The 71424-nt window shown below is 46.3% G+C and overlaps 2 protein-coding genes across 2 annotated transcripts; one reads left to right on the top strand and one right to left on the bottom strand.

Annotated features, from left to right (window-relative positions):
* Nucleotides 1–16480: 16480 nt before the first annotated feature.
* On the bottom strand, nucleotides 16481–34903 carry LOC137562011 (zona pellucida sperm-binding protein 3-like). Its single transcript, XM_068273354.1, has 8 exons — nucleotides 34451–34903; nucleotides 31297–31409; nucleotides 23804–23907; nucleotides 23551–23725; nucleotides 23340–23460; nucleotides 21464–21555; nucleotides 20303–20433; nucleotides 16481–16744 (listed from the first exon to the last, which is right to left on the bottom strand). Exons 1-8 carry the CDS (start codon nucleotides 34901–34903, stop codon nucleotides 16500–16502), a joined length of 1434 nt encoding a protein of 477 aa, XP_068129455.1. The 3' UTR covers nucleotides 16481–16499.
* A 4245-nt stretch (nucleotides 34904–39148) lies between these two features.
* Nucleotides 39149–67037, top strand: LOC137562010 (zona pellucida sperm-binding protein 3-like). The gene is made up of 9 exons (XM_068273353.1): nucleotides 39149–39172; nucleotides 40402–40429; nucleotides 46116–46234; nucleotides 52918–53021; nucleotides 58663–58846; nucleotides 59102–59222; nucleotides 60898–60989; nucleotides 63182–63309; nucleotides 66814–67037. The coding sequence occupies exons 3-9, from the start codon at nucleotides 46116–46118 to the stop codon at nucleotides 67035–67037; spliced, it is 972 nt and encodes a 323-aa protein (XP_068129454.1). The 5' UTR covers nucleotides 39149–39172; nucleotides 40402–40429.
* The last annotated feature ends 4387 nt before the right edge of the window (nucleotides 67038–71424 follow it).

Genomic DNA, 71424 nt, shown 5'->3' with positions numbered 1-71424 from the left:
TAAAATCGATTTCTCAAAAACTATAAGCTCTTTTTGCTAAAAAATTTTTTCCTCTTGTACCCACTCCCAAGGTGCACATACCCTGTAAATTTGGGGTATGTAGCATGTAAGGAGGCTTTACAAAGCACAAAAGTTCGGGTCCCCATTGACTTCCATTATGTTCGGAGTTCGGGTCGAACACCCGAACATCGCGGCCATGTTCGGCCTGTTCGGCCCGAACCCGAACATCTAGATGTTCGCCCAACGCTACTGCTCTCCCATCCTCAGCCCCTTCCACCAAGCTGACCCAGTAGACAGTGAAGGACAGGTAGCGGCCTGTCCCGAAGCGGCTGCTCCAGGAGTCCATGGTGACGTGGACCCTTTCACCAACCGCGTGCTCCAGCCCTCGCTCCACATTGGCCATCACAAAGCGGTGCAGTGCAGGAATGGCCTTGCGGGAGAAAAAGTGTCTGCTGGGGAGCTGCCAGTCTGGGGCTGCGCAAGCAAGCAGTGCACGAATGTCGCTCCCCTCCTGCACGAGCGTGTACGGCAGGAGTTGGGAGCACATGGCCCATGCCAGCAAGCCGTTCAGCTGCCGCACGCGACGGCTGCTGGGAGGCAGAGCCCTAACCACCCCCTGGAAGGACTCGCTCAAAAGGCTCTGGCGTGGCCTTTTGCTGGCACGGGAATCAGCAGACACAGCGGAGGAGGCCACTGAGGACTGGCTGCCAGAACAGGCCTCAGTGTCGGCGGCAGGAGTTGCAGAGGGGGGAGGAGCAGTGCGTTTCCGCACTCCTGCTGGTGCTGCTGGAGGAGCAGGAGGGCGGGTGGCTGCTGTTGCTGCTGCTGCTGAAGGCTGTGCAGTGATGGGTGTGGTGCCACTGCCAGCACCAGATGCCTTCAGCCTCTGGAACTCCTCATGCTGGTGGAAATGTTTCGCAGCAAGGTGGTTGATGAGCGAGCTGGTGCTGAACTTTAAGGGGTCTGCACCTCTGCTCAACTTCCGCTGACAGTGGTTGCAAGTGGCGTACTTGCTGTACACAGTGGGCATGGTGAAATATCGCCAGATTGGTGACAGAAACATCCCCCTACGGCATGGAAGCGCTGCTGCCTGTCTCCCTGTGGTGGTTGGGGGGGGGCTTGGGTGCGGCTGGTGGTGGTACTGGCAGATGCTGCTGCTGCTGCTGCTGAGCCTGAGACACCAGCAGGCTGTGGGACCTGCCTACTGCTGCTGCCAATGCTTGCAATGATGCGCCTCCTTGCAAGGCCCACAAGAGCATCCTCCTCCTCCTCCTCAGAGCTGCTGAGGACGACATCCCCTGGAGGTGGTGGCACCCAGTCTCTGTCTGTCACCGGGTCATCATCATCCTCCCCCTCCTGAAACATGTCCTGCTGGGATGATGACCCCCCAAACTCCTCTCCTGATGCATGGATGGGCTGCTTGACTGTCGCCACAGTCTTGCTGTCCAATCCCTCATGCCCCAAAGTGCCCATCAGCATCTCCTCCTCAAAATCGCCAACAACAGCAGACAATACCCTGATGGTGCCTGGGGTAAAAATACTGCTGAGTGACAGGTCGCCAACTTGTGACGGTGAACTGGCCTCCTCCCCAGACCCTGCTGGGCGGCTGCTGCGAACAGGGGTGGTGGTGGTGGTGGTGGTGAGGGTGGAGGCCTCGGATGCAGAGCTGATGGCGGGCTGCTCATCCTCCGTCATGAGTTGCACCACAGTGTCTGCATGCTTTTCCTCAATGGGACGTTTCCGACCCGGCTGGAGGAAAATCGGAGCAGGTGCTACACGCTGCTGCTGCTGTGTCTCTGCAGCGTGAGTTGCAGATGCTCCTGCTGGGCGGCGCCCAAGGCGTCCACGGCCAGTGGCTATGGGAGGAATTTTAGCCACTGACGCTGCTGCTGCTGCTGCGGAACTGTGCATGGTGGCGCGGCCGCGGCCTGCCACAATGCTGCTCCCTCTCCTCCTGATTCCCTTGCTGCCCGTCCCCTTGCCCAAACCGCGCTGGCTGCCACTTCCAGACATCTTCGATGTTTTGGGCGTATAGACAAAAGTTTTTTAAAAGGGCGGGTGAAAAGTGGGGTACTTTAATGGAGTGGGTTGGTGGGTGAGGTGACTGAGTGAGTGTCCCTAGTACAGTAAGTAAGTAGTAACAGTCAGGAAGTACAACTAGCAGTTACAATAATCAGTAGTAATCACAAGTAAATTTAGTGTGTGTACACTACAGACAGTGAGTGCACGCACGCGCAAACACGCGCAGGAGCTAGCCTATGAACAGTGACTGAGTGAGTGTCCCTAGTACAGTAAGTAAGTAAGTAGTAACAGTCAGTAAGTACAACTAACTAATTACAATAATCAATCAGTTATCAGAAGGAAATAGAGTGTGTGTAGTGTGTACACAGACAGTGAGTGCACACACGCAGGAGCTAGTAGCCTATGAACAGTGACTGAGTGTCCTAGACTCCTAGTACAGTAAGTAGTAACAGTAAGTACAACTAACTAATTACAATAATCAATTACAATAATCAATCAGTTATCAGAAGGAAATAGAGTGTGTGTAGTGTGTACACAGAAAGTCAGTGCACACACGCAGGAGCTAGTAGCCTATGAACAGTGACTGAGTGTCCTAGACTCCTAGTACAGTAAGAGTAAGTAGTAACAGTAAGTACAAACAACTAACTAATTACAATAATCAATCAGTTATCAGAAGGAAATAGAGTGTGTGTAGTGTGTGTACACAGACAGTGAGTGCACACACGCAGGAGCTAGTAGACTATGAACAGTGACTGAGTGTCCTAGACTCCTAGTACAGTAAGAGTAAGTAGTAACAGTAAGTACAACTAACTAATTACAATAAGCAATCAGTTATCAGAAGGAAATAGAGTGTGTGTAGTGTGTACACAGACAGTGAGTGCACACACGCAGGAGCTAGTAGCCTATGAACAGTGACTGAGTGTCCTAGACTCCTAGTACAGTAAGAGTAAGTAGTAACAGTAAGTACAACTAACTAATTACAATAAGCAATCAGTTATCAGAAGGAAATAGAGTGTGTGTAGTGTGTACACAGACAGTGAGTGCACACACGCAGGAGCTAGTAGCCTATGAACAGTGACTGAGTGTCCTAGACTCCTAGTACAGTAAGTAGTAACAGTAAGTACAACTAACTAATTACAATAATCAATTACAATAATCAATCAGTTATCAGAAGGAAATAGAGTGTGTGTAGTGTGTACACAGAAAGTGAGTGCACACACGCAGGAGCTAGTAGCCTATGAACAGTGACTGAGTGTCCTAGACTCCTAGTACAGTAAGAGTAAGTAGTAACAGTAAGTACAAACAACTAACTAATTACAATATTCAATCAGTTATCAGAAGGAAATAGAGTGTGTGTAGTGTGTGTACACAGACAGTGAGTGCACACACGCAGGAGCTAGTAGACTATGAACAGTGACTGAGTGTCCTAGACTCCTAGTACAGTAAGAGTAAGTAGTAACAGTAAGTACAACTAACTAATTACAATAAGCAATCAGTTATCAGAAGGAAATAGAGTGTGTGTAGTGTGTGTACACAGACAGTGAGTGCACACACGCAGGAGCTAGTAGCCTATGAACAGTGACTGAGTGTCCTAGACTCCTAGTACAGTAAGAGTAAGTAGTAACAGTAAGTACAAACAACTAACTAATTACAATAATCAATCAGTTATCAGAAGGAAATAGAGTGTGTGTAGTGTGTACACAGACAGTGAGTGCACACACGCAGGAGCTAGTAGCCTATGAACAGTGACTGAGTGTCCTAGACTCCTAGTACAGTAAGTAGTAACAGTAAGTACAACTAACTAATTACAGTAATCAATTACAATAATCAATCAGTTATCAGAAGGAAATAGAGTGTGTGTAGTGTGTACACAGAAAGTGAGTGCACACACGCAGGAGCAGCTAGTAGCCTATGAACAGTGACAGTGAGTGTCCTAGTACAGTTACAGTATATAACTACAATACTAATACAATCAGTAGTAAAGGACAGCAGAAATACTGGTATAGAATAGAGAGAAATAAACAGAGGACAGGAGGACAGCTGCCCACACAGGCAAGGCCCTGAGGCCTAAAGCTGTAAGCCTGCAGCAGCTGGCCTGTCTCTATGTAACACAAAAGCTACTAACTAAAATACAATGTCTAACTAACTAACAACAATATAGGTGTGTATAGGAGGTGTATGTGAGCAAAAACGCTAGGTAAATGACCACAATAGAGCTCTTGCTAAGCCAAAGCACAAAGGAGCAACTCTCTCTCTGTACAAGTCTCAGGCAAGCACGGAGAAACGGAACATGGCGGCCGCTATTTATAGGGTAGGGGCTGGCCAGGGTCCCCCTCTGTGATTGGCTGCCGTCAGAGGGCCTCGGAGCCCTCTGATTGGCTCTAAGGACATCAATCTGGGCTATGACGCTATTCGAGCTTGGTACCGAGCTCGAATAGCGCCGTTTTGCTCGAATAGCTCGAATAGTGAATGGGCTATTCGAGTGTACTCGAATAGCCCATTCGAATAGCTACAGCTATTCGGAGCTCGAATACCGAGCTCGAATAGCTGGAAAAGAGCTCGAATATTCGAGCTACTCGAATATTCGAGCTCTGCTGAGCACCACTGCCTGCATCCCATTGACTATCTTTAGGCTTCTTTTCCACTGACTGTTGGTAAGCAGTGAAACGCCTCTCAAACTCTCACAACTGCTCACTGCAGCCTGGTAACTGCTTGTTGAGCACACAGTTCAACAGTCCATGGAAAAGAGGCCTTAGTATTCACCATTACCAAGTGTAAAGGAAAAAAACTGTGATGCAAGTTCCCTTATGCAATATCAACTTATGTTTTCAGACATGCAATAAGCTACATAAAGTTTTTTCTATCAAGTTTATTAACCTCCCCAGCATTCAATTTACTCAGGATTTGTCCCAAAAGAGTTTTTTTTTTAAAGGGAGTCTGGAGTATTAAAATAAAAAAAAATACTCACCTAAGGAGAGGGAAGGCTCTAGGTCCTAATGAGCCTTCCCGTTCCCCACAGGCTCCCCCGTTTAAATCTCCCACCACAGGAAAATCTTCGGCAATCTTCACAAGCATTCGGGCTCCTAAAGACCAGTGGCTCAGTACTGCGCATGCATGCCGGAGAGGACGCTTGCGTGTGCGCAGTATGGAGCGGCCCATCTTTGGAAGATTGAGTGCTTCCAAACCCTGCTGAAGTCTCCCAAACCTGGAAGAGAGCAATCCATGACCAATAGATAGATGGCCTGAACTGTTCGCGGCAAATTTCCGCTGTTTGCATTCTTGGCAAACATGGTGTGTTCAACTAGAGTGACCAGACGTCCCGGATTGCCCGGGACACGTCCCGGATTCGGGGTCCGCTGTCCCGGGCCTAATGAGGTCCCGGGAAACGTCCCGCTTTCAGCAGCGGGACGTCCCGGCCTCGGGACTCTGGCCACTCTATCCTCATGAACTGGCAGCGGCATCTATAGACGCCGTGCCAGTTCATTGCCTGCAGCCCCGCTCCAGCCTCCTCTTCCGGTGTCTGTCCCGACACCGGCAGGCGAGCAGGGCTACGGCAAGATGGCTGCCGAAGCCCTGTACTGGAGACTATTTGTGTCTCCAGTACAGGGCTTCGGGCGCCATCTCGCCGTAGCCCTGTCAGCGCGGGAGACCAGAGCAGGAGGAACAAGACGGTCCCGGGACGGAGCAGCGCGCCAGAGGAGACTTCTGCCAGGTGAGTAAATGCTTGTTTTCCAGGTGAACTTTGCCCGCATTGCGTTTCTTGTCTGGTGAAATGTTTGCCCACATTACGTTTCTTGTCTGGTGAAATGTTTGCCCGCATTGCGTTTCTTTTCTGGTGAAATGTTTGCCCGCATTGCGTTTCTTGTCTGGTGAAATGTTTGCCCGCATTACATTTCTTGTCTGGTGAAATGTTTGCCCGCAGTGCGTTTCTTGTCTGGTGAAATGTTTGCCCGCATTGCGTTTCTTTTCTGGTGAAATGTTTGCCCGCAGTGCGTTTCTTTTCTGGTGAAGTGTTTGCCCGCAGTGCGTTTCTTTTCTGGTGAAATGTTTGCCCGCATTGCGTTTCTTTTCTGGTAAAATGTTTGCCCGCATTGCGTTTCTTTTCTGGTGAAATGTTTGCCCGCATTGCGTTTCTTTTCTGGTGAAATGTTTGCCCGCATTGCGTTTCTTGTCTGGTGAAATGTTTGCCTGCATTACGTTTCTTTTCTGGTGAAATGTTTGCCCGCAGTCCGTTTCTTTTCTGGTGAAATGTTTGCCCGCATTGCGTTTCTTTTCTGGTGAAATGTTTACCCGCATTGCGTTTCTTTTCTGGTGAAATGTTTGCCCGCATTGCGTTTCTTTTCTGGTGAAATGTTTGCCCGCATTGCGTTTCTTGTCTGGTGAAATGTTTACCCGCATTGCGCTTCTTTTCTGTTGAAATGTTTACCCGCATTGCGTTTCTTTTCTGGTGAAATGTTTACCCGCATTGCGTTTCTTGTCTGGTGAAATGTTTGCCCGCATTGCGTTTCTTTTCTGGTGAAATGTTTGCCCGCATTGCGTTTCTTTTCTGGTGAAATGTTTGCCTGCAGTGCGTTTCTTGTCTGGTGAAATGTTTGCCGGCAGTGCGTTTCTTGTCTGGTGAAATGTTTGCCTGCATCATGTTTCTTTTCTGGTGAAATGTTTGCCCGCAGTGCGTTTCTTTTCTGGTGAAGTGTTTGCCCGCAGTGCGTTTCTTTTCTGGTGAAATGTTTGCCCGCATTGCGTTTCTTTTCTGGTGAAATGTTTACCCGCATTGCGTTTCTTTTCTGGTGAAATGTTTGCCCACATTGCGTTTCTTTTCTGGTGAAATGTTTGCCCGCATTGCGTTTCTTGTCTGGTGAAATGTTTGCCCGCAGTGCGTTTCTTGTCTGGTGAAATGTTTGCCCGCAGTGCGTTTCTTGTCTGGTGAAATGTTTGCCTGCATTACGTTTCTTTTCTGGGGAAATGTTTGCCCGCAGTGCGTTTCTTTTCTGGTGAAATGTTTGCCCGCATTGCGTTTCTTTTCTGGTGAAATGTTTACCTGCATTGCGTTTCTTTTCTTTTGAAATGTTTGCCCGCATTGCGTTTCTTTTCTGGTGAAATGTTTGCCCGCATTGCGTTTCTTGTCTGGTGAAATGTTTACCCGCATTGCGCTTCTTTTCTGTTGAAATGTTTGCCCGCATTGCGTTTCTTTTCTGGTGAAATGTTTGCCCGCATTGCGTTTCTTGTCTGGTGAAATGTTTGCCCGCATTGTGTTTCTTTTCTGGTGAAATGTTAGCCTGCATTGCGTTTCTTGTCTGGTGAAATGTTTGCCCGCATTGCGTTTCTTTTCTGGTGAAATGTTTGCCGCGCAGTGTGTTTCTTTTCTGGTGAAATGTTTGCCCGCATTGCGTTTCTTGTCTGGTGAAATGTTTACCCGCATTGCGTTTCTTGTCTGGTGAAATGTTTGCCCGCATTGCGTTTCTTTTCTGGTGAAATGTTTGCTCGCATTGCGTTTCTTTTCACCAGGGGCTTGGGATCTGCCCCCACCTCCCAGCTGCATATTTTCTCACACATTGCGCTGTTTTTATTTTTGAATTTATTTTTGAATTTAGGGAACCAGCTAAGGTATCACAAGCAGCGGCCGTGGGGGGGGGGGGGGGGGGTGTTACTATACTCGCCATACTGGGGCAACTATACCTAGATACCCTATACCTGGCTACCTTTGCCACACCAGACCAAAGCTCCTCCCCCATGAACCCCACCCCCAGGGAAAAATTTGGTTTGGATAGCCTCCTTCAATGAGTCCTCGTCCACCCCCAACCACCTCTCAGTGGGAGTCCCTCAAGGCTCGGTCCTTGGCCCCCTACTGTTCTCCCTATACACATCCTCCATTGGCAAAGTTATCTCCTCCATGGGTTTTAACTACCATCTGTATGCAGATGACACCCAAATCTACCTCCACACCCCTGACATATCCACCACTACCATGGACAAGGTCTCCTCCTGCCTATCAGCCATATCCCCCTGGATGTCCGCTAGGTTCCTGAAACTAAATCTAGACAAAACGGAATTTATGATCTTCCCACCCCGGCCATCCACGAACCTCCCAGATGTGCAGGTCACTGTTAACCACACTACCATTCGCCCTATTTCTCAAGCCCGCTGTCTGGGTGTCACCCTGAACTCCGCACTCTCCTTCACTCCCCACATCCAAAACCTCACAAAGTCCTGCAACTTCCACCTTCGTAACATCTGTAAGATTCGCCCTTTCCTGACCTCTGCCACCACCAAACTCCTCATCCATGCCCTCATAATTTCCCGCCTCGACTACTGCAATGCCCTTCTGTCTGGTCTCCCTATGACCCGAATAGCCCCACTGCAGTCCATCATGAATGCGGCAGCCAGAATTATCCACTCCTCCCATCGCTCCACCTGGGCGGCTCCTCTCCGTGAATCCCTCCACTGGCTTCCTATCCATCCTAGTGATGGCTGGACAGTGTAATGGTTAAGGGCTCTGCCTCTGACACAGGAGACCTGGGTTCGAATCTCGGCTCTGCCTGTTCAGTAAGCCAGCACCTATTCAGTAGGAGACCTTGGGCAAGACTCCCTAACACTGCTACTGCCTATAGAGCGCGTCCTAGTGGCTGCAGCTCTGGCGCTTTGAGTCCACCAGGAGAAAAGCGCGATATAAATGTTCTGTGTTTGTTTGTTGTTTGTTTGTTTGTTATCCAGTCCAGAATCAGATTCAAGATATTGTGTCTGACCTACAAAGCCGTCCACAAAACCTGTCCAACCTACATTTTTGATCTTACTCAGAGGCACACACCTAGCCGCTCACTCCGCTCCTCCAATGAACTTCGCCTGACTGTCCCCCGCATCACCCAGTCCCATGCACGCCTCCAAGACTTCTCAAGAGCCGCTCCAACACTATGGAACTCCGTACCTCCACCCATTAGGGCAGCCCCTCCTTCAACACCTTCAAGAAGGCCCTCAAAACTCACCTTTTCACTCTGGCCTACTACCCCCCACAATTGCTCTAAACCCGCAGCTGAACTCTGGTCCCCCTACCTCTCGTGTCCTTACCTCTCCCTCTAGATTGTAAGCTTTTGTGTCCTACCTGATCATGCACCTCCATTACTGTGCATCCATGCTATGCATTTGAGTGAACCTAACTTGCCTAATCTCCTTGCTCCATCCAGTGACTGACTAAGCATTGCCTTGTACTCATACTGTGCTGTGTGATCTGGTTTGCATGTATTTCTGTATTGTCATATTGCTGTATGTCACCCCTAAATATTGTCTGTAACCTAAACTAATGTCCAGCGCTGCGTAATATGTTGGCGCTTTATAAATACAATAAATAATAATAATAGTGGTCCCAGGCCAAAAAAGGTTGGGGACCCCTGCTCTATAGGACCCAGAGCCTTCCTTCTTTCAATCTCCATGAGTATTTTTTAAATTTTAAAATCTGCTTCAGTGTCACTTTAAAGAGAACCCAAGGCCGATATATAGACACAGAGACACAGAGGCATGTCCTGTACACAACAAGGGCGTTGCTAGCCCCAAAGATCAGTAGAACGTGCCCCTGATCTATTCTGGGGTGCCCCAGAGAGGTCTCCCAGGCAGAGTCAGCGCAGAAGCCTCTATGTGGGCATACTGGGTGCTGTGGTGCTATGCTGGGCACTGATGCCCTTATGGGGCATACAGGGAGCTATGGTTTCTCTATGGGGCATGCTGGTTGTTGTGGTGCCTTAATGGAAGGCCCATGGGAACATGGGGGTCCACTAGAAAGTCAGGGAATGCTATGGGAAAACTGCCAGATAACCAGGTGGCAGGCCAGCCCGCCCAGCAGAAATGCTAGGTATCTCTGCCAAGTTACGTTTAAGTGACACTGACTATGTCATATGCTGCAATTTTTTTTTGTACTAATAGAGAGGGGGTTTTAGCCAACATTTTGCTGGACAGGCCTACTTAGACCAATGTTAAGTTCATGTAAATTTGACTCCACCCACGACCACACCCTGGTGCATGGTCACACCCATTTTACAGCAGATGTGCCCTGGATTTCTTAGAATCCTAACACCCCTGGTATGCGACAGGTCATTCTGGAGTGGCCCCAGTCCCCTCCATGCTCTGTTGTCTCCTCCCCACCTGAAAATACCGCCAGGCTAGTGATAAGCAGATTATCGCTAGCCTGCTATTTACCTGCTCTTGTTAATCTTCTTGCTCTCCATAGTGTGGCTCCTCCTGCCTCTGCTAGCTTCCTCCAATCGGAAGCTAAGCCATGACCCAAGAAGTGTTTGGGGGGTAAAATTCGTTTGGGGGGCAAGTTGTATGTGCAATAAACCATTAAAGTTGTGAAGTGCCTGTCACGAAACATCCGTGAGAAACGCAGGCAAATTGGGAAGATTCACGCAGTTGCTTCCCGGTTAGATTTGCTCAGTCTTTGCAGCGATCAGAAAATGAAATTTTTTTTTTTTAACTTTATTAATCACTTTAGCCTACAGCTTCGAAAATCTTATGCATCCGAGCAATGTTCACCTCCCATTCATTCGCTAATAACTTTATTGCTACTTATCAAAATTAATTGATCTATATCTCGTTTTTTCCGCCACTAATTAGGCTTTCTTTAGGTAGTACATTTTTGCTAAGAGCCACTTTACTGTAAATACATTTTAACAGGAAGATTAAGATAGAAATGGAAAAAAATCATTATTTCTCAGTTTTTGGCCATTATAGTTTAAAATTAATACATGCTACAGTAATTAAAACCCATGCATTTTATGTGCCCATTTGTCCCGCTTATTACACCATTTAAATTACGTCCCTATCACAATTTATGGTGCCGATATTTTATTTAGAAATAAAGGTGCATTTTTTCAATTTGCGTCCATCACTATTTACAAGCTTATAATTTTAAAAAATTTAATAAGATACTCTCTTGACATGTATATTTAAAAAGTTCAGACCCTTAGGTAACTATTTATGTAGTTTTTTTTTTTTTTTAATTGTAATTTTTTTATTTTTTTTTAATACAAAAATGTATTTGGGTTATTTTAGTTTGGGAGGTAAATAGCCAATTTTAGATGTAATGTATTTTTTTTTATTCAATATGGTATGTGGGTGCAGTTTACTATTTGGCCTCAAGATGGCCACATTCAAAAAATTCCTAGATGCGAACGATGTCGCATCTAGGAACTAAAAAGAAGAGAAGAAGTTTCCTGGGGGCAGAAATACCACGCTCTCTGATGAGAAAGCGTCGGTATTTCTGCCGGGGACTTAGATCGGTGAATGGGAATTATATTCCCATTCACTGATCGGGGGGGCAGCGGGAGGGCGCGCGCCCGATCGCGTGCACCACGCGGCTGCAGCACCACTGCCTATCTGGACGGATATATGCGTCCAGATATGGCAAAGTGGTTAAAGAGTCCCCTTCCTGGCCAGTAACTTGTTAATTAGCCAGAGGTGTAAAACTCCAAGGTTGTTCTGCTGGTCATGCTCAGATGTTAATTAACACATCAAAAGTCCTTTCATCCAGGGGAGCCACAGGAAGCTTCCCTCACAGTAGGAGACCAGACGGGCTGACTCCGTCAGCAGCAGAGAGAAATGAATGCTGTATATGATTTTTAGCATGTTAAGGAATACAGTTCATATGAGAGGTATGAAAGTTCTCATTCTGCTGGTCCAGATCTGGTGAATATTTTAATATTAAATTGAGGCCACTGACATACTTAGAACCAGAGGTATTCTGCTATTTCGTAACCGGGCATGCAAAAGCACCCGAGTTTGATGCCATATGAACTGTCATATTCTGAGGCACATGAATCTGTGGCCTTTAATTGTGTGCGGGAAGTGCAAGCCGAGATATGAAAAGTGTCATATTTGGTGGGCACAAGGAATCCACTCAGGGGATTAACCGCACCCTGTCCAGCCCCTGGACTGGACCTGAGACTCTACCCAAAAATGGGGGGGGGGGGGGTGTCAGTCAGAAGTGTTTGCCAGGAACTCTTCCCTCAGTCCTCCGAATTCCATCATCATGAGAGCATGTTGCTGCTAGCCAGAGGACCATGTGGTTAGCAGCCATCTTGTCTGAACTTTGCTCTTGAACTGAAACAAAGGAACTTTACGAGTTTCTCAGAAAGGACATTTCCACGAACTTTAAGTATTTTTTCCCTCATTTTTATTTTCTACACTATGCTGTTTTGTCTCTATAATTGTATAATTGTTGATTAACAATTTTCTGTATATATTAATTATTCATATTGCATATTTAATGAACACTCATTTATTCAGCCGCACAAACTGAACCCTAACTTCTGAAGAATCACTACTATTGTTGATAGCTAGCTAAAATAAATTGAGTGTTTAACCATCTTCTATTTGCAGGTCTAGAGTCAGTCAGTTCCTCTGTCCCATGATAGCAGAGGTGGTGGCAGTTATACCTTGAAATAGTGTGTAATTTGTATTACCATAACTCACAGGCTACCTTCTAGTCTGTCTGCTGCCAAAATCCCAGCGGTTTCTGCACACCAATTGCGACCACAGATTGCATGGTCTGTGTGCTGAAACAGATTGGAAGGCATTTTACGGTCCGGCCACTAGGGGGTATAAATCTGTAGTCCTCAGGAGGTTAAGGCCTGGAACCCACTAGCAGCACTTTTCTAAGCCTTTGGTAAGAGCTTGTGATTTGAAAAGGTCTTGCTAATGTGATATGTATGCTAATGCGCTAGTGCTACGTGTGTGATCGCACTTGAGGTTTTTTTCCCCCCATAGCCATACATTAACAAGAGTTTTTCAAATCACAACCACTTAGTAAAGCACTGCTAGTGTTGCCCAGGCTTAAGGCCTACTTGAATGAGCTGAAAGTGGAGGCAAAGCTGATGGGTAAAATGAGGGCGTTCCATAGTGGGGGCTGCTCTAGAAAAGTCCTGGAGCCTCACAAGTGATGCTCGGGGTGGACATCCAGAGTGTCGGAGCAGAGAGCAGGTTAGGTAGATTCTCTAGAAGTCATTGGAGATTATGGAGGCGGGGGGGCGATGAAGGTATGGGGGGAAAAAAAAGTGGACATTTACCTCAGTCACTAGTCAATTTTAGTTTTCATGCAGCAATAGCCTTAGCAAGTAGATTTTGTAAAAAGTTTCCTGCTTTACCACATGCAGTAAAGCTTTGTGAATTCAGCCCCTTCTCACCTCCAAATTTTGAGTAAACAGGCGTTTTTTGATCATCACTATACCATTGATTAACAGTAAGAAGTGATGTGCTATGAAAGTGATCTCTACATTCTGCTGTGTATAAGCACCTAGTTCTGACCACATGAGCTGGACAGACAAGCTTAGTCCCACCCCAGTCATGCTTCAAGCATCCAAATTCATTCTAGAGGTTGTCACTGAAATCCAACCACTGCTGAGGATGCCATTTGTTTCATCTGTTGAGACTGGAAATACTGAACTTTGTAACTCCAGCTTAGGTTCCCTTTAAGGTCAGAGGCTGCCATATTTTGCTTTAAGAAATGCCAGTTGCGTGGCTATCCTACAGATCTTCTGCCTCTAACACTTTTAGCCATATCCCCTGAACAAGCATGCAACAGAACAGTTTCTGACATGGATTGTCAGATCTGACAAGGATTAGCTGCATTCTTGTTTCTGGTGTGATTCAGACACAACTGCAACCTAATACATCAGCAGAACTGCCAGGCAACCGGTATTAACAGGATATTAAATATGGCAGCCTCCCACTTCAGGTTCCCTTTAACCTCCCTGGTGGTATGATAGTTTCTGAATGTTAGTGTCATTTCTAACCCTAAATCCAGGGGGGGGTTGCTACTTGGAATCTAGCACTGCAATTCTCCCTCCATCCTCTGGGTGGCACTAACTAGTGAGATCACATGTATATACCAGAGCGATTCAGAACCTCCGTGGAGGGGGAAGCAGAATTGATGCCTACATCTGGATCCCCCAGAGGAGCATAAAATGCCAGCTGTGTGCCATTGCTCTGCATTAATGGAATACAATCAATTCACATATTTTTCTTCAATTGACATAGGAATTGTTTGGGAAGTGCTGCTAAGTACTGGTTTATACATTTTAGTAGCAACCTTTGTTTACTGTTAGCAAAATACATTCAAAGTTTACTGACGCCAAAACTGATGGCTGACTGAGACACGAGGAGAGGGGAAATTTCCCTCACACTTGATCAGTTAACTCTATGGCCTCGATTCATAAAGCATTCCCGCATTCGGAAATGCAAAAACGCTCACTTTACCGACCACACACCAAAATATGCATTCATAAAGGCTTTTTCCGCATGAAAAGCCGACATTTGCGAGCAGAGTGATCAATCACCGCCTTGCGCGGTGATTATCACAGCAACAGTAACAAATGTCAATTCATAAAGATTAGAGGTAGCGGTATGCGGACGGGTATTACCGCTACCTCTGATGTGGCGAGAAGCGTGCGGAATCCGTTGCAGTGAATGGGACAGACCTCCCAAGCAGCTGCAGAGAGAACACCGCACGGAGGGATTCCGCCTGCTTCCCCTGTTTCCGCACGTCTCCCGACAGCCTAACGCCTGCCTACAGCGGAGTATCTCCGCACGTATATCACAAGTAGCTAAATTTTTATGAATTACCACCCTGAAGGCGGAAATACCGACAGCGGTGTTTCCCCGCTCGACTTTCCCCGCTCGCAGGCAGTTTTATGAATCGAGGCCTATGTGTAGCTCTGTGTGTAACAGAGAGACAGGACACAGGAGCTGCAGCTGTTGGGAGCTGTTTCTGACTGAAGTGTCTGAAGAGAGCAGAGGAAATGTAACTAATTGTCACAGCTTTTCATAGGTTTTTGCTTTCAGAGTTTGATATGTTTGACATTTGCCTTCTGTAGTCTGATATGCAACTCTGGCTGTGCATTGAAGCAGACACCCCTTCTGCAATTGATTTGTCCCAATATAGCTAAATCCTACCCTCAATTACAGCTTTTGCCTCTGATATTTAAAATGAAAAGTAGGAAAAATGTTTACACAGCTACTTAGACATTTGCACACTCATTTTAGAACACTTGGGTATCGATAGTATTCCTTTAAAGAGAACCAGAGATGAAGCACCCTCTTGTATTTGACCTTATCAGTGGGAACATGACAGTAAACACCTAATCTGCTCTTTGTTTCATTGTTCTCTGTGTAATCTGACTGTTATCACCTCTGATAAGAATCCCCGACTGAGCACTCAGGCTGCTCCGTCTAGCTTTGCTACGGAAAGATTAAAGCTGAGTCTGTCTTCTGTGGTGTTATTTCAAGCCCAAGCCTGCCCCCTTGTGGCTATGCTATAATGACTCAGCAATAATCATTCCCAGCAAAGCCAGATTTAATTGCTCAGTCTGGGATTCGTGTGACTGCTGATAAGACACTTAGCAGTGAGGATGAAACAGACAGCATGGTAAGTGTTTTCTCTAATGTTACTGATATATATGGTAAAATACACAAGGGTGCTTAGTCTCTGGTTCCCTTTAAGCTTCTGTTGGCTTTACTGCAAGGGAAATTAAAGCAAACCTATGAGGTATTTTAATAAAGTTAGATCCTTACTCTAGTAGAAGAGGGAAGCCTCTGGATCCTCCAGAAGCTTCCCGTGTCCTCCACCAGGCTGTTCCAGTTCTGTACCCCTAAAGCATTGCCATACAGCCTGCACAGTAGCACAGACCTGCTTGGACCTCCGCATTGAAGTCTCAGCAGAGATGGCCCAAAACCTGAAGTAATGGCTCTGGGTGTGAGGAGTCATTGGCAACCTTCAACGCTGGAGTTAAAGAGAAGGTCAAGGGGGTGGTCCTAAAAGAACCTCTCCAGTCTGTCTCTGGGGAGGAGCCAGGATAGATTGAAATTTGATTTGCCCCTCCTATAGGTGCGTACACACATGCGACTAGTCGTTTGTAACCATCGTTCCCCGATCTTTACCAACGACGATCGTTACAAAAAACGAACCACTGACTATTAAAGGCAAACGACGAACGAGCCAAATAGTTACAAAAGAAAGTTCTGTCTCTGCGGATTTTAACCAACGACGATCGTTTGCAAAAGTAGTACATTGCTGGTGACGGTTGTTCGTACTAGGCTTGACATGCGCATTTCACTATTTCTCTGAAAACTTCTCATTTTTATGCGCAGGCGCAATAGTTGCTTTTTGTGATGTAACGTTTGTTCTAACGATCAGATCGTTACACACCTTTTAAAACTAACTTTACTTAGGTCGTTTTCATCAATTAAAAGTTCATAGGTCGTTTTCATCAATTAAAAGTTCATTCGTCGTTCTCAACGAACGATCGTTGTCGCATGTGTGTACGTAGCATATGACTGCTAGTATTAGCTGTATATTGGCACAGACCTTCATAATTGATACAATGTGTCAGTCAAGCCAGATATTGCACTTGTGCACGTTTCCTATATTGAAATCTAATACAAAATGGAAGCTTTTTAAAGAATGACAAGACCAGAATTAAATGATCACAAAGCTTTTATTGCTCCACAGTTTCTCCGCGAGGAGACTTTTTCAGAACAGTTTTCAAAATTACTGCAACACCAGCAGCAACCACCACCAGACTTACTGAAGCCACCACCACCAACACCAGCAGCTCTACAGAGGTGGACTCTTGGGGCATTCTGGAAGGCAAGCTGAATGCTGCTTGTGGGGCATGGTGGCCCTCTGCACCAATCACCAAGAGAGGACCAAGGACAATCTGGCTGCTTTCTTCTGCATGACCTGCAAAGAAGGAAGTTTGGTGGACATTAAATCATTTTAGGTAGTCAATGCCTAGTGATTGTAGGAGCAATGAGAAACCAGCAAAAACATTACACATTTTAGTAACTAGCATACATCAAACTATTGAATGGCTTGTCCATTTTTCCAGCCAACTCCCTTAACCTCCTTGGCAGTTTTTTTTTCCTAATTAAAAATTTTTTTTTTTTTAATTTTTTTTTGTTTCATGTAAAGCTACCAGAGTGGTAGCTACATGAACCACCACTAGAGGGCGCATGTGGCCCTCTAGTCCGATCGTCGCGGGCATCTATAGCAAACAGGGGAACGCGTATATAACACGTTCCCCTTTTTGGCTTCTCCTGTCGCCATGGCGACGATCGGGACGACGTCACGGACGTCAGCCGACGTCCTGACGTCAGGCACACCCGATCCAGCCCATAGCGCTGCCCGGAACTCATTGATCCGGGCAGCGCAGGGCTCTGGTGGGGGGGGGCCCTCCAGCCGCTGCGTGCAGGCGATCGCCGCAGAGCGGCGGCGATCAAGCTGTGCGCGCGGCTAGCAAAGTGCTGGCTGCGCGCACAGCAATTTACAGCACAGAAATCGCCCCACCAGGGGCTGAGATCTCCCCCTGCGCGGCATAGCCCGAGCTCAGCTCGGGCTTACCGCCAGGGAGGTTAATCTGACCCAGGAGTTCCACCATTGAGATTAGGTAGCAAGTTCACCTTGGATTGTGCATTAAAATATTTGTTTTGGCGATTGTCCAAACCAGTGGTTCCCAACCTTTTCCAGGTCTTGACACAATGCCAAACATTCAGATATATGTTTGATAGAAAAATAAAGGATAATAAATCAGAAGATCGAGTGCATTTTTCTGCACACTTTTTTTAACCTGTACCCAATATTCTTAACATGTGTAGCAATAGCTTGTACAGGGGCTTTGCTATTGCCCACTAAAGTCGGCACAATTTCACAAAATTGTGTGAATTACGCAAAACATTACATGGAATTATGGAATACTATTAAATACAAAATGAATTGAGATTTTCTCTGAAATTTCACATTACAATGCATTATTGCAAAATTTTGCATGTGTGAAATTTCTCTCACCACTGCTCTGGGGGCCTCCCATTGTTCCAGAAGCAGAGAGTTGCTGCAGCCCTTGATTATGTTCTCTCTAGCCCTAATTTCAAAAAGACCTTGTAGTTTGAGAAAATATCTATTTCAAATATGCAAAGACAGTTTTAAAAACTTTTGCATATTTAAAAATAGATTCTCAAAAGCCTTAAAAATGGAAAGAAAAATGTATACATACCTGGGGCTTCCTCCAGCCCCATCAGCCTGGATCGCTCCCACGCCGCCTTTCTCTGCTGCCTCTATCCGCCGGTACCGAGTCCTGTCAGGTTCATTCACACTTACAAAATGCAAAAGTCTGGCGGTTTTGGCAGGAATGATGATTTTTCACTGAACACTACGGCGATTTTGGCGCGATCACGTTTAGCGTTTCTATAGCACTGAAATGCGATCGCCTGGAAATCACCTAAAAAATGGTGCAGGTGACGAGTTTGCGTTTCTGCCCATTTTGGGCGATTTGCGGCAATTAGCGCAAGTCGCCCTAGTAAGAACAGGCCCATAGTGTTTCATTATGCTAGCACTTTTAAAGAGTGCTAGCGTTTTGCCAAAATCGCGGCAAAATGCTTTAATGTGAATGGGGGCCTCACTTCCACCGACGTGGCCAGTTTTCCGCATCCACAGGGACTCTATCTCTTTACGCATGCGCAGTACGGAGGGAGTGCACTGCACTTACGGGGCCCGGTACTGGCAGATTGAGGCAGCAGAGAAAGGTGGCGTGGGAGCGATCCAGGCTGATGGGGCTGGAGGAAGCCCCAGGTATGTAAATCTTTGCTATTCACCTTCGTCGGCATGAAATACACAAAAATTGCACAAAATTACAAACTTCAACATCAATTGAATTTACAAATCGTAATTACGTATAAGCATACATGCAAAAATGTATGCGAAATTTTGAGTAAACGTAATTAGCCGATTACGCTCACTGGACTATATACTGCTGCTAAAACAATGGGGAGGGGGGGGGGGTTGAGGGACACAATGCTGCTGCACAATGAGTGAAGGGCTGTAGGAATAATTTGCTGCTGCTGGCACAGAATGCTATATGACAGGTGGTACAGGGACAGTGTACTGCTGCCAAGTGCTCACACAAAAGGTCCTCCCCTCCAAGCATTTGTGCTCGATGCTCTGCCTATGCCCTCTGACTAGTTAGTGAAGGGCTACAAGAAAATGGCTACTGATGTCTGCAAATGTGGATGGCAGTGGTCATTTTCTTGTAGCCCTGCACTAATAGGAAGGCAATTAGCAGGGATGAGATTGAGCAGGGGAGATGAGCAGTGACACAGCCGGCACTCCCGCAACACACCAGTTGGGATACCGCTGGTCTACATCAAGTAGTTGCTAGCCTCCAAGTCCATTGTGTCACCAGAATTGCAAAGACAGGACACATGTGCTAACATTTATAACCTCTAAGCCCAGCTAAAGGATAACCCAAAAGGGTTTCAGGCCAGCAGCAAGTTGTAAGGGCTAGTTTACATTTGAAGAGCAAATGCAAATCCCAACCCTAAGGGCTAGTTCACCAAAATGCTGCTAAACACTAACAATGTATCCTTATGGATATATTTTTACTGCAGCACCTTGGCGATTGCGTTGCGATCATCATTCTACTGAATGGGAATTGCAAATCGTGGTAAACATGAAATTTGAGCTGCAAAATCATGATTCAAATGTGAACTAGCCCTTAGAGGTCCTAGCTTACTGATACACTCATAACTTTGGGGAGGTGGCCAGTTCTACTTGGCAAGACAACGAGAAGATGCTTCAGATTTTTAGATTGGGCCAGCGAGGGCTACTTGGCATCCAGAAATGTGTACATTCTAACTACCCAATCAAGTAACAAGGTTTTCCAGGCACCATGCTTCAGCCCACTGTATAGTGTCATTACAGAGTTGCAAATAAAATAGCCTTTAGAGAGTTTATCTGGGGTTATGGGTTTGAAATGGTGGAGAGACACCATACATACAGGAATAGATCAGGAAACCGGTCACAAGCTACTTTGAGCTTTATAATTGTCCCTGCAGCTACTAGCTTGGAAGTAATCCCTTCACCATTGAAGATTGAAAACAAGCCATTCCATTCGGAAACACTGACAATACTCCCATTATAAGAGTTGGGCACCATGAAGCATGGAATAGATTCATACCTGTAACAGCCCCTAGTGGTCTAGGACAGGGTTTCTCAACTCATGCCTCAAGTACCCACAGCAGTGCAAATTTTGCAGAAAACTACAAACTTTCACAGGTGAGGTAATATGCTCTGAGACACTAACTACCTCTGGATAGCCACAAAACATGCATGGTTGAGAGGACTTTAGGACCGTGTTGATAAACCCTGGCTTAGACATAGAAATCTGGAGCTGTAGATGGGGCTATGATTGGACAATGGTCAAACACCAGCACCACAAACAACATGTCCATAAGTTGATAATCTTACCAATGTGTCTCTTCCCAAAGCCTCTGGGCCTCCCAGCAGAGCCCCGACTCCTGGCCTGACTGGCGAGCACATTGCAGATCCCAGAATTACAGCACTGACAAATGTTATTGGAGCCTTCTACTGCAGACCAACTGGAGAGGGAAAAAAAAAAAAAGTTATATATACAGATGTTTTGAGTCTAGCAGCCTTCTGCCAGTACCAGAGATGAGGGTGTGCGCCAGGTGAAGGCTTACCCTGTTACTATTCCTTCTCTGAAACTCCAATTCAGTGGGGTAAGATTTAATTTGGCTTCCAGCTATTGCCAGCGGTCAAATTATTGTGTCACCCCCCCCCCTCTTAATTTGGGCTCCAGATTGGCAGCCCCTAAAATACTCAGAGTGCCACGATAGCTGTGAAATCACAGTATGGCCTATGGTGGCACCCTTATTCCCTTTCTTGCCTCATGAGGCTAGTCTGGTTGGAAGGTTTAGTGTTGCAGTTAGACTGCACCCCCCAAAAATGTGCAGTGTTCTGCTGAGGGGAGTGGCAGGCCCTGAAGTGTGGCAAGGCACAACAGCCGGTCTGCAAATTCATTTAAATATGAAAGGAGTCGGTACAAATAAGGTGTTCAAGGCACATTCTCCCAACGGGACTAGGAACTACGACACCCCCAAAGGAGAAGCCAAGCCCTCATTAGGAACTTTGCTTTCTAGGGTATGAAAGTTCTCATACTGCGGTGGAACCATAGCTGCCCTCCTTTGAGTAGCTCCTGCCTAATGTAGGCTTCCCAGTCAGTTATTAAAGAGGTCTATGAAAACTGAAAAGCTTCCAAAGAGTTTGACAAAGTATGGACCAAATGTTAGATAGGCATGAAATTTCACTTGCCTAACATCTCTCCTAATCGAAATTTATAAAGTGGAAGTTGACTGGGGTTCAAGCCATAATCAGCACTAAAACCAACAGCATTTTGAGGGACCTCCTAATACTGTTTGGTGGGGGTGGAGAAGAGCTACCCTTGTTATAAGGGGTTGAGGTGGCAGAGTACAGCTCAAGATGGTTATTTTGGTCTAAAAGGATCAAGAATGCAAGTAAGTTTCGGGAACAGGATAATGTTAAGATTCTGGCATGAGCGTTGAGGATGATTAGTGGCTGTGAGGTGGACCATGTCCACTCTGATCTCACCTATTTGTGGTTTTGCTGAAGGAACAGGCTTTGTTCATTGGATCAGGAACTTGGTTGGCCGAAGCAGCCCTCAAATGACATGTAATGTAGATCTAAAAAAAATAAAAATAAAATTTTTTAAAATATAACGTTAATACAAATCCATCTTCCATTGTGTGGTGCTTTATAGTTTACAACACATGGCACAATAGCTAAAACAAATATGTTTGTAGTGTATTTGGCAAAAGTGTTGGAAGAATAGAATGCTAGGTGGTGTGTTATGTGAGGCAGAATAGATAAGTGAAGCATTGCATGTGAAGTATAGAGGGCAGGACAGGAAAGTAGTGTGCACCCAGGATTTTAGTTTAGCTGGCTCTTAGATGTTAAATAATCCTAATGGGGATGAGGGGGGGGGGGGGTAGAGGCCGCCTCTGCATACCTCCCAGCGGCTACCCAGAGTCAGAATTGCCACTCCGAGTCAGTGGAGGTTAAGTTGATATAGAAGACCCCCCCCCCCCCCCATTGTTTTGGTGGGCCACAGAAGACTACCTGGAGTAGGCAAGGCCATGCAAGAGGATTGGGTGTGGGCGGAAGAACAAGTTACTAAGCATGGGGTCCTTTCCACCTAACTTTCATGGAATTAGAGATGCTCCCATCAAGGGAAAGTAAACTGGAAAAGGCTGTGCCCTGCATACACTGTACATGGACCTGACAGTTAAATATTCCATAAACTAAAAAATTATATAACCTCTGGATGGGAACTAGTGGTGCAGTTCTGAAAACTATGGAAGTTGGGGCAAAGTTAATTTAGGTGCGTACCTCGGAGATCGGAAATGTAGAAATGTTGTGAGAAGTGGAGATTGCCAAATACATTTAGGTGTCAAACTCAAGACCTGGAGGGGGGGGGGGGGGGGCAAATGCAGCCCTTCAGACATCTTGTGGCCCTCCAGAGCACCAAATGTCCATTAGAAGCATTAAGAATGAGCACACCACCTTCCCATCCAGAGGAGCACAGCAGGCGCATGCACTGTGCGTTTTAGAAAGCTAAGTAACTTTTTTTTATATAAACGCACATTACAGAACTAGAATACATGCATTTTCCCATGTGGCCCATCGACTTATATTGCGCACTAATGCTAGCATTTTATGCAGTGGCGTAGCCGCGTAGTTAGACATTAATATAGGGCCCCATAGCAAAATTCATGGGGCCAACATCTCTAGGCTCTTTTGAGCAATGCCACCGGCCCCTACCTTAATATGAGTTAACTGGGAATTTATATTCAGAAGGTGGAGCAACAAAGCAAAATAGTGAACACATCAAGTTCCATCCAGGCACTGTCTTCTCCAGGGCCCCCTAGCAGTTGCTATGGCTACACCACTGGTTTTATGGAATGCTAGTGTTTCTGCCTAGTGTGTTCCTTTCCTCAATTCTATAACTTCCTATGTTTATCCCTTGCAGGTGGTCAGATCCCTCAGAACCAACATCAGGATTAGCATAGTGTAACGGGGCTGGCTCTAGCGTAGGGCGAGAGGGGTCGGGGCCCCCCTCAAACAAATGTCTTGCCCCCTCAAGCAGGAGGGGTGGCAACACAGAAGAGGGAGCGGTGGGCACAGCGATGGGGAAGGGGGCAGTCTCCCCCTTCCAGATTTGAGCATCTGGCAGCGGGCAGCAGAACACTTCCTATTCCCAGCGTGAAGTAGATCTGTGCGCCGCTACTCTGGTCTAGTCAGTGACGTCACTAAGTAGCGGTGCAGAGATCTTCGTGCTGGGAATAGGAAGTGTTCTGCCGCCGCAAATATGGAGGGGGAGCCCCAGATGAGGAAAGGGGGGGGGGGGGGAGAACCGGCCCTGTAGTGTAAACCATGCCACAACTGAATTTGCCCCTTTGAGCCTCACCTCAGAGTCCTGCACCCCCAAGAAGCGGAAAGCATCTATGGTAAACTGTAGCACATCTGGCTGGATCCTTGGAGACTGGAAAGCTGAAGACGCATCACCTTGTACCCCATCCACCAGACACCTGCAGAATATAACCAAAGCACCAGTCAGAAGGAAAGTTGCTATAGCAAGTTCCATTACAGCTATCTCACAAAGTAAACTAAAACCCTACCCATTGGCAGTTATGAGGTCATAGTTTGTACCAGAAGCTGTATCAGTGGGGGTGGCCTGACAACGGTCAACAAACAGGATCAGATCAGCATGATTCTGACTGTCCACGGATGCTTCTATATTGAAGATATCTCCTAGCTGGAAGACAGAGGAAGCTCTGGGTCCACTCCAGTTATCTGCAAAGATAGCACAAGATTAATACATTCAAAGCCCACCTCTTCCCTAGAGCTGAATATTTATGGCTAGTTGCCTACCAGTCATCAAACGCAAGAAGAAGGTCATCTTATCTTCTGTGGACACTGTGGTGCTGAATGGAGACCAAGTTGGCTTGATGGCATCACTACTGACATTGCCAAGTCTGCAGAAGAGATCATAAAATTACCTTCTGTAGTACTTTATGAATAAAATGATACCAGCATGATGGAGTCTTGGCTGTTTTCATGAAATGTACAAAGTACACAAATGGTGTGATTAATATCAGTCCTTTTTGACAAAGTGAGTGAACTAGGGTTTGAATACAACTTTTATTAGACTGTATTTAGCAAGTCTGTATATGCATTACTACTAGCTGTAACCATAGAGTGGCAGTGTGTTCTGGTAAGAGACTTACTACATCCTGTGTCTAAAGGAAGTTGTGAATAAATATTCTTGGTGTGCTAGCAAAGGAAGCCATGAGGCGGATTAATATTTTCTTATCCTGCATTCTACATTGCAGCACAGCACACTAAAGGTCCGTACACACGCCGGACTGGAGGCAACGACTGGTCTGGCGTCACCTCCCGCTGGGTGGGCGTTCCAGCGACAGTCCGGCGTGTGTACAGAGTCGGCAGACTGATACGGCTGTTTGAGCGATCCGCCGGGCGCCAGACAGACTGTACACACGCCGGACTGTCGCTGGAACTCCCACCAAGCGGGAGGTGACGGACCAGTCGTTGCCTCCAGTCCGGCGTGTGTACGGACCTTAAGAGGCTAAATTATAACAGCCTTTCTAACCACGAGAGAGCTAATGCTAGTCTAATTTTGGGGACCCAACTGGAAATCCTGCTTTTGTGATTGGGTGGACAGCACCCCTTCAAACTGCTAGGTGGTCTACTACTATCTGACTAAACAAAACTCTTTGCGCTGTAATCAGGTGCTGTGATTGGAGAACTGTTTTCCAAGAGGTTTCCTGCTGGGTCTCAAAGTAGATTAGCACAAAATATCTAGCTGATCAATGTAGATGAGGAACATCAGAAACATTAGCTGAGAATTGAGATACTTTTCCTTTTAAAAGTGCTGGTTATCCATCTTTCCGACCTTTAAGGTCCAGGACTGAAATACATGTGGCCAGAGCATGCAGGCCAGTCCTGCATAATTGTTCAGGGTAAAGTGATTTGGAATGTACAGGGGTATATCTACATACAATTTTGATTGGCCAATGATTGGGAATTCTACCACCATGTAGTATGAGGGGGTAGGGATAGACAAGGAGATGAAGAATTCATAGTCATGACATGATTAGAATTCTGTATGCAAAGATTGACCAATTGTAACCTATTGCAGGGTTTGGTTAGTCCATTTTCAAGTTGCATAAATTTGCACACAGAATTTGCCCAATTCTGCATCAACTCAGCGTTATTTTCAGCTCATTGACCAGCCCTAATGATGGATTTTGAATGAGTTCAAGTAAATTCTCATACTACATGGAAGTGGCAACATTGGGAGGTGTGTATGCGCACTAAGACCTCTTTTCCACAGACAGTTAACCTGCCTGGCGTTCTGATTCCCGTGGGAACGTTTTTTGCAAAAAAAAATTTTTTAAATTTATCATGTAGCTAGCCTAGTGCTACCTACATGATTCCCCGTGGCGTCCCTCCCACCCCTCCTATCGCTGCAGGCGCAATCACCCGTCCGGAAATTACGTTCTGAACGGGATTTCCAGGAGGGCTTCCCCTGTTGCGACGTTGACGTCACAGGGAGTCCCGATCCACCCCTCAGCGCTGGCGATCAGGCACAACACGCAGCAAGCACTTTAAAAAAAAAAAAAAGTATTCAAATCGTCCCAGCGGGGCCTGAGCGGTGACCTCCAGCGTCTCTGGACAAGCCTAGCTCGTCCAGAACGCCAGGGAGGTTAAGCAGTGAAATGCATCTCAAACTCACAACTGCCTGGTAACTGCTCACTGTTGCCTAGTAACTGCTGAGCACACAACTCAGTACATGGAAAAGAGGCCTTAATTAGTTGCTGTCAGCTATAACTGTAAGGACTACTGATATTCAAAGTAATGCCCATGTTTTCCTATAGCACAGTTCACACTGTTTAACTGAAATCTTTTTACAATGCAAGGCTATGGAGAATAAAAAAAAAAAAAAAAAAAAGCCTAAAGCTGAGCCCAAAACATGGGCAGATTACACAATTTGCATTCAAAACCAATGCATCAATGAGGAGGTTAGCTATCAAAAATAGTTTGTTGCTTTTCCTATGCGACGAATGTTGCTGGACAGGGACCAGGATTAGATCCTGTGGGTGACAGTTCAGTAGAAATAATCTGTTTTAACAAAACTGAGGTTCAATCAGCTAAAAAGCCCCACAATATTTCTCTCCAGTTGCTGTGATAGCTGGAGTATCTCCTGGAATTCCAGCACGTTCTTCCTAGCGATGAGCAGAAGTTCCACCTATGCGTAATTACACATTATGCCTGCCATCTGAGTCGGGAAGGAATTTCCCTTTTAGGGCTAATTGGACCATGCCTTGTAAGGGGTTTTTCACCTTCCTCTGGATCAACAGGGATATGTGAGGGAGCAGGCTGGTGTTGTACTTTGGTCTCTGGTTGAACTCGATGGATGTAGGTATTCTTTCAACCCAAATAACCATGTAACTATGTATCGTAATTCACTTCATATGTAATTGTAAACATTCATAATTACACATCTTTTTCAAATTTCATGCCAGTTTTGGCTGTGAACAGCAAAGCCCCCATACTTGCTATTGCTACCAAAATTGCTGCATGTCAAGGGGAATAGTGGATACTAGAAATGGCCGAACGGTTGAGCCACAAACTTATTCGCACAAACTTTATGGTGAGTTCTACCCGCCCCTATACTAAATTAGGCTCAACTGACCCATGGTAGCCAATCAGGCTACACTCCCTCCTGAAGCTTCCCCCCCCCACCTTATATAAGGCAGCTGCGTCAGCCATTATCCTCACTCGTGTGGCTGCAGTAAATAGAGAAGGGAGAGTTGCTGCAGGAGACATAGGGAAAGCTTAATTCGTAATAATGCACTTGGACGCAATACGAAATAAGGTAGGTCCTATCGTGTACATCAAAAAAGGGCGTCTGGAAAAAAGGGCGTGTGGTGTAAACGACACAGTATTAGCGTTTATTGAAATATTGTGTAGAATTTCATTTACAAATAGTTTTAAGAATTTATAAATCACTAAATAATGTGTATGAGATCGGCAATTCTTAAAACGTTAATCTTCCCTATTTGTAAACTGAAACTTATATTTACGTTTGTTAAAAACCCTCCCTGTACCTATCCCTAACCCCTAGACCCCCTGTTGGTGCCTAAACCTAAGACCCCCCCCGTTGGTGCCTAAACCTAAGACCCCCCCCCCCCCCCCGTTGGTGCCTAAACCTGAGAACCCCTATGGATAATGTTTTACAGACATTAATAAATAAAAAATGTAAATAAAAAAAAAATGTAATTTTTTTTGGGTGGATAATGTTTTAGAAATAGTGATTTAGTATCTTTATAAACGTTATTCGTCACGGGCTCATTTTGTAAAGTTAAACCACCACAAACAGTTATAAATCCTTAAAAATCTCCGGCGCCTTTTTTCCCCTGTTCGGCGCCCATTAAATGATATTTATAATGGGAGTGAATGGGGCGCCCTTTTTGTCCACTTGTCTCATGCGCCCAAATCTCCTGCTTCTGGTCCTATCCTTTGGGAGGTGGGTGGGGGCAGCTCTGGCAGTGGCAGCGCTTGGGGGGGGCGCTCGCACTTAACCTCCCCCAGGGGGAGGGGGGCAGCTGCAGGGTCTCTGAGCAGTGAGAGTGCTTGGAGTGCCCTGTTGGCTCCCCTTTTCCTGGGATCCTGGGGGGCCTTCACATGTCGATCCTGGATAAGTGCTAAATGCTGCGCAAACTGATCCCCCACAGGGCAAAAATTTTGCAGTGAATTAGTTGGCAGAACCCTGCATATCCTGGCAGGCGAAAGCGAATGCACATTTGCTTGAGCTATGCCTCATGAATAAGCCATTTAAGCCTCATCTGCTAAGCCAGGTATATAAGGGTTCACTTGGTTGATGCACACACCCTTTTAGCAAAATGAAAGGTTAGGCTTGTTAGCTTGCTCCTTGCCAATACTTATTGCTAAAAAGCACCCAACAACTTCTGAGAGTGAATGTTCTTGTGATCTGTTTTTTGTGTGACCCACTGACACTTGCATATGCAGCCCTGTCAGGCAGTTGCAGCTGGCCCTTGATAATTACCATACTGTGCAAGGCCCAGCACATTCAGTGACTACCTTTTCATTGTGTGTGACAGCTGCACATTTGTAATACCAGTCAGACCATGTCACTGCATACCTGTTCACTGCACATTGTATTAGTCAAGTCAGTGCATACCTTTCAATTCATTCTCTCCCCCCTCTAGGCGATACCCAAACTGTACCATGATGTTGAAAGGCAAGTGGGGTCATCTCTGGCACACAGCGTTGGGTCAAGGGTCCATCTGACCCCGTGGTCTGCAAAGCATGGTCAGGCCTGCCCGAAGACTAAGTCAGTCCCCACACAGCATCTCTGCCTGCACACCATGTGACTGCCTGCCTCAAGACTAAGTCGGTCCCCAGTCCCCACACAGCATCTCTGCCTGCAGGCTGCTTGATTGCCTTCTCAGTCACCACCAACAGGGTCCAGGACTCCCAGGTGGATTACTGAATTTTTAAGGCCGCTGCTAGCAGTGGCTGCTATAATAATTTTCCTGGTGGGTGTACATGCCTGCCTAATTTTTCTGGCTGCACTGCAGCTGCAACACCACAAAAGGAATGTACGTGTCAATTCCCCTTCGTGATCGTTACCTTGCAGCAGTGAAGGGGCTTGCATATCAAAATTAAGCATTGACTGCTGGCTATATGAAAGTGCTGGGGGGCACACCCAAAATAAGGTCATTGCTTCATTGTGGACAGACCTAATTCGATCAGTTGAACAATCACTGTTCTATCATTGAGCTACCTCAGCCCAGCGACCATATGGGCTTGAAAACCGCCATGGCCTACACTCTTGCCATGGTGCGCACCAGTCCAGCACTGCCGTCACTAAAACAGCTGTTTGCGGTGCATTACACAGTGAGTTTGGTGTGTCAGTGTGAAGCAGTACTCTAATTACACTCCCTGATTGATGTATACACATGCAAGATGTTTTAAAGCACTTTATGCCTCCAATTTAGCATGCAATGCGATTTCTGCCTTTAAAACCCTGCTGTGCGTCAAACCCAGATTTTTCCCAGGACTTTTGGCATGTATCCCACTCCGCCATGCCCCCCTCCAGGTGTTGGACCCCTTGCAACATCTCTTCCACCACTTCTGGCCAGCATAAATGTTTGTAGTTTTCAAAGTTCGCATCCCCATTGAAGTCTATTGCGGTTCATAAAGTACACGAGAACCCGAACTTTGAGCCATCTCTAGTGGATACAAAAAAACAAACTTGTTTTGAATCAATTTTAAAAATGCATTTTTCAAATTTAAAGGGACTACGAGCTCAGAAAAAAAAAAAAAAAAAAAGGAAAGTTGTACTCACCAGGGGCTTTTTCCAGCCCAGTGCTGGTCGGGAGGTCCCACACCGGCGTCCTGGCTCCTCTTCTCCACCCCGCTCCGGAATGGCTGACAGGCCGCAGCCCGGGCGACACTCTACCCCGAGTGTCGGGCTGCTCCTTCCGCATATGACGCGGATTACGTCACACGCCGGCCGCCTCGCGTCATCACGGCGGCCGGCGTGAAAGTACTGCGCATGCGCGCTTTGTTCGCGCATGCGCAGTACTTTCACGCCGGCCGCCGTGATGACGCGAGGCGGCCGGCGTGTGACGTAATCCGCGTCATATGCGGAAGAAGCAGCCCGACACTCTGGAGAGTGTCGCCCGGGCTGCGGCCTGCCAGCCATTCCGGAGCGGGGAGAAGGAGAGGAGCCAGGACGCTAGCGTGGGACCTCCCGACCAGCACTGGGCTGGAAAAAGCCCCTGGTGAGTACAACTTTCCTTTTTTTTTCTGAGCTCGGAGTCCCTTTAAACTCCTTTGAATTTTTAAAATGGATTCTCAACAAGGTTTAGTTGTATCCACTATTCTCCTTAAAGAGGACCTCCAGTGAAAAACAAAAAAAGTGCTTCATATTTACCATAATTATGTATAAATGATTTAGTCAGTGATTGCCCATTGTAAAATTTCTCCTCCTTGATTTACATTCTGACATTAACCACATGGTGACATTTTTACTGCTGACAGGTAATGTCACTGAAAGTAGCTGCTCCTTGCTTTTTTGGCAGTTGGAAAGCACTGTAATTTCCCACAATGCAACAAGGCTCCCACAGTGTGATGTCAGTACCTCAGTGCTGTGAGGTGCTGACATCACTGTGGGAGGAGTTTCACCACAAAAATCAGCCATACAGAGCCCCCCTGATGGTCCGTTTGTAAAAAGGAAATGTTACAGTTAGACTTACCGGTAACTGTATTTCTAGATGTCATACGGGACACTGGAGATGTGGCTCCGCCCATCCAATTAGTGGAAACCACCTGAAAGAGTAAAAAGAGTATTAATAGCCCCCACCCTCCCCTGGCTCCTCAGTGTAATGAAAGTAACTTCCAAATAAAACACAGAAGAGGAGAGGAAATAAAAGACACCTCAAAAGTGTAACCCATAAACCCCCAATCCAATAGCCGTAAGAGAGTGCGACAAGAATAGAGGTGGGTCGGTGTCCCGTATGACGTCTAGAAATACAGTTACCGGTAAGTCTAACTGTAACATTCTCTAGCCGTCATACGGGACACTGGAGAGATAAACAAGTAGTCTGAAAAGACATAACTAGGGAGGGCCACAACCCTGGAGCACTACTCTGCCAAAACGACACCGTACTATGCATAGGTCCACAGAACCGTATGGGCAGTAAATTCCTATGCAGAACGATTCTGCCACACAACCGCACTGGCCCTCACCCAAGCCACCCGGTCTTCTCTTGGCCTCACCACCTAGTGAAGCTAAAAATAAAAATTAAGGGAGCTACTCCTCTTCGGTGTTTCCGGGACGGAAACCAAATTAAACTGAGGAGCCAGGGGAGGGTGGGGGCTATTACTCTTTTTACTCTTTCAGGTGGTTTCCACTAATTGGATGGGCGGAGCCACATCTCCAGTGTCCCGTATGACGGCTAGAGAAAGATTTATCATGTAAAAGGGGATATCAGCTACTGATTGGGATGAAGTGCAATCCTTGGTTACAGTTTCTCTTTGACATGTGTTGCAATAGCATGTATGGGGGTTTTGCTGTTCACTGCCAAAAAGTACAACATTACGCGTAAATTAATGCGCAATTGTGCATGACAATACAAAAATCTGTATTGAATTTGTAACTATGTATAGGCATAACTGCAAACATTTACATGAAATGACAATTGTAATTTGCCGATTACGATCACCATGGGTTCTTCCGCTGGAAGAGTCAAATCCTTGGTGACATATTACCCCCTTTGCTCGGAGACCAGCCATGGCTCCCAGGAACTCACCGGGGGAAGACACACTGGACGGGAACAACGGCTGGGTTGTTACGAATGATGACCCCGTTAGATGATGGGTTGTAGGTCAGTATGCTGGAGTAGATCAAGTAGGTGGAAGTGGTCTGAGGGAAAAAAATATATAAAAAAAAACAGTTATATATAGAAATTGCCTGATACAGCCACAACTACTTTGAGACAGCGGTGATACTAAGTTGCCATAATTTAAGTTACCATTATTTAAAGAGAACCTGTACTGAGTAAAAATATTTAAAATAAACGCATGAGGTAACTTCAAATGAACATTGCATAGTTACCTTGCCATCATTTCCTCTCAGAAGCTCAGCATTTTCTTCTGACAATAATCCCTTCCAGTTCTGACAATATTTTGTCAGATCTGAACTATATCAGTTGCTGTCAATAAAATATCAGTTGCTGTCAGTTATAGCTGAGAGGAACACTGATGTACCAGGTAATGTCCATGTTTCCCTATGGCTCAAGTGGGCGATGTTACAGTTTAACCGTGTGCTGACCAGAAAGCTGTTATGGGTACTGGCCACTGTTCAAAATGGAGGACGGAAAATTCCCTTGACAGTGACAAACATGACGTGGGACAGGAGAAAGACACTGAGGAGTAGACTACATGGAAGGTAAGTATGACTTGTGTATGCTTATTTTGACTTTTAATTTTCAGTTAAGGTTTTCTTTAAGATAAAGCAGAACTACGCACATTGTTAACAGGTTACTCCCAAATAGAAGAGCTGTGTAAAGTTCGTTTGGCCTCAGCTACATGATACAAGCCTGTTTTATAGGCACAATTCTGGACACCTCAGAATTATCTGACACAGGGAGGGCAATATTTGTACTTTCTACCACCCAAGGCCAGCTAACCACTTTTGCTGCCTGCCCCACCATGATCGCTGCCTGGCCGGTGTTTCACTTCCACCGCTGGAATTTTAAATTGTCGCCTGTCGCAAGTCACATGCTGCAGTGCTGGCAAAATGACTCCTCCCAAGCTGTGCCATTGGATGCCTGAATGCTGGCTGCTGTGCTTGGAGCTCTGTGTGCAAATTAGCTGCTTGTTGTAATGTGAGGGGGCAGCTGTGAGTCAGGACAGTAAGTTTGTGAGCCTGTCCACAGCTGCTAGTCAATGCATTTCAGGGCAGCCGCGGACAGAACAGGTCTGGCTGGCTCAGCATGTGTCACTTGAGGGAGGAGAGGCAAGCAGAAAGGATTCAGGGCAGGAGGCAAGGCAATGCAACTTGCGCAGGCTGCCGCCCACAGCCAGGCAGGATGAATGATACAAATGGTCATTGTCACTTTACTGCCCCATCAGCTGCCCTAAATGCATAAATTCTGATGCCCTAGGCCATGGCCTATGTGGCCTTGCCAGAAATCTGGCCCTGGACACAGGTATGCTAATGAGATGCAAATAATTCATACTTCTGAAAATGTGCTATAATGCATTCCCTGCCAATTTTGATAGCTCAAGTTGCACACAAGTCACATTAATTCTAATGCCAGCTGGAATTACCAAAGGATTGGCTTAGCAAATGTTAGTCTTCAGTAGAGATAGTCCAAAATACCGACTGACAGAATTCCGCATTCCCAGAAGTGTTCGATTTCTGTGGACTGTTATTTTGTCGTAATTAAAGGGAACCTTAAAGGGACACTTAAGTCAAACAAAAAAATGAGTTTTACTCACCTGGGGCTTCCAATAGCCCCCTGCAGCTGTCCGGTGCCCTCGCCGTCTCCCTCCGATCCTCCTGGCCCCACCAACAGCCACTTTCTGTTTCGGTGACAGGAGCTGACAGGCTGGGGACGCGAGTGATTCTTTGCATTCCTGGCCACAATAGCGCCATCTATGCTGCTATAGCATATATCATATACCATATAGCATCATAGAGGGTGCTAATGTGTCTGGGAACGCGAAGAATCACTCGCATCCCCAGCCTGTCAGCTCCTGTCACCGAAACAGGAAGTGGCTGCCGGCGGGGCCAGGAGGATCGGAGGGAGACGGCAAGGGCACCGGACAGCTGCAGGGGGCTATTGGAAGCCCCAGGTGAGTAAAACTCATTTTTTTGTTTGACTTAAGTGTCCCTTTAACAGAGGGATATGGATGTTTCCTTTTAAACCATACCAGTTGCTTGGCAGTCCTGCTGATCTCTCTGGCTGCAGTAGTGGCTGAATCACATACACACCTGCTTGTTGAGGGGCTGTGGCTAAAAGTATTAGACAGGATCAGCAGGAGAGTCAGGCAACTGGTATTTTAAAAAGGAAAAAAAAAATCCATATCCTCGGTTCAGAGTCCATTTGTTTAAAAATTGCAGAATTTTTTTGCATTTGTACACCATTATACATAATACACATTTCAAATTGGAAACTGCAGTAAACTTACACATTTTGATTGGCCTAATACTCAGTCTTGGGCCCCCCCCCCAAAAAAAAAATCACGAATTTGTTTGGAAAGTCAAACTAGAATGCCATGGAGTTCAGAAGCTTATCCTTCTGGTGCTCATACACTGTACAATTGTTCATCCAATCTTACCATTGCTATGTAATATAAGGGAACTGCAAAAAAAGGATCCTCAGTATATTCACTTACTTTACACTTATACTACATAGAAATGGTAAGAGTGGAGGGGGGGAAAAAAAAAAAAAAAAAATTGTACCATGTATTGGCACCATTAGTCTTCAATCTGACTATTGATGGCCAGTGAGAAGTAGTTTGTACCAGCACAGTTACAAACTGCACAGAGTGGAAGCAGGCCAGTCATTATCGCACTACCTGCAAAGCTTGATTGGTACATTGGGCTCTATTCACAACATGTGCAGTAACAATTTTGGGTTGGAAAACTTCCTCCAGTGATAAATAATTTCCTGACTTTTCTGAGTATTCACTAAAAATTTACAGAGTGCGATAAGTGGTTGATAAAAGCGGGGTAAATTGGTAATTGTTCGGCAAGTGTGTTAAATGGTCAGTAATATGTGCAGAAATAAAGCTTTTTTTTAACCACTGTAGGGCAACCCATATACTTGCAGAGACAAATCAGGAAAGCCTGGCATATGGGCTGCCCTACAATGGTAAAAAAAAAAAAAAAAAAAAAAAAAAACCTCTTCAGGCACACATTTTAGTGCAAGTTCCCAGATCCCAAGGGCTACCCACCTGCAAGGTGTTGCCGCACTGCTGGAGTTTACTTTGGAAGAGGATTACAGTGCCATTACTCCTGGGGTCTGGCAGGCAGGATTGGGGTCCCAGGCTGAGGTCTGAAGGTTGCACCAGAATCCCATTGCCATAGAAGTTTCTCCTGACATAGACCAGCAGGGTGTCCTCAGTACACTGGACATTGATTGAGGATCCCAGGGGCTGCGGGGTTGGGAGCTGTCGTGGGATCCCTCCACTATACCTGCCATGAGAACCATACTGACCCAATCCTCTGAGCTGGCCATCCACAGGTAAATGCCCCCTAGGATGCCAGTCAGCTGACCCATGTCTATGCTGAGATCCACTCCTTCCCCAGTCCTGCTGGCGACTGCTTCTCTTCAACACGTCGTCTCTAATATCACCCGACGCTGAGCTACATGTCAGCAACAGCAGCCACCACACAACTAACTCCATCATAACAGAGAAACAAGCAGTACAATGAAAGAAAGGGCGATACCTGCCTCTTATACCTTTCCCACAAGCCCTGCTGACAACCCAGCTGAGGCAAATCGGCATTATTATCACTACTAGGGATGGTCAATGACATGCAAATACTACAAGGCTGATGCAAGATTATGGGTATCATTCATAAAGCATTTCCGCATGCGGAAATGCTTAACACCGGTGACTTTCCCGACCACTCAGCATAAGCCCCATTCATAAAGGCTCTTTCCGCATGAAAAGGTGACAGAGCGATACATTTCCGCCTTGTGCGGAGTTTTTCTAGATTAATCTAGAAAAAGTAACAAACACATCCATTCATAAAGATTAGAGCAAGCGGTATCCGGAAGGAAAATACCGCTTGCTCGACAGTAGCGATAGGCGGGCGGAATACATATAAATGAATGGGAGGGACCTCCCAAGCAGCATCAGACAGAGCAGCGCAGGGAGGGAATCGGGCAGCTTTTAAGTTTCCGCATGCCTACCGCCACGCTACCGCCAGCTTCCTCCAGAAAGGGTATCATTCATAAAGCATTTCCGCATGCGGAAATGCTAAAAACAGCTGACTTTACCGACCACTCGGCAAAGTCAGCATTCATAAAGGCTCTTTCCGCATGAAAAAAAGACATACCGAGCAGAGTGATAAATCACCGCCTTGTGCGGTGATTAACGGAACAAATGTAGCAAAATGTTAATTCATAAAGAATACCGCCAGCGGTGTCAGGTCGGAAAGTCCCGCTCCCTCTGATGTGGCGATACCAATGCAAGTGAATGGAGACACACAGACCTCCCAGGCAGCTGCAGCCGAGCGGAACACGGAGAAATGTATCAACTCGGCAGCTTCCGTGTCTCCGCCTGCCTAACGCCTGCCTACCGCCAGCCTAGTTCGGGGAATCTCCGCACTGCCACCGCACCTACACACTTCTTTATGAATGCCCCCCCAGAAGTCTAAAGTACCGGTTGCGGAGAAGAACGGTGTTTTCCCGCACTACCGACAGCCTCTTTATGAATGATACCCAAAACCTCCGCACTTCTTCCGCAACAGGCAGACTTCTTTATGAATGCCCACCCAGAAGTGTTAATTACCGGTTGCGGAGAAGAACGGTGTTTTCCCGCACTACCGACAGCCTGTTTATGAATGATACCCTATGCAGATAATGGGTATCATTCATAAAGCATTTCCGCATGCGGAAATGCTTAACACCGGTGACTTTCCCGACCACTCAGCATAAGCCCCATTCATAAAGGCTCTTTCCGCATGAAAAGGTGACAGAGCGATACATTTCCGCCTTGTGCGGAGTTTTTCTAGATTAATCTAGAAAACGTAACAAACACATCCATTCATAAAGATTAGAGCAAGCGGTATCCGGAAGGAAAATACCGCTTGCTCGACAGTAGCGATAGGCGGGCGGAATACATATAAATGAATGGAAGGGACCTCCCAAGCAGCATCAGACAGAGCAGCGCAGGGAGGGAATCGGGCAGCTTTTAAGTTTCCGCATGTCTTCCGCCACGCTGCCGCCAGCTTCCTCCAGAAAACCTCCGCACTTCTTCCGCAACAGGCAGACTTCTTTATGAATAGCCACCCAGAAGTCTTAATTACCGGTTGCGGAGAAGAACGGTGTTTTCCCGCACTACCGACAGCCTGTTTATGAATGATACCCCTTGTATGCGAGTTTATGCAGCTTGAAAATGGTCAATTTTCAAGCTGCAAATGCTCGCATGCAAAATCTGCATAATCTTGCATCAGCTCAGAATTATTTGGGTCTCATTGACCATCCTGATCCCTAATCACTAGGAAAGATCAGTTAGGCCTCTTTTCCACAGACTGTTGATAGGCAGTTAGGCAGTGAAATGCCTCTCAAACTCTCACAACTACTCACTGCTGCCTCGTAACTGCCTCGTAACTGCTTGTTGCTGCCTGGTAACAGATCACTGTTGCCTGGTAACTGCTTGTATGCAAATTTATGAAGCTAATGCACCAGTCAAACTTTGGCTGGATTCAGTCGGTCCCTTTTCAAACTGCATAAGGCCTCCTTTCCACGAACTGTTGAGCTGTGTGCTCAGCAAGCAGTTACCAGGCAGAAGTAAGCAGTTATCATGCAGCAATGAGCAGTTACTAGGCAGCAGTGAGCAATTGAGAGAGTTTGAAAGGCATTTCACTGCCTATCAGCGGTCCGTGGAAAAGAGGCCTAACACTAGTCAGGCAGGGGTCACACTTGGGGGGAAATTTCATGTTTTTTTTACAAAATAAATGTATTGGGCTCTATTAACAATCACACATGCAGCAAAGGTTTTTTTTTACCCCAAAATTACCGCCAGCGGTCACACTTTTTTACTCGCATGCGGAAAACATGTGGAAAATTTTTACCGCCACGCCGATGTCGTTAATTTTGCAGTAAGGCCCCATTCACACTTGAAACCGCAAAACATTTTGTGGGAGTGATTTTTCCGCAATTTCACACGGAAAAATCCACTGGACACTGCAGTGATTTTCCCGCGATCATGATTAGCGCTTCTATAGCACTGAAACACGATCGCTGGGAAATCGCCTGAAAATGGTGCAGGCACTTGCGTTTGGTTTGCGCTAATCGCCGGCGATTAACGCAAATCACCCAAGGATTGTAGACGCTTACGTTTTAATGCTGCTGCGTTTGTGCGTTAGCGTTTGAGGTTTTTGGTGTGTTTTTAAAGGGCTCTGTCCCATTTGAATGCATGATGTGCAAATTTGCATTTGACTTGATGTGATGTGCAAAATTACATTTGATTTGATTGCACATGCACGCAATAAAGTAGTGCATGTACTTTAAAAATGCACTGACAACGCAATACGAAACTGAACTGTCTGACAAGTACGGAGTCCAGGCACCCATCTGAGAGACACCTAACGTCTGGTACAAACCTTCAATCTTGATTGGTCAATCGCTGACAAGTTTTACCACCAGTATTCAAATTGTGTTGGTCCTCACACTCAGAGCAGGGACAAGGTCCTCCAGCACCCAAGGCTGAGACACCAAAGTGCACCCCTCCAGCCCTCCCACCCCAGCCATCACACACTGATTGCTATTAGACTAAGAGGGCCACAGGGCCCACAACCTCCCCAACACCTTCATCTCTAGTTATCTGGCCTGCAGTCACTGCCATGTATCCCCTTTTCTTATTTATTTCTGCTTCAAACACAATTAGGAATGACAGCTGAATGAATCGTGCGCCCCCTCCTACACTGCGCCCTGAGGCTGGAGCCTCTCCAGCCTCTGCCTCGGCCCAGCCCTGCTCACACTTCATGGAAGTAGTAAGATTGGTCAGTAATTGGCCAATAAAAGTTGGATGTGTGTACCAGCCTAGTACACTCTTTCAATTATAATTGACCAATCACTGACCAATTTTGCCACCTCCGTGTAGAATGAGGGTGTACCTACATACAGCCTGGGAGCGATTTCCCTGCTCCTATACAATTCAATAGAATGGAAACGCTCCCAAAATGCTGCATGTCCTGCGATTGCGATTTCCTTAATCGCTATCTCGGTACTTATCCGTTAGCCGGGCGCATCCTCTAGGTGGCGACAAAACTCCACCAGAGTTACATCTTTCCCTACTATCCATGTCGGCCTGGAGGGGGAATAGTAATTAGCGCCACCTGCCGGATGCGCCCGGCTAACGGATAAGTACCGCTATCTCTCTAGTGGAATCTGTCCCATCCATTTACATTGGCAGAGCGTTTAGGGAAATCGCTAGTGATTGAAAGCACTCGCTAAATGCTCAAAAACTGCTCTAGTGGGTTCCAGGTCTAAGACCTCTTTTCCATGAGCAGTTGAGCTGTGTGCTTAGCAAGTAGTTACCAGGCAGCAGTGAGCAGTTACCAGGCAGCAGTGAGCAGTTACCAGGCAGCAGTGAGCAGTTACCAGGTAGCAGTGAGCGGTTACCAGGCAGCAGTGAGCATGAGCAGTTACCAGGCAGCAGTGAGCAGTTACCAGGCAGCAGTAAGCAGTTACCAGGCAGCAGTGAGCAGTTACCAGGCAGTAGTGAGCAGTCACCAGGCAGCAGTGAGCAGTTACCAGGCAGCAGTGAGCAGTTACCAGGCAGCAGTGAGCAGTTACCAGGCAGTAGTGAGCAGTCACCAGGCAGTAGTGAGCAGTCACCAGGCAGCAGTGAGCAGTTACCAGGCAGCAGTGAGCAGTTACCAGGCAGCAGTGAGCAGTTACCAGGCAGCAGCGAGCAGTTACCAGGCAGCAGTGAGCAGTGGTGAGGCCCCGTTCACATCTAAAATCGCTAAGTGCTATCAATTGCAGCTAGGGTTTTGCGGGAGTGATCACTGGACACTGCAGCGTTTTGGGAGCGATGCGATTAGCGGTTCTATACATGCTGATCGAGATCGCTCGGGAATCGCCGGGAAAACGCCGCATGTAACGCGTTTGCGGTTAACACTGCCATAGGATTAAATGGCTAGCGGTTTGCGGTGAGCGGGAATCATGCGATTTCCGCTCAAGTTTGAATGAGCCCTGAGGGCCTGTACACACTGCTGCACTTGCGCTGCGTTTTTTAAAATCGCAACGTCTTTTGAAAAATAATGAAAATCATGATGACCTGCACACACTGGTGCGATGCATTTTTAGAAAAACGCAATCGCAGTGCCTGCTGCGCTTTTTTAAGCGCAACGCTTGAAAAATGCATGAAAAAACGCAATGCAATGCGATTCCATTGCGTTTTTCAGAAGTCAGTATCCCAGAAGACTCTGCAATTTCCAGCTTCCTGTTCAGATGTAAACTAGAAAAAAACAAAGGATTCTTTAGCCAATCAGCAATTACTAGAAAAACACAAACGCATCAAAAACGCATGCGCTTGCGATTTTTAAAACGAGGCATTTCACTGCCTATCAACTGCCCATGGAAAAGAGGCCTGACTATCCCTACAGAGGAGAGCTGAGCTAGGTGTGGCTATCTGCCCCAGCAGGGGATTATCAGCTGATGAGAGGGCTATTTAGGGCAGGCCTCTCCTCCCCCTTCATATGCTGATTCTCTGGCAGTCAGGATGGGTAGCTGTACTAGTTGGCAGATTTGGCTGTTGGTTCTGGTTTATGGTCTTGGGTTAAGCGTTGGCAGGGATGATGGCAGACACAAGCGGCAGATGGATTGGCGGCAAGGTTACCAGCATTATGCTCCTCGGAGGGGGTCATCTGCATGGGGTGGCAGAGAGTACAGTAGGGGCAGTATGAATCCGGTGGTTGGGCTGGGCGCTCTGCGAGGTGGTAGTGGGTGGGATAGTTTTGGTGGGATCCCCCGACAGGCCCAGCAGTTGCTGAATGCCCCCGTCAGTGTCCAGTGTGGAGAAGATGTCATGGTGGTCAGTATCAGGAGGGATTTCTATGGCAATGGGAGACTTGTGAGACCCTCTGACCTCAGCTTAGGGGTGGGGTCCCAGTCTTGTCAGCCAACTTCCCAAAGTACTGATGTCACCATCCTGTTCCAAAACAGCCTGCAGGACTGCGGCAGCATCAGACAGGTAACTCTCCTCCTTACGTCAACTCTTAAGCTGGCCATACACTAGGCTGATTACCCGCCGATTGACAGCAGATTCGATCACTGGGATCGAATCTGCTGTCAAATCATTCACGCTAAATGCTAAATTTTGATCAATTTTGTCCCGAAATAGATCAATCGCTCCGTGTGGGAAATTACCGTTGAACATCTGCGGGTAGGGAGTGCATCGCTAGCGGAGTACGATCGGCGCAGGTATAAATTACCTGAAGCTGGCTCCCGGCATCTTCTCCACATCACCTTCCGAATCCGGCATCCATGTATAACTTTCTGTGTCACTGCAGTGACAGCGGAAGTACAAATGGAGGGCGCTCTATTTGAACTTCCGCTGTCACTGGAGTGACAGTTATATGCGGATGCTGTGATGCGGAGAAGATGCCTGGGACCAGGCTTCAGGTAATGTATGCGGGGGGGGGGGGGGTGTTAGGTAACAGCGGCAGCTCAGCAGATGGTGAATCGGTTTCAGGCTGAAATCGATTCACAATTTGTTTGCAGTAAAGGCAGCCATACGATCCCTCTCTGATTAGATTCGATCAGAGGGATCTATCTTTTGGTCACATCTGATGGCAAATCGACCAGTGTATGGCTACCTTTAAACTAGTAAGCACAGTATAAGGTGAAGCAGGTGGTTTCAGCGCTCCGTGGCAGAACCTGGAGCCCCATAGCAGCTAAACTGTGCAGGGCATGTTGTAAGGGTGTTTTGGGGCTCTGGCAGGGATGGATCAAGACCAAGTTGCGCCTGGGGCAAGGTCAGGTTTTGCGCCTAAACTGCCATTCATTTTGCTGCCTTTTTAAGAATTCAACAAACTGCGCCTGGGGCAAGATGCCTGCTTGCGCCCCCCCCCCCCCCCTAGATCCGTCCCTGGGCTCTGGTGGTTGCTAGACCCTGAAATACACCTCCCTCCGAGTTGCGACGACTTGGGGGGGGGGGGGGGGGGGGGACACTGCTGGGTAGAGTATTGCGGCAGCAGGAAGAGCTGTCATTCGGCTGTCCTGGTGATGTGTGCATATAAAGCAATGCTTATTTTTAAAATGTTGTTAAACATCCCTAGTGTTGCTGTATAACTTGCTTTAAAATGCCTCACTGTGGATTTTTCTATACCAAACTTCCTGAGCTGCTGGCAGTGTTTTCTGTAGCCAGGGGTGCAGCTAAGGTTTTGGTGGCCCCAAGCAGTCCATAACTTGAGGCCCCCATCCATGAATGGATAGCCACACCCCAAAACAAAGGTGACATATGGGTGTGGCCAAACCATATGGGTGTGGCCAAACCATATGGGTGGAGCCAAATACTAGCAGTTTCTAGTCTAAATTGCACCCAGGGCGAGGGTGTAAAATGTGCCCCCAATGTGGAGACTGGTATAGGTGCCTGCAGTATAGGTAGCCAGCTATAGCCCCCCCCCCCAGTATAGGTAGCCCATATAGTTGCCCCAGTATAGGTAAGATAGGTGCCTCCATATAGGTTAGATAGGTAGGTGCCTTCAATATAGGTAGCCAGTATATTTTCCCCAGTATAGGTTAGATGGGTATAGGCCCCCCCAGTATAGGTTAGATGGGTATAGGCCCCCCAGTATAGGTTAGATGGGTATGGGCCCCCCAGTATAGGTTAGATGGGTATGGGCCCCCCAGTATAGGTTAGATGGGTATAGGCCCCCCCAGTATAGGTTAGATGGGTATAGGCCCCCCCAGTATAGGTTAGATGGGTATAGGCCAACCCAGTATAGGTTGGATGGGTATATGGCCCCCCAGTATAGGGTAGATGCTTCCCCCCCCCCCCCACTATAGCCGGGAGGGTGTGGGTGTGCGCAGCGGCGGGGAGAGAGAAGTTTCCACTTACCTGCCTTCATCCTGCACGCAGCTTCTATCTTCAGCGCGCGTCGCATTGGTAAGAGCTCCCCCTGTGATGACATGAGGTACGTCATCATAAGGGGTGCTGTTACCATAGCGACAGACGCCGGGACAGGAACTAGGTAGAAGCCGTCAGGATCGAGGAAGGTAAGCTGAAACTTCTCTCTCCCCGCCACTCCGCCTGGTGCCCGCCAGCAGCAGAGTGAGGCCCCAAGCGGGGGCCTGGCTTGCTTGTATGCTGGCGGCACCCCTGTCTGTAGCCCTTTAGTCATATATAGTCATATCACTGACTGTCCTTGAATTATTATGATTATGCATTCATAGCTCCCAACTGTCTATCTTTGGGAGCCCTGTCCTCCTTTCCTCTTCTTTTGTCCTCCTTTCCTCTTCTTTTGTCCTCCTTTCCTCTTCTTTTGTCCTCCTTTCCTCTTCTTTTGTCCCCCTTTCCTCTTCTTTTGTCCCCCTTTCCTCTTCTTTTGTCCCCCTTTCCTCTTCTTTTGTCCCCCTTTCCTCTTCTTTTGTCCCCCTTTCCTCTTCTTTTGTCCCCCTTTCCTCTTCTTTTGTCCCCCTTTCCTCTTCTTTTGTCCCCCTTTCCTCTTCTTTTGTCCCTCTTTCCTCTTCTTTTGTCCCTCTTTCCTCTTCTTTTGTCCCTCTTTCCTCTTCTTTTGTCCCTCTTTCCTCTTCTTTTGTCCCTCTTTCCTCTTCTTTTGTCCCTCTTTCCTCTTCTTTTGTCCCTCTTTCCTCTTCTTTTGTCCCTCTTTCCTCTTCTTTTGTCCCTCTTTCCTTGTAAATATATACAGGTCCTTCTAAAAAAAAATTAGCATATTGTGATAAAGTTCATTATTTTCTGTAATTTTCTGGTAAACATTAGACTTTCATGTATTTTAGATTCATTACACACAACTGAAGTAGTTCAAGCCTTTTATTGTTTTAATATTGATGATTTTGGCATACAGCTCATGAAAACCCAAAATTCCTATCTCAAAATTAGCATATCATGAAAAGGTTCTCTAAACGAGCTATTAACCTAATCATCCGAAGCAACTAATTAACTCTAAACACCTGCAAAAGATTCCTGAGGCTTTTCAAAACTTCCAGCCTTGTTCATGTAATGATCTGCTCAGCTGCCTGTGCAGGCAGGCAGCTTTTTGACCATTGTTTAGGTTTGCATGCTGCAGGACTCTGGAAAGGAGATCTTCTGTCAGTTTTGCAGCTTGTGCTTGCTGAGGAATTTGCATACGTTGTCATGCAAATTGCCTGGCCACATTCATTGGAGGTGTGTACTATAAGTACTATGTGTTTCCCACAATGCTTGGCTGGTCATAAGGATTCCTTCCTGTGAAACACTCCTGGAGGAGTGTCAGCCTTACTCTTTGTTTGAAGTTCAGCTTAGAGTAATTTCTGAAACTGCGCTAGGCAGGTTCCCCTAGTGCAGTTAGGATTGCTTATCTGTTTTGTTTGTTCTGTTGCGATTGTCCTGTCCCAGCGGTGGTCGACAGGAAATCGTTCTGATCTCTGTTTTTGGAGTATAGCTGGTGCAGCGGTTGCTACCAGCTATCTCTTCTGATCTGTCTCACTTGGATCGCACTAGCATCTTGCGCTAGCGCTGTGGATCCTTCGGTTCTGTCTACTTGGATCGCGCTAGCCACTTTCCGCTAGTGCTGTGGATCCTTCTGTTCTGCCTTCCTGGATCGCACTAGCATCCTGCGCTAGTGCTGTGGATCCTTCTGTTCTGTCTTCCTGGATCACGCTAGCCACTTTCGCTAGTGCTGTGGATCCTATCTCTCGCTTGTCCCTGTTTTCGTGTCTGTCTTGTCTGCTACGAACGCTTGCTGGAGGCTCGGTGAGGTAACCGTTAAGCAAGCGCTCGCGTCCTCTGTTACATGTTTGTCTGTCAATGGTTGGTTAGGCATGCTTGTCTCTATTGTGCTTATCATGTGGAGACCGCGCATGAACGCGTGCACTGTTGCGAATGAGTGCGGTGTTCGCGTTCAGTTAGCGTTTGTTGTTTTCCGTATCTCCTTATTGTATGATTTGCTGTGCCTTTGCTATCCTTGTGTTCTGTTCTGCCTTGTGTCACTTTTGGCAATTGCCTTTCTTGCGGTTGCGTTTCTGTTTCGTATCTGCTGTTGTGTGTACGCTGTCGCGGGGTGGCGACTAGATTGGCGCACACACATACTACCTGTCCCTTTGCTCGTTTTCATTCGTAATCGCTTCTCTTGCGATTGCGTTCTGCGCTTCATACAATTCCTGTCTGGCATTTGTGGAGGTACAGAGGATTGGTTCCTCTGCACTCCTCAACGCCATCTGCCGACAGGAATTTCCCTCTACGGGTGCGTAGCACCTTTTGCTGGGTTCCTGCAATTATACGCTTGTGGAGGATTTCCGCCATATCGGCGCACGCGTTGTGCGCTGATCACGGAGGAAGTTCCACAATCGTTACAGTTCATTACTCACAACCGCAATCATGGGTAAGACTGCTGACTGCTGTCCAGAAGGCCATCATTGACACCCTCAAGCAAGAGGGTAAGACACAGAGAAATTTATGAATGAATAGGCTGTTCCCAGAGTGCTGTATCAAGGCACCTCAGTGGGAAGTCTGTGGGAAGGAAAGTGTGGCAGAAAACGCTGCACAACGAGGTGACCTGACACTGTGGAAGTTTGTGGAGAAGGACAGATTTCAGACCTTGGGGGACCTGCGAAAGCAGTGGACGGAGTCTGGAGTAGAAACATCCAGAGCCACCATGTACAGGCGTGTGCAGGAAATGGGCTACAGGTGCTGCATTCCCCAGGTCAAGCCACTTTTGAACCAGAAACAGCGGCAGAAGCGCCTGACCTGGGCTACAGAGAAGCAGCACTGGACTGTTGCTCAGTGGTCCAAAGTACTTTTTTCGGATGAAAACAACTTTTGCATGTCATTTGGAAATCAAGGTGCCAGTCTGGAGGAAGACTGGGGAGAGGGAAATGCCAAAATGCCTGAAGTCCAGTGTCAAGTACCCACAGTCAGTGATGGTCTGGGGGTGCCATGTCAGCTGCTGGTGTTGGTCCACTGTGTTTTATCAAGGGCAGGGTCAATGCAGCTAGCTATCAGGAGATTTTGGAGCACTTCATGTTTCCATCTGCTGAAAAGGTTTATGGAGATGATTTCATTTTTCGGTACAACCTGGCACCTGCTCACCGTGCCAAAACCACTGGTAAATGGTTTACTGATCATGGTATTACTGTGCTCAATTGGCCTGCCAACTTTCCTGACCTGAACCTCATAGAGAATCTGTGGGATATTGTGAAGAGAAAGTTGAGACACAAGACCCAACACTCTGGATGAGCTTAAGGCCGCTATTGAAGCAGCCTGGGCCTCCATATCACCTGAGCAGTGTCACAGGCTGATTGCCTCCATGCCACGCCGCATTGAAGCAGTCATTTCTGCAAAAGTATTCCCGACCAAGTATTGAGTGCATAACTGAACATAATTATTTGAAGGTTGACTTTTTTTTATTTTTTGTTTTTAAAACCCTTTTCTTTTATTGGTCGGATGAAATATGCTAATTTTTTGAGATAGGAATTTTGGGTTTTCATGAGCTGTATGCCAAAATCATCAATATTAAAACAATAAAAGGCTTGAACTACTTCAGTTGTGTGTAATGAATCTAAAATACATGAAAGTCTAATGTTTATCATTACGTTACAGAAAATAATGAACTTTATCACAATATGCTAATTTTTTTTTAGAAGGACCTGTATAGTATAAATGTCCCAATACTGGATGGTTGAAGATCAGGATAACCTTCATCCTCTCTTCCTCTTAGATGACTCCAGACTGGCTGATTTATTCCACCAACCTGACCTACAGCCCAACCACTGCCAGAGGTGTCCCCATTATGAGGAGCAGCCCAGCTGTGGTCCCCATCCAGTGCTTCTACCCCCGGTGAGTAACGAGGGCAGGAATATGTACCAGTCCAACAGATTATCTGGCTGGCCACCAGTCATCCACACTTGGGCCCATTTCCATGGACAACAGACCAGCCTGTCCAGTTGTCAGGTGGTTCAGCCTCCAGGTTGCTGGTCACAAATGCCTTTTAGGTGTGACTTTCATGCAGCTGACTCGGCAGCCTTGAGTGACATGCAGTGTAGTTGTAAAAAAAAGTGACTTCTTGGCACAGCTGAACTCAGATGTGTCTCCATTGGGAGGGGGGGGGGGGGGGAAGGAGTGCCATCTTTCCAACTTCTCTGCATTAGTAAGTTCTGAGCAGGGAAAGGGGGGGGGGGGGGGGGGGTTGTGACCAGTGCTTGGAGGGGGTGGGGGAATTACCAATCCTAACATTTTGTACGGGTTTTTTTTTTTTTTTTCCTGTTGGACTCAAAGCCCTCAAGAGCTGCAGCCACTGGGATGCGCTCAAGAGGCCACCCTGCAGTGTTGGTCTTCCCTTGAACGCCTTACTGAATAGGTACTGACCCTAGCCAGAATTCAAAGGCAGAAGTGTAACTACCAGATAAAAATAATTGATTTGATTCTTTTTGCACGACAAACAAGTAATAAGGATGCTAACCAGGCAACCCAAAAGTTAAAATAATTATTACCTTTCTTGTTTAATGATCATTCCCCAGTTTACCTAACTCTTTGGTACACTAAAAGGAAGTTGCAGGGCATGCTGGGTTGTCTTTTTCTGCTTCTCTTCTTCCCCCTCAGACTTAACTAATGCAGCCTAATTGGCTGAAGCCTCTTTCCCTCCTGTTTTTCCCTCCCACACCTCTGTTCCCCTCTAATTGGCCAATATTTGTCATGCTAAAGGGGCCCATACACTTTCCAGGTTTTTTTTTTTTTTCACTGATCGAATCTGCTGTGAAATCATTGTGCAAACGCTGACCGAACTATCGATTTTCCGTCTGAAATCTATCATTCCTGTCCATGCGGAATATTTCGCTCGATCGCCGGTGGGTCGGTAGTGCATCGATAGCGGCGTTCGAATGACCTACACAATACAGTAGCAATACATTACCTGTTCCTGCCGGCGCGAGTCCCCACTGTCACCGCTGCTCCGTCTCGCGCTGGGCTCAGTCCAGCAGGCTTCACTTCTTCCCTGTCCTGACCATAGAAGAGACAGCGGGGACCAGGGTACTCGCGCCGGCTGGAGCAGGTAATGTATAGGGGGGGGGGGGGGGGGGAGACAGCAGCTCAACAGATGGTGAATTGGTTTCATGCTGAAATCGATTCACAATGGGCTCTATTCTCAATGACTTCCCGCATGCGGTAAAGTACATGCAGGAAGTTTGCGACCAAAACATCGGCAAGTTCACATTCACAAATGTTTCCGCATGCGGTAAAAGTGCGGGACTCATGCGGAAAAATTTCCGCAAAAGTCGGTATTTTCTGGCAAAAAAAAAAAATCAATTCTCAAAACTGTTCAGGTGCATTTAGTCATTATTTACTTTTTTTTTTTTTTTTTTTATCTACAAGTAGTAGGTGATATATTCCGCATCCCATTGACTTTAATGAAGTCTGGAGGCTTAAAGCCAATGGGTACCAATGTAAAAATAAAAGTCAGATACTCACCTAAGGAGAGGTGCCCTCGGTGCTGCGCTGGCTCCCCCGTTCGAGTCCGCCGCCGCAGGGACTTCGGAGATCTTCGGGAGCACTCGGGCTTCCGAAGACGGGCCGCTCCATACTACGTACGCGTCATAGAGGGCGCATGCGTACTATGGAGCGGCCCCATCCTCGGAGCCCGAGTGCTCCCGAAGGCTTCCGAAACATCCCTTCGGCAGCGGAAGTGGCAGTATTTGACCGAACTGGTCGAATACTGCTACGGGGTATCCTGCGCGGGACCGGGCATTGGGAGAGAAGACTCATTAGGACCGAGCCTTCCCTCTCATTAGGTGAGTATCTGACTTTTCTTTTTATTTTTAAATGGGTAAACATTCACTTTAAGGGCTGTGCTTGCTGGATTCTAACTTTTTTTTTTTTAACACTTTTTCATGCGACCTTTTTACCGCATGATTTCCACATGAATAATGGCTGTTTCTGCATCTTTTTTCCCGCATGCGGAAAATATTAGTTAATTTGGAAAAAATGCGGGGTTTACCGCTGGCGAAAAATTTTCAGTAAAATTTTTCGGTGTTTTGTCATCTTTGTGAATGGAGCCCATTCGGTTTGCAGTAAAGGCAGCCATACGATCCCTCTCTGATCAGATTTGATCAAAGAGGGATCTATCTGATGGCAAATCGACCAGTGTATGGCCACCTTAAAGGCAGGGCCATTCCACGTATCAATGGGGCCCTAGGGCAAAATTAGCCTGGGGGCCCCCAACAAACATCCCCTGACCAAAAAGCGTCAGAGGCCCTTTGCTGCAGCCAAACTCTACCCCCCCCCCCCCCCCCCCACCTGGGCCCCTGAGCTGGCTGCTGACCCTCCCAACTTAACAGACTTTGCAAAGTCCCTGGGGAGCAACAGTTAAGATGGGGAAGGACAACTTGAGGGCCCCTACAGGCTCTGGGGCCCTGGGGCAGCTGCTTATTTTTTTCCTATGGTAGCTCCGGCCCTGCTTAAAGGGGACCTGAAGAGAGGTATACGGAGGCTGCCATGTTTTCTTTTTAATCAATACCAGTTGCCTGGCAGCCCTGCTGGTCTATTTCTCTGCAGTAGTATCTGAATAACACCAAAAACAAGCATGCAGCTAGTCTTGTCAGATCTGACTTTAAAGTCTGAAACACCTGATCTGCTGCATGCTTGTTCAGGGGCTATGGCTAATAGCATTAAAGGCAGAGGACCAGCAGGGCAGCCAGGCAACTGGTACTGCTTAAAAGGAAATGAACATGGCAGCCTCCCTATACCTCTCCATTTCCCCTTTAAGACAATGCACTTTCTATAGTGAAGGGTGGGCAATGCATACAGTTAGGCAGAGGAGAGTAAGGGAGGAAATTACATAAGGATTGACTTCAAAATAGCCACACTTATTAGGAAATGCCAAGGGTTTTTTTCTGTAGAAAATCAAAACGTGGAATACATCTGTTATGCAAGTATTTATCTACTTATTTATTTGGGGTTTTTCTTTTCAGTGGTAGTATGGCTGACCGCTCCCCTTTTTTTTACCAGTACACTATCCAGCCACTAGAGCATCCTGTGGAAAAGGGGTCTTGTCTTACCCACTGAGAAAGCACATGGGGCTTGTTGGCTGACTCCTCCTAAAGTCTGCCAGCTTTAAAGCCTAGTACAAACATCCAATTTTACTACTTCCATGTAGTTTGAGCTTGCCTACACAAATGGGCTCTATTCTCAAAGACCAAACTTTTCCGCAAAATTTTACCGCTATATTTCCGCCAGCGGTAATCTCTGCATTTTTCAGCATTCTCTAACATTTTCCGCATGTTTGCCGCATGCGGAAAAAAAGATGCAGAAACGGGCATTCATGCGGGAATCATACGGTAAAAAGGTCGCATGAAAAAGTGTTTAAAAAAAAAAAGTTAGTCCAGCAAGCACAGCCCTTAAGCCTCCACACTTCATTAAAGTCAATGGGATGCGGAATATCACCTACTTGTAGGTGATAACAAATCGGTAATTAACGACTAAATGATGCGCCTAAACATTTTTGAGAATTGATCTTTTATTGTGGAAAATACCGACTTTTGCGGAAATTTTTCCGCATGAATCCCGCACTTTTACAGCACTTTTTCCGCATGCGAAAAAAACATGCGGAACATTTTGAGAATTTCAATGTGGCGGTGTTTTGGTCGGTAACTTCCTGCATGCACTTTACCGCATGCGGGAAGTCTTTTTGAGAACAGAGCCCAATGGCCTCCATTCACAAAGTGCTGGTCAGTAATTACATTTCGGCCTGTGAAATACCACATTGGGTCTTTTACGATCTATCTCTCAAACTATTCTCCTTTGTCAATGTTACCGCATGTCTGATTGCCGGTTACTGAGAGCTGTTAGCTAGTGTTAAAGAGAAACTCCAACCTAGAATTGAACTTTATCCCAATCAGTAGCTGATAACCCCTTTTACGTGAGAAATATAATGCACTTGAAACAAAGGCGCATTGCCACTATTGGACCTTTTTGAGCTTGCACTCCTTGCCTGAGGAAGCGGGTTATACCTGCGAAACGCGTTGCGGAGTGCCAAAATAAATTGTTGTTTGCGATTTGAACAATCTTGATTGTCCATCATTTCAGGAGGTAAGTCCACCTGTACTCCTCCTTTTTAGTTGTTTTTAGATCATTTTAACCTGCCTGGCGCCTCTGTCCAAATTTGCACAGTGAGAAATATAATGATTTTCACAAACGGATCATCAGGGGGCGCTGTATGACTTATTTTGTGCTGAAACCCCTCCCACAAGAAGCTCTCAGTACCGCGGTACTCTGGGCAAACTGCCACAATGTAACAATGTTCACAGACAGGAATTAGCTGTTTACAGCTGTCTCTAGGAGCAGCTACATAACCTGCCCACAGTAACAATGTCACCATGTAATAAATGTCAGAATGTAAATCGGGTGAGGAAAGATTTTTACTTAGAGCAAACACTGACTAAATCATTTATACATAATTATGGTAAAAAATGAAGCACTTTTTTTACTACATTATTTTCACCTGAGTTTCTCTTTAAATAACTTTTTTTTTTTTTTTATTCAGTAACAGATGTAGTGAATTGTCGTTTCACTACCTGGTCAGTAAAATCAGCTGTTTTCTGCATTACCAAATGAGTTGTGAGTTGAACTAATTTGGTTCGTAGTATTCAGTACCTGTTGGCCTTCATACTAAATTGATTTATTAAGGCCTCTTTTCCACGAACTGTCTCTAGGCAGTGAAATGCCTCAAACTCTCAACTGCTCACTGCTGCCTGGTAACTGCTCACTGCTGCCTGGCAACTGCTTGCTGAGCACACAGCTCAACAGTTCATGGAAAAGAGGTCTCAGATAGGCCAATGATGGGACAATCAAATGCATGTGTATGCACCCTAAAGGTGTGTACACACATGCGACTATAGTCGTTTGAAACGATCGTTCCCCAATCATGTCAAATGACCGTAAAAAACAAAGCAGCCAACGACCATTAAGTCTAACCAGGGGCGTAACTAGAAATCACTGGGTCCTCCTGCGAAAATGAGGATGCCCCCCCCCCAGGCGCCAAATCGTAATGGGGCAGCGTTTCACTATAAAATAATCCTAATGCAGCAATGTTTTACCAGAAATGAATCGTAAATTGCGCAGCATTTTACCAGAAATCATAAAATGGGCAGCATTTCATCAGAAATTAATAGCAAATTGGGCAACCTTTCCCTATAAAATCGTAATTTGGGCAGCAGACACCAAAAAATCGCAATGTGGGCAGCAGACCAGAAAAAAAACAATTGCACCTGTGAAAAAAATTCACTCACCTGGCAGAAGTCTCCTCTCCTGGCATCTGGCTCGCAGCACATCTCCCGTGCTGACAGGCAGAGTGCAGGGCTATGACAAGATGGCACCCAAAGCCCTGTACTGGAGACAGTCTCCAGAGCAGGGCTGTGGCAGCCATCTTGCCGTAGCCCTGCTCTGCCTCCCGAGAGACTGCTGGCAATGAACTGGCCCGGCGTCTATTAGACGCTGCGGCCAGTTCCACACCTGGCTGGGGGGTCCCACAATCACGAGGGGGGGGGGGGGGGGGGCGGAGCATATCGGCAGCGCTTCCCCTGCACATGGCTAGAGGCCCCCTGCAGCCAATGGGGGTGCATCCCCAGTAGGTACGCCACTGAGTCTAACGCCGGACGAGCTAGATCGTTAAAACGAACGATCTAGCTTGGATTTTTCCCCAACGACGATCGTTTGCAAAAGTAGTGCATCGTTGGAAAACGGTCATTCGTACTAGGCTTGACATGCGCATTTTGCCATTTCTCCATGTAACTTTTCATTTTTATCCGCAAGCGCAATAGTTGCTTTACGTGATGTAACGTTTGTTCTAACGATCAGATCGTTACACACCTTTAAACCTAACTTTACTTTGGTCGTTCTATTGTTAATTAAGTTTTGTTCGTCGTTCACAACGAATGATTGTTGTATGTGTGTACGTAGCTTAAAGGGATACTGTAGGGGAGTTGGGGGAAAATGAGTTGAACTTACCTGAGGCTTCTAATGGTCCCCCGCAGACATCCTGTGCCCGCGCAGCCACTCCCCGATGCTCCGGCTCCGCCTCCAGTTCACTTCTAGAATTTCAGACTTTAAAGTCAGAAAACCACTACGCCTGCGTTGCCGTGTCCTCGATCCTGCTGATGTCACCTGGAGCGTACTGCGCAGGCCCAGTATGGTCTGTGCCTGCGCAGTACACTCCTGGTGACATTAGCGGGAGCGAGGACACGGCAACGCAGGCACAGTGGTTTTCTGACTTTAAAGTCTGAAATTCCAGAAGTGACCCGGAGGCGGGGACGGAGCATCGGGGAGTGGCTGTGTGGGCACAGGATGTCTGCGGGGGACCACTAGAAGCCTCAGGTAAGTTCAACTCATTTTCCCCCAACCCCCCTACAGTATGCCTATGCATATTGCTGGTTCAAACAGTTGCACTGAGGTCTTCTGAACTCCATTTTGAGGGAAACCACAACTTTAAGGTTCATAATCTTGATTTTGTTTTGTCTTTTCTTTATGAATAGGCTTGGCAATGTGAGCAGCCAGGCCATCAAGCCAACTTGGTCTCCATTTAGCACCACTGTATCCTCAGAAGAGAGGCTTTCTTTTTCCTTGAGGCTGATGAATGGTAAGTTGAGCTGGCTGACATCTCCATCTTCAGTTATCTGTAGCAATCTTCTGCCAATGAAAGGGGCACAGAGGGTTTCTTGGGCTGTCCTTGTGGGAAGGGATGTTACTAGCAAGTGCATCTTACTAGCAACAGGGGGAAGTGGTAGCTCTTCCCAAAGCAGGCTGCATGGGAACTACCAGAACAGGTGTGCAGTGAGTTGAGCCGAAATTTTCGTAATTTCGCATTACTATAATTACGCATGCGAAATTTGCGATTACGGTAGCGTAATTGCCATTAAAATCGTAATTGAAAATGCCGTAAGCGTAATTTTCAACGCATAATTTCGCATTTCGTTCATGCCGTAATTTCGCATTAAACTCTACCGTAATTTCGCGTTAAACCGTAACGCTCCGTATAATATAAAAAAGCCGCCGACTTTAAGGGTTAATAGCAAAGCCCCCTTAAATGCTAAGAGCCTCAAATTTGGAGAATATATCAGGAGGAATAAGAGGAGAGAATTTTTTTTCAAAAAGACCTTATAGTTTTTGAGAAAATCGATTAAGTTTCAAGGGCAAAAATGTCTTTTAAATGCGGAAAATGTCAGTTTTTTTTTTTTTTTTTTTTTGCACAGGTAACAATAGTGTATTATTTTCATAGATTCCCTCAAGTGGGAAGAGTTTTACTTACTTCGTTCTGAGTGTGGGAAATATAAAAAAAAAAACGACGTGGGGTCCCCCCACCCAGACCTCTTTAACCCCTTGTCCCCCATGCAGGCTGGGATAGCCAGAATGCGGAGCACCGGCCGCGTGGGGCTCCGCACCCTGACTATACCAGCCCGCATGGTCCATGGATTGGGGGGTCTCTGAAGGGGAGGGGCAGCCAAGCTTTCCCCACCCCCTCCGAGCCCTTGTCCAATCCAAGGACAAGGGGCTCTTCTCCACCTCCGATGGGCGGTGGAGGCCGCGATTTCCTGGGGGGGGGGTTCATGGTGGAATCTGGGAGTCCCCTTTAAAAAAGGGTCCCCCAGATGCCCACCCCCCCTCCCAGGAGAAATGAGTATAGAGGTACTTGTACCCCTTACCCATTTCCTTTAAGAGTTAAAGTAAATAAACACACAGACACTTAGAAAAAGTATTTTAATTGAACAAAAAACATAACCACGAAAAAAGTCCTTTAACCAGCCTGGCGGTATGGACGAGCTCAGCTCAGCGGAGGCTGCCGCTCAGGCCCTGCTGGGCCGATTTTCTTCAAATAAAGAGCAGCACATGCAGCCAGCACTTTGCCAGCCGCGTGTGCTGCCCGATCGCCGCCGCTCTGCGGCGATCCGCCGCGAGCAGCGGTTGAAAGAGGGTCCCCCCCAGCCGCCTGAGCCCAGCGTAGCCTGAACAAAAGTTCCGGCCAGCGCTAAGGGCTGGATCGGAGGCGGCTGACGTCCATGACGTCACTCCGCTCGTCGCTATGGCGACGATCTAAGCAAAACAAGGAAGGCCGCTCATTGCGGCCTTCCTTGTTTATTCTGGGCGCCGGAGGCGATCGGAAGAACGCCTCCAGAGCGCCCTCTAGTGGGCTTTCATGCAGCCAACTTTCAGTTGGCTGCATGAAATAGTTTTTTTTTTTATTAAACCCCCCCCCCCCCCCCCCCCCCGCAGCCTCCCTGGCGATCTTATCAGAACGCCAGGGTGGTTAATATTCTTAATTAACCAATAATGCTTACCTGTCCCTTTTTTTTAAATAAATGATCCCTCGCAATATCCTCGGAAATGTTCTATCAGTTACAATGTAACAACTTTGTTACATTGTAACTACGCCGCACCCGACATCACTCGCCGCTCCGCCGCATACGCGTCCGTGCTGCACGGACCCGACAGAGCTCTGAGCTATATAGCTCAGCGCTCTCTAAGCATCTTTGTATTTGGGCTCCAAGGAGCCCCATTGGTCCTTAGCAGACCAATGGGGTTCCTTCTGATTTGAAGGAACCCCATTGGTCTGCTAAGGACCAATGAGGCTCCTTGGAGCCCAAATACAAAGATGCTTAGAGAGCTCTGAGCTATATAGCTCAGAGCTCTGTTGGGTCCGGACTCCGTGCAGGACGCTAAGTCCCCGCCGGCTCCGCTGCCCTCCCCGCCTCTCCCACATGTCACCCACATGTGGGTGACAGATGTGGGCGGGGTGGACAGCGGGGGCCAGCGGGGACTTAGCGTCCTGCACGGACGCGTATGCGGCGGCGAGTGACGTCGGGTGCGGCGTAGTTACAATGTAATAAAGTTGTTACATTGTAATAACTTTGTTACATTGTAACTGATAGAACATTTCCGAGGATATTGCGAGGGATCATTTATTTAAAGGGACAGGTAAGTATTATTGGTTAATTAAGAATATTAAAGGACTTTTTTTCGTGGTTATGTTTTGTTGTTCAATTAAAATACTTTTTCTAAGTGTTTGTGTGTTTATTTACTCTTAACTCTTAAAGGAAATGGGTAAGGGGTACAAGTACCTCTATACTCATTTCTCCTGGGAGGGGGGTGGGCATCTGGGGGACCCCTTTTTTAAAGGGGACTCCCAGCAGGGGAGGACTGGCCAGGGGGGAAGGGGGGAGATTTCCCCCCAGGCTGCCTCTCATTTAATGATTTAGGGCTGGCACTGTGCCTGGTGAATTCAGGTTTTTGTATAAGGCAATGTGAAACACTAGGCTGAATGAGGGAAATAAACGCCCAATTACAGAACAATTGCAGGGCGGGCAAGCTAGTAAATATACACAGCATGATACAGAGCAGAGGCTTGCCTGCAGGGTCCGTGGGAAAAAATCTGTCTGGTCTCTCACCATTGTTAACTGCATGTGCATAGCTACATATTGTCTAGGTTGAAAAGTTTTCGACAGTCCCTAGACTCCAGAAGGGCTGCTTGCAGACAGTCCCTAGACTCCAGGAGGGCTGCTTGCAGGACTTGTGCAAGAGATAGAAACCCCGACCGGGGGGGGGCGGTGTCAGTGCATTTATACTTTACCTGTCACGCTGTCCCTCGAGTATCCTTGCTGTATTTCCCACATGACTACCGGCATATAGCACGTGGGGCACGTGTGTGATGTCATTTGGGCTGGGGGTGCTGTGAAAACGGGCCTCTAGTTTTTCTTTTCCCCCCAGGCCAAAAGGTCCCAGTCCTCCCCTGACTCCCAGATTCCACCATGAACACCCCCCCCCCCGGAAATTGCGGCCTCCACCTCCACCGCCCATCGGAGGTGGAGAAGAGCCCCTTGTCCTTGGATTGGACAAGGGCTCGGAGGGGGAGGAGAAAGCTTGGCTGCCCCTCCCCTTCCGAGACCCCCCAATCCATGGACCATGCGGGCTGGTATAGTCAGGGTGTGGAGCCCCACACGGCCGGTGCTCCGCATTCTGGCTATCCCAGCCTGCATGGGGGACAAGGGGTTAAAGAGGTCTGGGAGGGGGGACCCCACATCATTTTTTATATTTCCCACACTCAGAACGAAGTAAGTAAAACTCTTCCCACTTGGGGGAATCTATGAAAATAATACACTATTGTTACCTGTGCAAAAAAAAAATGACATTTTCCGCATTTAAAAGACATTTTTGCCCTTGAAACTTAAAAATCGATTTTCTCAAACTATAAGGTCTTTTTGAGAATTTTTTTTTTCCTCTTATTCCTCCTGATCTCCTTAATATATTCTCCAAATTTGAGGCTCTTAGCATTTAAGGGGGCTTTGCTATTAACCCTTAAAGTCGGCGGCTACCTAACATTGATCCATGCGTCAACTTTTCCGCTTGGGAGCATGGCCATACCCATTAATTTCGTAATACCCACAGTAATGCGAAAATTACACGAAAAATTACGCTTACGCGAAATCCTTCTTCATTACGATTATGTACTTACGGCCATAATCGTAATTACACTAATTACGTGAAATTTCGCGAAATCGTAATTCGGTCATTACGCTCATCTTTAGTGCAGAGCCCATGATAGGCAGGGTACAAATCTTGCTTTTAAAACAGATCATAATCCGAACATTTGTATAGCACTTTTCTCCTGTTAGACTCAAACTCCTCCTATTTGTAGGATGTCAAAAGCCAGCTCACATACATTGGCCATGGCCAGGAATCAAACCCCGGTCAACTGCTTGGAAGGCAGCTAAGCTCACCATTTTACCACCAACACTGCTTTCTGAAGCCAGCCTAGCATGCACCATTGTGATATACCTTGAATCTACATGGCTATCTGGGGTTCTCTTCGGACAACTGTTGAACAAAAAAGGCAAGGCCATCCCTGGGTGGGCTTGAACCACCAACCTTTTGGTTAACAGCCGAACACGCTAACCAATTGTATGATTGTGTATGCGGGTGTTTTGGAGGGAGGAAGTCTGCTCCAAGGAGTTAACGCCACTTTTTCCTACAACGAAGCATTCTCTATGTGGCAGCAGAGTGGTGCAGCAGAAGTGTGGTGGGCCCATAACCCAGAGGTTGATGAATCAACCATCCTCTGCTAGGCATGATTTCATTTTTGCACCTCACTTTATCGCACGGGCAAAACTGTTTCCATAACCCTGTAAGAGAAAGTGTGGCTGTGTGCACATTCTCTGTAGTGCAGTTGGTTAGTGTTTGGCTGTTAACCGAAAGGTTGGTGGTTCAAGCCCAACCAGGGATGGCCTTGCCTTTTTTGTTCAACAGTTGTCCGACGAGAACCCCAGATAGCCATGTAGATTCAAGGTATATCACAATGGTACATGCTAAGCTGGCTTTAGCAGGCAGTGTTGGTGGTAAAATGGTGAGCATAGCTGCCTTCCAAGCAGTTGACCTGGGTTTGATTCCTGGCCATGGCCAATGGATGTGAGCTGGCTTTTGACATCCTACAAATCCCTACAAGACAGGAGGAGAAAAGATACCCGAATTCCAACACAACGCTTTTGAGCTAACATCTGCCATGAAAGTTTGCATCTGTTTTGAATACAAGATGCGTAGCCTTCCTATAATTAGGCTCTGCACACCTATGCTGGTAGTCATTCAGATGCAGCCTGCTTTTGGCAAGTACTGCCACCTCTGTCAAAAAAGTTAACTTAATGGCTAGCTGCTCCCATTTGATATGGTTTGCATTCCCTTTCTATCAGATGTTAGTGCATGATTCTAGCATTTGTTTTGCATACAAGGTGTGTATGTTGCCTCTAGGGGGCTCTGCACACCTGTTGGTAGTCATTAAGATGCGGCCTGTCTTTAGGATGTGCTTTCACTTCTCCCTCGTCAGGGCTCAGACACACTATGTGCTTTTCTGACAGCTTTTTGGCCGTCAAAGCTTTCTGAGAGCTTTGACTTGCAGTAAAATCGTGTGAGTTTACCACAATCAAGATTTTGCCACAATTTTAATGTAAGTCAATGCAAGCATTTTTAAAAAGCTCTCTGATGGCCAAAAAGTGCTCAGAAATGTGCTTGTAGTGTGTCTGAGCCCTCACCTTGATAGCTTTTGCACATACATCAGACCATAGTTTGTGTACAAGGATGGCAGAGGTTGGAAAGTTTGGGAAGGGGAAAGTGGTAATTCGTTGTTTGGCAGTGCCATTTTAGATTTGTAAACAAAATGTGCTAGTAAATGCAGATTAACTAGGAGGATGGAGAGGGTCGACTAGTTTTTAATTTAACTTTTTGGTTTGGTCCTTTAGATGACTGGACAGGGCCCAGGCAATTCATGTTCTACAACCTTGGGGAGGTTTTCAACATAGAAGCCTCTGTGGATGCTACGAACCATGTTGATCTGATCCTGTTTGTTGATCGTTGTGTGGCCAGTACCACTGTAACTCAAGACTTCTCCTCTGGGCCTCTCTACAATATCATAACCACCAATGGGTATGTTTTAGGAGTGGTTTCATTTGCTCAGCTTGCCACCTCCTGATGCACCTACACCACGTGTCGAACTCCAAGCCTGGAGGGCCAGATCCATGCCAGTGTTTAGCATTGACTGAGAAAGGAATGTGTTCTACCTGATGGACCACACCTTTCCTGATTCAGACCCATCAATTTATTTGAGCTGTATCAATGTGAGGACCTCGGCCCTCGTAGGACCGGTTTGACATACCTGACCTACACCCATTATGTTTTTAGGTGCCTTGTGGATGGAACACAAGATGATGCCTCTTCAGCCTTTAGATCTCCAAGAATCCAACCAAACAAGCTGCAGTTTTCAGTTGATGCCTTCCGCTTTGTGGAAGAGGACACTTCTGTGGTGAGTAATACTCAGCATTTTAGTCACCATCTGTGGTGAACAAAGTTTGAATTCCAGCCTGAGTAAATTGTAGGCTGCATTGAACTGAGCCAGAGCCAGACCTCTTTCCTGACCTTTTGAACCCAAGCCGATCCAGACTGCGTTAAAGCAGTGGGGTGAGCACTGTAGAAGTTTGGTTATAGCAAAGTAGCATGTCTTGTCCTATGAGGGATTAATGGATGTACTGCAAAATGAGTGGCCTTCTACAGAAGGATGGTAGAAAAGGACACTAGGCTCTAATTTGTCTAGTGAATGGCTCTGGCAAATCTACACATTATATTCTTCCCATTGATCTGATGGGTGGATGAAATGTTACTGCTTTTATAAGACCACTGAAATTGTTAGTTTGAAAACTCTTGAAACTGATCTGGTGTTTGTTCATGGCTACACTAAGTAGTGTGAATGTTAAAAGATCCATCTTCAGGCTTGACTACTCCTCTTCCTTCCCTCCAACTTTTGAACTTGATGGTCGAAGGACCCCAGCAGCCTTCATTTTCCAAACTGGAAGCCTGGGTATTCCTGCCCGAATAGTGGATAGCGGATGCTCATTAACCTGTAGTCTTTAAATATGAATCGTGGTCAATGACATTCAAGTAACTCTAACTTGTGTGCAAATTATACATATCTCAGACTAGAGCAGTGTTTCTCAACCCTGTCCTTCTGGCTCCCCAACAATGTTTTGCAGGCAACCTCAGCTATGCATAGGTGGGTAATTAGTGTCTCAGCTACATGGAATCCACCTAGCAGACACTACCCCACCTGTGCATAGGTGAGGTTGCCTGCAAAACATGCACTGTTGGGGAGACACGAGGACAGGTTTGAGAAATGCTGGTCTAGAGGTTGACTGTTCCAATTTAGGCTTATTGGTCACTATGGCCTTCTTAGAATACAATCGGTGATGTGCTGCTTTGGCCTTGCATGCTAACTGGCCCAGTTCTTAAAGGATACCCGAAGGGACATGAGAGACGTGTATGTACAGTGCCTAGCACACAAATGACTATGCTGTGTTCTTTTTTCTTTTTTTTTTTTTCCTCCCCCCCCCTCCCCCTCTGCCTGAAAGGGTTAAATATCAGGTATGTAAGTGGCTGACTCAGTCCCGACTCGGATAGGAAGTGACCACAGTGTGACCCTCACTGATAAGAAATTCCCCTTTTTATCTTTCTTGCGCTCAGAAGCCCTTTTCTGCTAGGAAACTGTTATAGTTGGAATTTCTTATCAGTGAGGGTCACACTGTAGTCACTTCCTGTCTGAGTCAGGACTGAGTCAGCCACTTACATACCTGATATATTAACTTTTGGGCAGAGAAAGGAAAAAAAAAACACAGCATAGTTGTTGGGCAGGTAAGATCTCATACTTGATGGAGGTGCTAAAATTGCATGTGCAAAGCCACACTTTAAATTATTGCCATGAGCATGATGCCTTAACCCCTCAGCATCCAACTGATTTAGAGGCTTTCAAGTGCTCCAAGCCCATTTTTATTTTGGCACTTGCATGGGTTTGAGAAGTTTGCATGTAAAGGTGGCCACACTTGCTATAAACACACTTTTACAGCAATACAATAACTATCAGTTGTACAGAAAAATCCAAAGGTTGTTCTGTTTTTTTTTTTTTTTTTTTTTCTTTTTTTCCCCCACAGATCTACATCACCTGTGATCTGCGGGCTGCTCCACTGACCCAGGTTCCTGACCCTGTGAACAAAGCCTGTTCCTACAGCAAGTCCACAAGCAGGTGACCACTAAACTTGTGTAAACTCGGACTGCTCTCAATGTTAGAGCATAAAAAAAATCCTTATGGGGAAACATGTAACTGCTGGTCCATTAAAGAGGACCTGATACAAAAAATTAGTCAGCACTGTTGTAATGAAAAGTTATATTTACCTCGAGTCTTGTCCCAGGAAGCGGCCCTGAAGTCCCTGCATCACTCCACTTCTGCTGCTTGGCCCTGCCTCCCCCTCCCTTCCGAGAAAACACGTCTGGCAATTTAATGCAGTAAATAGCTTGGTGGTTTTTGGAGGGGAGGCGGGGCCATACGGCGGAAGTGGCGTGACGCAGGGACGTCAGGGCGGCTTCATGGGACGAGATTCCGCAGGTAAATATAACTAGGGATGGCCCTGATTAGAACTCCTGGAGAAGCATGTGATCAGCTAATTTGTAAGGTCCTGATTTGCTGTGATGACTTCCTGGTTTAACACATGATCAGGACCAGCAAATCGGAGGCTTACAAATCTATCTGCTGATAAAACTGATCACATGCTTCTCCATGAGTTCTAAGTAGGGCCATCCCTAAATATAACTTGATTACCAACCAAAGAAGGATTTAAGAACAAATGGGGCCCAAACCAAGGAGTCACTTTAGTTCCCAATTGGTCTTCATGATTGTAACGAGCAGTGGGGTAGCAGGAAGCAGCAGGATCACAGCTATCCCCGCCGCTCAACCTAGTAGGACACCCCGCGCTAACCAGTCGCCGGCGCATAGTGTCAGAGCTAAGCGAGCGGCCAGCGGCGGGACCCTTACGCCGCAAGGAGACGCAGCAGCTGACCTGAGGGTCGGCTGACGTCACTATCGGCACTCTGCAGCGCTGATTGGCTCATTGGGGCGAGCCCTGGGGGTTCCCTGTCTTGCATAAAGACAGCGAGCTGTCAGTAGCTCGCTGTCTGCTGTTGCGAATACTCAGTGTTAGCGCTCAGACCTAGATAGATCCTTGTGTGCATTGATCCGGCAGGAACCCAGGGATTACACACTTAGACTAGGATTATTTCATTGTATTGATATTTGTGTATGACTCCTTACCTGTGACCTCTGATTACTCTCTCTGCCTCCTGATTCTGTACCTTACCCATCTGATCTGTTGCCGACCCTCTGCCTGGATACTGACTTAGATCTCTGCCTTTCGATTCTGTACCTTTTGCCTATCTGATCTCGTTGCCGACCTTTTGCCTGAACTTATCTCTGAATCTGCCTGCCGATTTTGTACTTTGTCTGCCTGTCTGTTGCCTACCTGATCTGTCTGACTACTCTCACCAGTGGGCCCTCGCCACTGGTGAGGTAACTGCTGATCTCCTATCAGCAATTTACTGTTTGCATCAATCCCTGTGTAATAAAGTTGTTACATTTGCATACGCCTTGTGCTTCTATATTTGTATTATTGGTGATACTGCAGATCACCACATAATCAGAAATCTGTTTCTTAGCTACACTTTGTGACAATGATAAACTGAGGTAGGAGAGGGGTCTAAAAAGGTGGCAGCCAGGCCCCATGCACCTGCCTAGGTTACCTTGTGAACGATCATACAGTTGGAGGGGTGTTGCAGCAGCCTATGCAAAGTACAAGGAAGCCCAAATAGTGTAGTGTTATAAAGAAAGGAAATTCGAAATGCTACTCCATAATGAAACTCTTGAATGAACAAAACTTTATTTAGCGCAGGCAACGCATTTCATGGGTCTCAGCCTGCTTCCTCGTGCCAATTACAAGAAAAAAACAATAGTAAAAGGGAGCCTCTTGTGCTAAATAAAATTCTTTGTTTATACAAGAATTTGGTTGAGGTAAAAGCCACCTCACTTTTTTTTTTTTTTTTTTTTTTTTTTTTTGAACATGCCAGAGCACCTCTTTACCTTTAATTTTGAATGATCATGCACCGCTGCTAATTGGTGCAGTTTCAAGTCGGTGGAAATGTTGATGCCTACACTAAAATGAAAGACCCTCTAGCTGTGGGGGTGTTGCTGATGATGGCCTGTTAAAGAGACTATACAAGCACTGGCCTCGTATTGTAACACATTCCTTGGTGTGAATCAAGTTAGTGGGATAAAAGGTTCATGCGCAATAAACGCCACCTTGCCAGTGACTGATTGGAATATGGTTAACTATGTTTACGACTTTAGAAGAAGCTTGTTTTGGCTTTGCTGATTTTGTATCTTTGCAGTTGGTCTGCAGTGGAAGGCTCCAGTGGGATCTGCCAGTGCTGCAACACCGGGTCCTGCAACCCTCCTGGTCAGAGCAGAGTGTGGGGCTCCTCAGGAAGACAAAGAGGACTTGGCAAGCGAGATGTGGGTGAGTAGCATCCAGATCCTCAAGACCAGCTACTATGGGGTCAATTCATAAAGTATTACCGCATGCAGTAATCAAAACAGCTGACTTTACTGAGCACTTACATTACATATGGCTAAGTCCATGGAAGCAACTTGCTGAAGGCTGTTATGTTTTACTGACTACAAACAATGAGTAGACTGAACATTTCTACCACTGTCCCTCACAACGGCTGGTCGAATTTTTTCCTAGCAGTCTAAAGGGGGCCATACCCCCTCCCTTCACCATCCCCTATGAGTACAGCTGGAAAAAATCCTACTGATTCACCAGATGCTTTTATTTTAGATGGTTTGTTTGCAATTCCTGGTGGAAAACCTCCCTGATGTGGAAGGAACTCTAATAACACGGTGGGCATGCATTAGGCGACTTAGCAGCTGATCAACCATCCAATTTGATTAATATAACTGAATTGGATGAAAATGGGTGCCGCCAACTGCATGCCCGACCAATTGACCAATTTTGGAATGGAAAGTGGTCAATCGTACATACCACAAGATGTGCCGAAGTTGGTTGGTCGGGTATAAGTTGGGCAATTACCAGAACGAGCGACTAGCTGCTGCTGCCACAATGTATGAATGTGCTCCTCACCATGTGAATCTGTTATCTGTCCTGTAGCAGCCTCTGTGCGGTGTCTGTAACCTCTGGTGGCTCTCCGTATATGCCACCGACTAACATCAGACACTATGCACCAGTAGCATGTATGGAGAGCCGCCCGGAGGTTACGGACACAACGCAGAGGCTGCTACAGGATAGGTAAGGTATAAATGCATGGGGGAGGGGGGGGGTCTGACATTCATACATTGGGGGGCAGTGGCGATGCAGACTCAGACAATTCCCTGAAGATTTTGAGGAAATTGGACTGGAATCTGCCTGTAGTATATGGGCAGAATCGGCAGACAAACTTTTTCTTCTCTGGGCACCTTTTAGCATGTTGCCTGCTCTCCTGCACCAGCTGGATGGGTGAGGCCGGGTGCACACATAGCAGAAACGCTAGCGTAGCGGGAAACACTGCGTTTTATGCAGCAATGTTAGTCTATGGGATACAGAGGAAGCTGCATTTCAATGCGTTTTTACAGTAAGCGTTCTGCAAACACTGGTAGTGTTGCAGATTATGCAGGCTGGCTGCCAAATGCGCACATAATGAAGGTCTATGGTAACACATGTGCATTGCGTTTTTTTAATTAGAATGTTGAAGATTTCTGATGTTTCCACTTCCTGTTGCCGTCCTAGTGATTTGCATACATTTAAATTAAAACAAGCCTACAAAAGGCCTATGCGTTTTACATTAGCAAAACACAAAAGTGCTTTTGTAAGGGCTTTTTCTAATCGCTTTTGATGAGCAACTGAGGAAGTGAACTCTTTGAGCCAGAGAAGAATACCAGAGTTTGGACAAGGTCCTCCAGCACTCAAGGCTAAAGGTTCGTATACACGTCCGATAAAGATCGTTCGTTACGAACGATTCGTGACGTTTACACGATATTCAAATTAGACGGAAAAGATCGTTCGTAATGAACGATTGTGTACACACGTGAACGATGTAAGTATAAAGTACTGAACGACGAACGATTAAAAAATGCGTGCGCAAACGGAAGTGACGTTATGACAGGCAATAAGAACATGCGTTATCGGACGATCTTTGTACACACTGCAACGATTTAACGATTATCTTTCGAAAAAATCCGCCGGTTTGGATCGGTCGGATTGAACGATAACGGTCGTTATCGTCCCAAAAAACGATCGTTGGAAAATTTGGAGCGCACGATTATCGGTCCAATTGTCGTTATCGTTCGTTTTTGAACGATCGTTATCGTACGTGTGTACTCAGCTTAAGACTCCAAACTGTGCTTCCTCATCCCTCCCTCCCCAGCCACACTGATTGCTATTAGACTAAGAGGTACCCCAGGGCCCCTTAACCCCCCAACTTTGCCCCCCAACACCTTAGTGACTGCAATCTAGAAATTTAGAGTTTGTCATGTATCCCCTTTATTCCTTATTTCTCTGTTTCAGACACGTTGGGCTCTATTCTCAAAGAGCCAAAAGTACCGCAAAATTTTACCGCTAAATTCCCGCCAGCGGTAAACTCCGCATTTTATCAGCAGTCACTAACATTTTCCGCATGTTTGCCGCATGCGGGAAAAAAGATGCGGAAACGGCCATTATTCATGCGGGAATGATGCGATAAAAAGGTCGCATGAAAAAGTGTTTAAAAAAAAAAGTTAAAGTCCAGCAAGCACAGCCCTTAAGCCTCCACACTTCATTAAAGTCAATGGGATGCGGAATATATCACCTACTACTTGTAGGTGATAAAAAATCGGTAATTAACGACGAAATGATGCGCCTGAACAATTTTGAGAATTGATCTTTTATTGCGGAAAATACCGACTTTTGCGGAAAGTTTTCCGCATGAATCCCGCACTTTTATCACACTTTTTCCACATGCGGGAAAAACATGCGGAACATTTTGAGAATTCCAACTTGACGGTATTTTGGGTGCAAACTTTCCGCATGTACTTTACCGCATGCGGGAAGTCTTTGAGAATAGAGCCCAATAGGGGAATGATAGCTGAGTGAGTTGTGCGCCCCCTCCTACACTGCGCCCTGAGGCTGGAGCCTCTCTTGCCTCTGCCCTGATAAATGCAATGTATTAAAAGCGCTCAGGAAATCACTTTGCGATTTCCCTACACCTTCCAGTAAGCCAAAGCAGTCAGAAAATGGTACATGTAGTGAATTTGTGATTTTAATCAAATAGAAACGCTCACATGTGAACATTCTCATAGGACATCATTACACAAGCTCTTTTAGGGTGTTTTTTTTAAATAGCCACCGCTAAAAATAAAAGCAAATGCTCATATTGTGAATGAGCCATAAGGGCTGGTGCACAGCACGAGCGTTTTAAATGCTAGAGATTTTTTAAAAGCTCTTGCAAATGCAATACTATGGGGATCTTTAGTGTGCACACATAGGATAACCTTAGCAAGAGAGCTTTTAAAATAACAAAGTGCTTAGAAAAGCTTTTGTGGTGTGCACCAGCCTTCAGTGAACATTCCGTACAGATCACCTGGCAGAACTAAGATGTCACTACCAGTGATTCATTTCAGAATGAAAATCAGGGAGAGGAAAGATTTTACAATAGGCAAACCCTAAATCTATAAATATTGTCAACCATAAGCAATTTTATTCATGTTTTCACTAGTACTACAGGTCCTCTTTTTTAATTTTTTAGTGTTCCTACCCTTTTATAAAGTAAAGTGGTTCATACTGCAACAATCTGATACTGATCTGTCATTGGGTTCTCCTAATACTAGCCCTGTACCCTGCATGACAAACTAATATTTTGCATAATGGCTGTACAGCATTCAGCTGCTCCATATGTAAGGTTGACTTTACCCCCTTCAGGCCAATACTTGGGCCATTGTGATGGTTGTGCATACAAGGTTTGTCTCTATTCTGACATTATTTCTCTTGCAGCTCCTCAAGAACACAGTCAGATCCTCCTGGGACCCCTGCTGATTGCTGGTACAGGAAGTTCCGCCTCTCGCCAGACAGGAAACAGCCAGGCCTCCAGGAAGACCGCAGAGTCCCGCCCTGTGGAGCTGTGGGTGTTGGTGGCAGTTGCTTCAGTCAGTCTGGTGGTTGTAGCTGTCGGTGTTATTGCAGTTGGAAAATGTCTCTTAAAAAGATTTTCTCACTAGGGAACTGTGGAGGAATAAAACCCTTTTTTATAACAACTCTGGTCTTTTCATTTGTCACAAAAAATCAATCAGAGCTTTATGCTCTATCTAAATTTTTTTTTTTTTTTTTTTTTTTTTTTTAATGCTGAAACCCAGAATTATTAAAGGGCCCCTGATGCAAGGCCCCATTCACACTAGAGCATTTTGCTGGTGATTTTGGCAACACACTAGCGCTATGGGCCAAACGCATAGCTTACACCATTTTCAGGCGATTTCCTAGCGGAAATCGCCGCAGTGTCCAGTTCTCTCTACATTCACTAACATTTTCTGCATGTTTTCCACATGCGGTAATGCGCAAAAAAACTGGGGAAACATGTGTAAATTATATAGTAACCAGGCATTTAAATGTATATGTCCTGCAAACACAGCGCTCGAGGCTCCAGACTACATTTAAGTCGATGGGAAGCGAAATAGATCACCAAGTACTAGTAGGTGATACAAAATCGGTAGTAAAGTCAGAAATAATGAATTTTTTTTGAATTTTTTTTGCAGGAATTTCCAACTTTTGCAGACTTTTACTGCACTTTTTACACATGCAGATAAATATATTTCAGTTGGGAATTCACCGCAAGTGCATTTCCGCACTTTTTTTTTTTTTTTTTTTGCGTGGACTATTTTTCAAAATTTATGTGAAAACGCCTACACAATGAGTTCATATCTAAGCGGTTTGTTTCTGATCCGTTTAGATAGGCGGTGCTTGAGCCATTTTAGTGGCGATTCTGCCTCAATAGAAGGTATAGGAAAGATGCAAAAAGGCTTTGTGGAGCGATTGTGTTGGCGTTTTTAAGAATAAATTGTATGTATTTTCCAGATCAAAGGGTTCACTTCCTGACTTGCATCAGGGAGTAAATTACCAAAACACATCAGAAACCGCTAACCACAAAATCACCCATCCAAGCGCCGGGAATCTGGAAAAATGACTCAAAATAAGCCCACCGTGAATGGACACACGAGCCAAACGCAATGTGAATTATTTAAATCTCATTAACGAGGGATTTTTTTCCATTAGAAAACTAATTTCTATTTTCCACTACTGCAGTTGAGCTTCTATACAAAGTATAGGCGGTCCATTGCACCAACTATGCGGCAGGACAAAATCTGTGCTGCAAATGCGATTGCATCAATGGGCAAAGGTCCCCACCATTTCCACTAGTTTCTCTTTTTTTTTTTTTTTTTTAAATCCTGCCTTTTGATCATCACTAAGCAATTGGATGACAAAATGCAATGTGAAGGGAAAAGAGCCCTTTAGGGCCCATACACTGAAAATGCTTGCATTTTTCTTGTGATTGGCTAAAAAGTCCAACAGGAAGTTGCAATGTCTCCTGGGATTTGACTTTGAAAAAAACACAATGCAATTGTATCATATCAAATTTTTAGAATGAACCCAGCAGTGTTTTTTTTTTTTGTTGTGAGGAGGAAATGGGAAGATGCTGAAGTCGGCACTGCTGGCAACTGTTTATTTTCCAGTAAGTGGTACACATAAAACAGTTCATGTGGAACAAAGATTCAACATACCATGCTGTTGGAGGCTGTGAGCTAATGGTGGGTGCAGGGCACAGGGTAGCCTTACAGCCGTTTCGCGCTGTCTATGCGCTTCTACAGAGGCTGCCCCTCTCCTCTTCATCCCAATACTGTTTTTTTTTTTATTGTATTGCACCACAGTACAGTTCATCATGACTTTCCTTATTTTAAAACATTTGTAATTGAAGAAGAATTTTAAAAGCCAATGCAACCAGTGTGTACAGGCCCTTACTAATATTGTGACAGGTATTCATTCACCTTGACCACAGCAAAAATCAGTCAATGAATTGGCTGGCTAACTTGCTGGTTCCAGTGACTGGTGCATGATGGAGTATAACGTACCATGTAGGAGAGAATATAATTCGGCCAACCCTCCAGCAAGCTCCACTGTGGTCTGATATAACGCAGCTTTTACCACCTGAACCTTTCTCCCTACAGAGGTGCTTTGAGTTCTGTGAATACGCACAGCTGGCTCTGCAAATGTGGCCTGAAAAAATGCATTGTCTTAAAGTGGACCTGAACCCTTGCACAGGACAGAAGGAAAACCTAGAGAAATGCACCGTGTATTTAGAGATTTGTAATTAATCAGATGAATTAGTCAAGTTCAAGTGTAATTTGATCTCTAAGCTATGTCAGCTGGAACCATTTGCAGAATAGCTAATTTGTAAAAACAGGATGTTAACAGTGTCTGCTTCCATAAAAGCAGGGAGTAGACACACTGAAGATTTATTGCAAGATTTTTATTCCCTGTAACAAAAAAGTTTTTCTGTAAAGATTATACGGTTGCTGATATTTTAGAGCAGAGATGAAGTTTACTTTTTTATTTCTCTGGTTATGCAATGCTGCTGCAGGAACACCCTGATAGGGGGACATTGCACTAGTGCTTCAGCAAGCTCATCACAATCGACCACCGGTGTGAACCAGTCCTTAGAGAGAACGAGGAACTGCAAGCCTATAAAGAACAGAAGAGGATTTGAATTTTTCATATAAACATTCATGGCTGTTGTACATATGTACAGGGATTCACCAAGCATGCTCTGTCATTCATTATAATGCATCCGCACTCTAGACTTTCATCAGTGCCATCACAGCCTGCCTTCTACTCGCATACGTAAAAAAAAGTGCATGGGATTGATGCTAGTAGCATCTTGCTAAAATTGGCAATATTCATTGCCAAAGTAACAGAGTAACGCTGCCCCTGCACAACGCTGTGGCCAAAGTAACAGAGCAAGGGCCCGTTTCCACTATCGCGAATCTGCATGCGTTTCCTGCATGCAGATTCGCATGGCCAATACAAGTGGATGGGTCTGTTTCCACTTGTCAGTAATCATGAGCGTTTTCTGTGCGGGAGAAATCTGCACGGCAGAGCCGTCAGAGTTCGCATCCCGCACACTGCTATGCGAATTGCTGCTAATGTACTTAATAGGGAATTCGCATGCGGTTTTGGTATGTGAATTTTCATGCGAATTTGCATGGAATCAATGGAAAAGCACACAGGCACTACCATGGTTAAAGTCGCATACATCGTCATCCATGCGAATTTGCATCCGCATGCAACTTTTTACCGTGGCGATTCGCACCGCAATAGTGGAAACGGGCCCTAAGGCCTCCTTTCCACGAACTGTTGATAGGCAGTATAATGCCTCTAAAACTCACACAACTGCCCACTGCTGCTTTGTAACTGCTGACCACACAGCTCAACAGTCCATGGAAAAGAGGCCAGAGTAACACTGCCCCTGTGCAACGCTGAGGCCAGAGTAACACTGCCCCTGTGCAACGCTGAGGCCAGAGTAACACTGCCCCTGTGCAATGCTGAGGCCAGAGTAACACTGCCCCTGTGCAACGCTGAGGCCAGAGTAACACTGCCCCTGTGCAACGCTGAGGCCAGAGTAACACTGCCCCTGTGCAATGCTGAGGCCAGAGTAACACTGCCCCTGTGCAACGCTGAGGCCAGAGTAACACTGCCCCTGTGCAACGCTGAGGCCAGAGTAACACTGCCCCTGTGCAACGCTGAGGCCAGAGTAACACTGCCCCTGTGCAACCGTGAGGCCAGAGTAACACTGCCCCTGTGCAACGCTGAGGCCAGAGTAACACTGCCCCTGTGCAATACTGAAGCCAAAGTAAGGGCTGGGGCACACCGAGCGGCTTTTTCAGCGTTTCTGCAGCCTCTTGCGGCTGCGGATCCGCTTGGTCAATGTATCTCAATGGGGTGGTTCACACCAGAGCGGGAGGCGTTTTGCAGAAACGAAAAATGCCTGGGTGAGGCATTTTTTGGATTGTGGATGCGTTTCTGCCTCAATGTTAAAGAGAACCAGAGATGAAGCAACCTCCATGTATTTTACCTTATAAATCAGTGGCAACATGACAGTAAACACCTAATCTGCTCTTTGTTACATTGTTCTCTGTTTAATTTGCCTGTTATCACCTCTAAGATAAGAATCCCGACTAAGCAGTCGGTCTGGCTTTGCTACAGAATAATTATAGCTGAGACTGTGTTCTTTGCTGTCTTCAAGTCCAAGCCTGCCCCCTGCTGGCTTTGCTCAGGAATCATTATAGCTGAGTCATTATAGCAAAGCCAGACTCAATGCTCAGCCCGGGATTCTTATCTCAGCTAGATAACAGACACTTTTAGCAGTGAGGATGGAACAGAGAGCATGGTAAATGTTTTCTCTAATGTTCCCACTGATTTCTATGGTAAAATACACAAGGGTGCTTCGTCTCTGGTTCACTTTAAGTATAGGAAAAACGCAAACCGCTCTGAAAAACGGCGTTTTTGTTACAGAAGCTGTTCAGTAACAGCTTTACTGTAACAATATATACAATGTAC

The sequence above is a fragment of the Hyperolius riggenbachi genome, chromosome 3 (genome assembly GCF_040937935.1).
Source record: "Hyperolius riggenbachi isolate aHypRig1 chromosome 3, aHypRig1.pri, whole genome shotgun sequence".
NCBI classification, from domain to species: Eukaryota; Metazoa; Chordata; class Amphibia; order Anura; family Hyperoliidae; genus Hyperolius; species Hyperolius riggenbachi.
The sequence above is the reverse complement of the archived record's forward strand: the minus strand, read 5'-3'. Positions and strand labels throughout refer to the sequence as shown.

What these genes read in the sequence shown, in the direction of transcription:
- LOC137562011 (XM_068273354.1), bottom strand. Translation starts at nt 34,903, where the DNA reads ATGGAGTTAGTTGTGTGGTGGCTGCTGTTGCTGACATGTAGCTCAGCG. An exon ending in AGTGCGGCAACACCTTGCAG is followed by an intron (nt 31,410 to 34,450) that starts GTGGGTAGCCCT and finishes TTTTTCCCTCAG; the next exon opens with ACCACTTCCACCTACTTGAT. An exon ending in GTCCAGTGTGTCTTCCCCCG is followed by an intron (nt 23,908 to 31,296) that starts GTGAGTTCCTGG and finishes TCTCTTCTGCAG; the next exon opens with ACTTGGCAATGTCAGTAGTG.
- LOC137562010 (XM_068273353.1), top strand. Translation starts at nt 46,116, where the DNA reads ATGACTCCAGACTGGCTGATTTATTCCACCAACCTGACCTACAGCCCA. An exon ending in TGGAAGAGGACACTTCTGTG is followed by an intron (nt 59,223 to 60,897) that starts GTGAGTAATACT and finishes TTTCCCCCACAG; the next exon opens with ATCTACATCACCTGTGATCT. An exon ending in TACAGCAAGTCCACAAGCAG is followed by an intron (nt 60,990 to 63,181) that starts GTGACCACTAAA and finishes GTATCTTTGCAG; the next exon opens with TTGGTCTGCAGTGGAAGGCT.